This window comes from Molothrus ater, chromosome 17 (genome assembly GCF_012460135.2).
Source record: "Molothrus ater isolate BHLD 08-10-18 breed brown headed cowbird chromosome 17, BPBGC_Mater_1.1, whole genome shotgun sequence".
NCBI lineage: Eukaryota > Metazoa > Chordata > Aves > Passeriformes > Icteridae > Molothrus > Molothrus ater.
This window is the reverse complement of record NC_050494.2, coordinates 13,953,553-14,014,500: the sequence shown is the minus strand read 5'-3', so window position 1 is coordinate 14,014,500 and position 60,948 is coordinate 13,953,553. Positions and strand designations below refer to the sequence as shown.

Genomic DNA, 60,948 nt, shown 5'->3' with positions numbered 1-60,948 from the left:
GGCTCTATTACATTTTTGTAGAAGATGGCTGTACTGTGTTTGTACTCACCATTATTGACGTTTCCCCTGTGGAGAATATTCAGTGTTCAGTCCTGCCTCTCCCCCTGCTCCTGGCCCTGCTCTCGTGCTGAGGCACTCACTGCCCCAATGTCCACGGGATGGGAACATGCCCAGAATAGCTGCTCCTAATGCTGCTGCACCACTGCTCTTCCCAGGGCAGGACACATCTGTGTTCCTGGGACAGTTCCCTCCTCATTCCCAGCAGGGGCTGCCAGCAGCAGTGACCACCCCTGTTAAAACCAAAGCTGGCTCTGGAAAGAATTTATCACAGCAGCTCTGATCACCTCTTGGAGATGCATTTCCCACCCACAGGTTAAAGGCCCATGGTACAACTTCCCTGTGTCCTGACAATCCCCACACGCCTGGGACTGACCATGCCAGGACTAACCAGGTGCATCATACAGGGGTGAAGTAAAGAAGTTGCATAAAATTTATTTTTTCCACCTTGTTTTACAACATTCCCTTTTAAGGTCTTACACATCTGCGACATGTAACTCCACAGAACAATAAATAATTGGCATTCATGTTTCTCTTGACTCAGGATATTTACAGGTTGTTTAGCTGGATGACAGGTACAAAACATCGGCATCACAGTAAATACCATTTTGACACCAGAATCCATTTCCCCATTAAAAATTAAATTAACATTGAGTTTTTAAACAATTTTAACAATGAAAACTGTTCTCAAAGGCATATAAGTACACAAGTTGTCGTAGGCAGTAGTAATGGACCATATTGGCAAAGCTGTGAACCACAGGATTTCATGCAAATCATAGAGTTTAACACTTATGAACTAACTAATAATAAATAAAGAGCCCATCCTGCTGAAATGGGCCCCGGACACTGGGGGATGAGCCCAGTCCCACAGGAACAGCTCGGGACACTGAGCTGCACAAGGCAGGGCTCACATCCCCGCTGGGGCAGAGCTCTGCTGTGGTGCAGCAGAGCTGCAGCAGCTTTGCCCCACAGAAACCCCACAGAGCAGCTTTAGGGGTTCCCCCGACCTGGGGCTCCCTGACAAACCCAGCACCACTCCCCAGGCAGCCCCAGAGGCCGGGGCTGGGCTGGGACAGCTCTGGGAGCACAGGAGGACACCCCTGCTGCAGCCCCCAGCACACACCCCAGGGGGACACCAGGGATGGTCCTGAACACCCCTCACCTCAAACAGCTCTGATCAGACCCTGCACAGTCTGTGGAACCCAAAATGCTGTGTTTCCACTGCCCCACGAGCTGAGCTGAACAAATGTTCGCACAGGTGAACAGGACAAGCTCTGCAGAGGAGAGAAATCCAGAGGTGAGGGGATAGAGAGCGTGTGACACACCTGGAACTGCTGCAGAATGTGCCACAAAACCTCACCCTGCAGCAGCTCAGCACGGGCTGAGGGCAGCCACGGGCAGCAGGAGCACGGGGAGACTCCACTGGCACCAGGGGCAGCGCCTGGGGCAGCCCCAAAGCACACAGGTCACACATGAGCTGCCACAGCACGCAACCCACACAGAGAAAGGAATAGGAAGAACACTAAGGCCACAAACAAGATACTGCACAGAAGAAGAAAACAATGCTTCACTCCCCAAAAGTACAAATTATGAGCATACTAGAGGAAAAGATGAAATTTCCAGCAGAGAATCCATTTATTCTAATGTACAGTAATAGGAACATGTGTATTAAATTTTGCTTTTAAAAACATTTTTAAATAACTTATGAGAAATGGGTTGCGAACATAAAGTGCTAAACTTGAAAAATAGAAGTGTTCCTCTTTCCTGCTGTTTGTTAGATGGCAGTTTTAGCCTCTGACTGCTTTGAAAAACTGTAGTATATATCCAGGCAGAAATGACTTCTGGATTTACTACCTTGTGCAAAAACACAAACTGCAAAGAACATAATCCACACCCCAAAACACAGCTCTAGATCACTATCAACTCTACTAAATATGCTACTAAACTTATGATTCAATAAATACAAATGAAATCACAGTTCACTCCCTTCTTGGTGTAAGCTAATAGTTTGCAAATATGGTCCACTCAGTGTAAACTGTATTGACTTGAGGAAACAGTGAATTCTACCATTTATATGTCTCAAATATTTACACACAGTAGCTTGGCACTGTTGCTGTTTCAGGACATTGAACTACCAAGACACAGGAGAGGGGCAGGGCTGGGCACCAGAGCCCAGGGGGACTGGGCTGCTCAGTCACCACCTGGGGCCAAGAGGAATTCTTGGTTCTTGTACGTAAACTAATGAAAGCAAACTGGATGGGATATTTATATAGAAGAAATTCTGGGAGGGTGGGCAGGCCCTGGCACGGCTGCCCCTGGATCCCTGGCAGTGCCCAAGGCCAGGCTGGACACTGGGGCTGGGAGCACCTGGGACAGTGGGAGGTGTCCCTGCCATGGCAGGGGTGCCACTGGATGGGCTTTAAGGTCCCTTCCAACCCAAACCATTCCATGATTCTGTGAAATGATGTCTGGGGACTCCAGAGCAGTGGCATGGCCAACACTATCCAGTCATGATGAAGACAACGTTACAGACCTTTCTGGCAAAAAGGCATTAATTAATTAATTCACAGGAGGCTGTGAGCCCACCTGCCAGAAGGGAGCCCTGGTTCTGCCTTGGGACAGGAGCTCAGGCCCTGCTCTGGGACAGGAGCTCAGGCCCTGGGCTCTTTCCCCCCTGGGCAGCCAAGGAACAAGGGTCCCAAGCAGTGCCAGCTCTGCCCGTGGTTTCTCTGATGTGGGAAGAAGACAGCAAGCAGCTAATTTAGCACAGACTGAAGAGCCTCAGACTCTTGGAGGATGGTTGCCACTAAAAGCCCATCCGTGCTTGATGCACCAACCCAGCTCTAAAAGGTCCCTGTAAGTCTCTGTCCTTCTACTGAGAAGCCCAAGTACGTGTGGCTCTCCTCATGAGATTACAATGTGGACTAAATAATTATAATAATGACAGAACTCACTGAGTTTAATTTTGGAGAATGAAAACCACATAAATTTGCTCTGCACTCAACCTAATGCCTTTGTATGAACCCACTCCTGTGATTCAGGTTTGGTTTTTAGAGCCAAGCAAGTGCAAGGCTCCAAAAACTGCCTCTCTGCAGGGAGCATGTCATTAAAACATCCACCTAGGAGTGCCTCTGCTTATTTGCAGCTCATCCTCAAAGTTTCACACTAACAGGAAACAGATTTCATGGAGCTGTGAGGAGTAGCAGCTCTGTGACCTCTCCTTTCAGTCTCCAAGGATTCAAGACACGTCTGCCACATTGTCTGCAGAACAGTACGAGACTCTTCTCACGTTGTCGACACATTTCAAGGATGATCAACTGCAAAGTTCTGTTCCAAAGAGGATTTGCTTTAGTTTAGATAATTTTCTCCTACACAAATAAATACAGAGTGAAACTATTATGTCACTGCTCCTTTTAACAGGAAGCACAAAAGCTAAACAAAACTGAATTTTCTCGTTTTGAGCTACCACTTTTCTGTCGTTATCAATGGCTGGATACCTCCAAAATCACTGGGGTGACCACATTTCAACGGAAGGAAAATCTCAGACACGCTCAGATTCTCCAGTGTGTGTAGATCCGACAGGCTGGAGCCCCATTATGGAAACAACATGCCATAAATCAGGAATCAGCTGTCAGCAGTGTAGTGCATCACCTACATTAAGGGATTTCCAAGATGTAAAAAGAATGTAACTACTTGAATCAAAAAGACGAATAACATAAACTTAACAAAAGGTAACACAATGCAAAGGACAGCGCAGACACTTAAAAAATTCACTTCAAATTGTCAAATGTAAATCCCAAGGTCAGGTAGCAGCTTCCACAGACTTTGAACCATGCAAGAGAAACCCATTGCCATCGCAGTTCCATGCATTTGACCCCAGTTAAGTAGAACAAAAGTGCCAAGAACTGGATGAACTCAGAGCCTCCACCCTCCAAACAGTCCCTTGTGGTGCCAGGGTCCCGTCCAGGGCAGCCTGGAAGTGCCTCACCACAGCAGCAGGTACCAGAGATCACCACGGGGCCCTGAGGCAGGGACAGGCCTGGTCATTGAGGAACAGCTGGGGTGTCTCGGGGCCCTGGGCAATGTCTGTCTCTGTGTGCCAGCAGCAGCAGCCCTAGGACGTGAGCTTCGAGTAGCTGGGGGGAGAAAACCTCCGTCTCAGGTACTTGAGGACGTAGAGGGGCAGGCAGCTCACCAGGGTGATGACAGTGACCTTCCACAGGAACGACAAGGTGGCAATGAAGTAAACATCTGTGTGGAGAAATGAGCACAGAGTCAAAACCACGGGAAGGGGTGCAGAAATGCAACTCAATCCCCCACTGCTTTCTTCTGCCCATGGCACGGGGTTGGACCCAGATCATCTTTAAGCTCCCTTCCATCCCAGGCCATTCTATAATTTTACAATTCTTAAAGCTGCCCCACCTCCAAGATCAAAGCTCACATGATACCTGGCTCCTCACTCCTCTGCCCTCCTCTTCCCCAGAAGATGCAGAGATGTGCTGAGCAGTGGGGTGTAAGGAATGTGGTTCTCACAGGTAACTGCCCTCCCAAACCCCACCTGGAACAGGGACATCCTCCTGGCACTGCCAAGCACTGCATGTCCTCCCACGCTGGGAACTGCCTCTGCTGCCTGGCTGAGCCCAGCTCCTGACCCAAAACACCTCAGAACCTTTACAAAAAGAGTTAAAGCATCGTTCAAAATGGAACTGGTATAACCACATGCAAGAGACAGATCCAGCCAGGGGGAAGTTATTCCTGTTGTCTTCAGTTAGGAAAGAGCTTTATGGAAGAAGCAGTGACATCTTGTGGCTCCTGAATGAACACTGAACGAGCCCATGGGTCTGATATTGGCAATTCGACAGTTACTGGGGGAATCTGGAACTCCTCACCCTTCTTCCTCTAGCCAGGGAATAGGATTAGTTCTGCTTCAGGCAACTAAAACACCAACAACTAAACCCATAAGAGAATGGTCCCAGTGAACAGATAAAATAAGGTAAGTTTTAGGAGGCAGCTCCTTCCCCCAGTTTAAAAGACCAAATCTTTCAATCCAACAGCAGAGACTTCAACCTTCCATGTCAAATTCCCACATGGGAATAAAGGTCACTGCTACATGAGACAGCTGACACGTGCTGGAGCTCAAAGAATGAATGAGATTCACTGGGTATCAGCACACTCTGCTGACCATCTTTACCTTCTCTAGCATTTTGCTGTGGGAAGAAACCATAAAATATCTTCCAAGTGCCTTCAAATCCCACAGAGCTTACTGTGGTACCACTGTCACTGTGCCTGCTGTTGGCCCCACCAAGAGCCTTCTGCTCAGCTCAGTCCTGTTACCATCCAGGCCATGAACCGACTCTGGAGGAGAGCATGGAACCTCACCAATAAACTCGTGCAAGAAGACCAGGGAAGCGATGTAGCAGGAGAGGCTGAGCAGCTCAGCCACAATCATCAGCCAGTGCCACGTCTGGATTGTCAGTGCCACCATCAGCAGCTCAGTGAGGATCAGGGACGTGAAGGAGATGGCAACAATGTGCACAAATTCGGATTCAAAGAGGAGGAGTGCTCCGTACATGATGATGCTACCTGCAAGGGAATGGAACTATTTCAGTCAAACACCGGCTCAGCTCTCAAACCCACAGTTAGGTCTTGGAAAGGCTGAAACAATCCTGTCTTGAGGCTGTTTTTCATGAAACCTGATGAATGTAACGACAACGAATCAGTTACTATTTAGGAGACAGAACTGATGAGAAGGCAGGGAAAAGTTACAGCAGAGGTACCCAAAGTTTTCTAACAGTCTATCATGTTCATGGACACATGGAGATAGGAAATTAATACATGCTGTTTTGGCAACTGGAGATCTCTAACATCATGAAACTCTATCCTCCCACAAAAGCACTTGGTCACTACTCAGAAGCTAAAAGATATCAAATTCTTCTATATCCTACCACACTGCCTCATGCCAAGAGGCAGCCAAGTGTTGAAACGCTCAGTGGATACAAGTGAGGCTCAATTTGCACTGCCTGAGCTGAAATCTCTCCCCTTTACACCTCCCCTAAGAGAATCCCATTAGAGCCCTGCTAACGAGGCATTGTTTGTGCTCCTATGCTGCCTGGCCAGGGCTGCTGCAGGCCACCTGCACAAATAACTCATGTGAGCAGCATGAGTAATCCACACCAACATCCATCACTCCTGGCCGCCTCCGGAAGGGAAAACCTGCGAGGGAACCCAGCTCCAGCCACGGAGTTCAAACCCAGCTGTGAACTTTCCAAACTTTTGGGCTGCTCAAGTTTTGGTCGGGCTCATCTCTGCTAGCAACTGGCGCCGTTGTTTGGCCGCTGTTTGCTGGTTCTTGAGCACAGCACTGGTGAGGTCACTTTAACCAAACCCTGTAACCAGAGAGGGCTCTTAGCTCAAGGAGGAATCTTTCCCCCTGTGCATCACCCTCTGGCTGCAGCCTTCCACCACTTGGGAGTGTTCTCTCAATGCCTTGGCTTTGCCATTGTGTTACTCAGCATCCCAAGCCCTTGATCCCTGTTGTAGGATGCCTGTGATAGAGTTCAGAAAATAAAGCTAATGGAGATTTTACACTCCATCCCTGCTGAGGATGGCAACATTAATTAAATCTGTAAGAATTACCTGCTTATTTTGACCCCTTATTCTCACTCTTGTTGATAAAGAGAAAACAAGGAATTTTGCCACTTCAGCTTTTAGCTCCACATTATTGACCTGTTTTCTACAACTCCCTGATTAATATCTACAGAGACCATTTGAATTTGAGGGTCCTTGATTTTAGAAAAAGACAAAATGAAAGAAAATACCTTCTTAGATATATACCCAAACTACTACATCCACTGTTGAAATGCATTGTAATTAAGGCATTTACATAATTGCTTTAGCAGCCTAATTAGAGCATATCAGATATGATCAAGAACATGAGCTCGACTGTGACCCTGAATCACAGATGCCTGTGAAGCCACCAGAACTCTTGCCACTTCCATTTTTTGATAAAATACAGAAGGCTACAGATGCTGCATTTTCCATGTCGACAAAAACCTGCAAAATCCATAGATTGGAGAACTTTTCCCAAAAGAAGGGGAGGGAGAATAATGAGCTCTGCTTTACAGAGGGGTAACTACAGCACTGCAAGGAACTTGCACAGAGTGACAGTGGATGGCTCTGATGGGAAGAGGCACAATGGTTTGAATTCTACATCACAGCATTGACCAATTACTGCCAATATTTGGGTTTAGATCATTTTTTCCTTTGGTAACACTACCGACATTTTCTGAGACAAAAAAACTATATATTCATCAGCACAAGGATGCTTTGGGAAATTCATTTCATGCCTTACTTCTGCAATACCAAACCTTAGATAGCCACACACACTACAAAATCTAAAGGCACAAGCAGAAGTTGATTTCTTACCTTGATAAATGCTTATCAAGACCCAGATTAAAAACGTTTTGTATGACAACGGTCGTCCCTGGGTGGGGGAAAGAAAGATAAAGCTCCATTGGGGTTTTCTTTTATTAAAATTCACTTATTAGAAATTAATAAGAGAACTGGAAGGTGCTTTGGAAAAAAAAAAGAAAATAAAACAAATCAAGCAACGCTCAGGTAGTGCCCCTTTACTCTCATTTTTCTGGGTGCATGAAGGGGCTGTGGCAGCTCAGGGCTCCCTCAGCACAACCTGGCCCTCAGTGCACACACAATTAATTCAGCGCAAAGATGCCTCAGGAGTTGAATCCCCATGAAATAGAAGATGTGTGTACACACATCGATGTGAACACATTAATGCTGTATTTCTAGACACACACAAATCACCCTCATATTGAAGGCAGATAGATTTTAAAAAACCATCTCCAGCCAACACAGCTATACCAGCACAAAACCCCCTATGTTTAGACCAGGCCTAAGGATGGTTGAAGAATTAGTGGTTTATGACATAAGAGACAACATCCAAGTGAAACCAGATGGAGACTTATTGAGGCTCTGGAAAAACAGGCTGTGCTTCTCAGAGTATCTGTTAAACAGCAATCCTTGAGGGAAGGGAGCTGGGGAAGACTCAGTCCACCCCTTCCTCCAACTAAGAAAGATGTTCCCAGGCTGCATACCCCAGTTATTCAAAACATTTTCCAGGGAGGAATAAAAAAAGTTAAAAAGGAACCTAAGACAAGATCTACCTTCCTCATATTTCTGAGGCAAACATAAAATAAAGTTTTCTTTGTTTAAGGAGAAGGACCTGACATAGATGCTAAAGCTACAAAAATGGCACAACAAGCAAACCTTTAGATCATGCTGCAGTCAAATTTCTACTGAAGAAACTCTGGGATAAGCCCCTGCCTCCATCAAATGAGCATATCCTTTCCCCTCTTCCCTCTTCTGGCTTCAGGACACTGCCAAATCCCCAACAATTTCTCTTTTCCCTTTATTATGGAGCAAATTGGTAATATTAAATCCCCAGAATTTCCCACAGAATGGAACTTCTACTTGCCCAGCCGTTTTTAATAAATTGCAGTTCATGCAGCATTCAATAAACAAGTGCCAGAAATTCTGTTTCTATCTGTGGATTCAAATTTGACTTTAACAGAATTTTGCCTGAAAATGCCTGATAAAGTTCTGGATCTCCTGGCAATATATTTGACTTTACACCTTTACAGTTTTAAATCAAGATGAGGATCTTGCCTTAGAGCAAAACACACAAGCAAAAGTCTCACACACCTTAAGAAGGTCTTTGTAGAGCTCTGGGTACAACATTGCCACTTCAGATTTCACATCCTTGTCCAGGACAAGAGAAAACACAGGAAACATGGTGTAAATTGTGGAGTACCTGGGAAGAAGGCAGGAGGCCAGTAAATATCTCAGGTGGAGAGAAGCAAAACAAATGCTAGGCTCCAGAAAGGAAATAGCATATTCTCTAAGTGCCCAATAATGTACACGTTATAAAAACGAGCAAATGGAGCACACCAGAGTTTTGCAGGTAGGGAAAAGCCATCAGGATTGGCTTTTTGAGTGAGTTTTGATCAGGAACACTCATCCACAAGTGACTGCCTCAAATACTGCAGTGGGTTCTTAAAGGAGCCAAGGACTGACCTGTGCCCTTCCCAAAGTCTGCTCTAGAGCTCAGGTCTGATTCTGATCAGAAGGCAAGGGAGATGAATTTGCTGGTTTTTAAATTATGTACTAGAATGTATCAGAAGTCATACTGGGATCACAGTTGCAATGCCCTGCTCTAGAGAGTTTTTGGGTAGGAACTAAGGATGGGTTGTCTCTCTTCCTGACACTGCCAGGAGCTGGGCACTGCCTCTCACTGCTGTGCAGACACCAGCCCAGAACAGCTGGCCCTCTGCTTTTACTGGGATCAAAGGAACATTCCTGCAGGATGGGCTGCTTCACAAACACGACAAACCATCCTGCTGGAAAGGTTTCTGCAAGTGTCTGCACTGAAGGGGACAAGGCTCACACCCAGCTCCTAAAGCAGTGCAGTGAGCAGAGTGGAGATGTTCATGGCTTGCATGTTAATCAGCCCAAAAGTGTTCACTGTGCAGAGGTTCTCCTCATTACCAGTAAAAAGTGAGCTCTTACCCAATGATGAGGAAGCCTTGGTAGAGAGGAACTGAAGCAAAGTAAAACACTGATGAGAAAACAGCCTAGAAAAGAAATGAGCTTTTTAGGCACTGAGATACTGCAGTAAAAGTAACAGCTTAAAAATACACTCTGTTCAAACTGGAACATTCCTCCAGTGGCCTCTCCCAACTCCTGAAATGAAGACAGACTAATGGAACATCAACCCTTCCTATTCCTTTGGAGCAGTTGCTGGTATTTGTCCAACATCAGGAATTTTCTCATGTGTTTTCATATCAAAGTAACAATTTCAAGTCCTAACCCATGAAAATTTTCAGGAGAAGAAATAGCATCATTCCAAATGAGACACAGGACCTTTCCTTCATGATTTGGCTTCTCCACCTCTTTTGGAAAGCCCCTCCTGGCAGCCCCTTTACCTGCATGGTGCTGATGCAGAGGCTCCTGTGGATCACAAACTGGCTGAGGGCTGCAGACCTCTTGTAGCTGTTCCTTCCATGGACCATGAGCAAACGGCCCAGGTGCTTGAACTGAGTGATGGAGAAATCAGCTGCCAGTGATGCCTGCTTCCCTTCCTGGGAACAAGGGCAAGGAAAAGCACAGTGAGATCATTCAGCACTGGAAACAAAGAATATCGTGTTATTACTGAGTTATCACTGACACAATTTCCAGGAATATTTGCAGTATGCTAGGTGAGGGAGAGCATTGCCTCAGTACTTCTCCTTCCACTGTGGGTTTTAAGCAAAGAGCAAAAATATGAGGAGAATTCCCATTTGAACCTTGGCCTCCAATTCTAAGCAACCTCTGGATTCTGATTCACCACACACATGTTAACGTGACACTCCTATCAAGTCAGTGCTGAACAAATTCTCAGTCTCAAAAGTTCACACAATTTTGGCTCACTGCAAGCAGAGTCTGTCTGCTGCTGCCAATCCAGTCCTGCAGCTCCACACAGCCCCAGGTGCAGGAATCAGAGCTCTAACCCAGAGTTTGTTTTGCAAACTAATGTGAGCAGTTTTTAATTGTGCATGTAGGGTATATCTTATCAGTGTAATTATAACTCCAGCACTCGGAGCATCAAAAACCCCCAAAACTAACCATGAGGTAACAAATTCAGGGGTTCTGCCAAAAACCAAATAATGAACTTGAACTCCCTTTAACAGTAGTCTCCTTTATAGCCAAATTATTTCTCATTATAGGGCTACTGGTCTGATGATGGTTCTTGTGGGAGCTTGCTCCCTTTCTTGCACAAATATCTGAGGATTCATTTAAGAGTGGCCTGAAAACTGGCCACAGAAATTCTCATTAAAGATGAGGTAATCTCACCTTTCCTTCAACTCCAACACCACAGTCAGCCTCCTGAATCATGCTAACATCATTCCCTCCATCACCTGCAGGGCAGAGCACAAACAAAACTGAGAGTTAAGCAACAGGGGCAACCTGCAACCCCACCAAAGTCATCTGCACCACACTGGAATATTATAAGAAACAACCCAATCAACAAAAGTAAGATTTTAAACAGAAATCACGAACTTAAGCCCTTAAGTTTTGTTTTAATAGACCCCCAGATCAGCGATTGATATATCTCCCTTTCAGGTGGTACCATTCTATCTCCAATGCTGAAACACAGCTCAAATTAACAGTGGCACTTCACCTGATCAGGTCCAAGCTCTACTTTGCAAAGATGCCACCTGAAAGGGTGATGAGGAGTTTGGCATTGAATTTCCACATGCAAAATTTCCATCATTTTCTCTATGACCCCACAGAACCACCGCTCCCTAAATCTCCATCTCCAGGGGTGTAAGGTGAGAGAGAAGAGCTGGCAGCTGCTATTCCCACGTGCCTGGCCCTGCTGTGACTCACCCACGGCACAGGTGAGCTTGCCCGTCCTCTCCTGCAGCAGCCGCACGATCTGAGCCTTCTGCGTGGGGGCACAGCGGCAGCACACCACGGCGGGGCACTGGCACGCCAGCTCCATGAACTCGCACTCGTAGTACTTCAGGCACACCTGGTTACACACAGCACAGCCCTGGTTACACACAGCACAGCCCTGGTTACACACTGCACAGCCCTGGGTTACACACTGCACAGCCCTGGTTACACACTGCACAGCCCTGGTTACACACAGCACAGCCCTGGTTACACACTGCACAGCCCTGGTTACACACTGCACAGCCCCGGGTTACACACAGCACACCACGGCGGGGCACTGGCACGCCAGCTCCATGAACTCGCACTCGTAGTACTTCAGGCACACCTGGTTACACACAGCACAGCCCTGGTTACACACTGCACAGCCCTGGTTACACACTGCACACACACCTGGTTACACACTGCACACACACCTGGTTACACACTGCACAGCCCCGGGTTACATGCAGCACACACACCTGGGTTACACACAGCACACAGCCCTGGGTTACACACAGCACAGCCCTGGGTTACACACAGCACACACACCTGGTTACACACAGCACACAGCCCTGGGTTACACACAGCACAGCCCTGGGTTACACACAGCACACACCTGGGTTACACACAGCACACACACCTGGTTACACACAGCACACACACCTGGTTACACACAGCACACACACCTGGTTACACACAGCACAGCCCTGGGTTACACACAGCACACAGCCCTGGGTTACACACAGCACACAGCCCTGGGTTACACACTGCACAGCCCCGGGTTACATGCAGCACACACACCTGGTTACACACAGCACACAGCCCCGGGTTACACACAGCACACAGCCCCGGGTTACACACAGCACACACACCTGGTTACACACAGCACACAGCCCCAGGTTACACACAGCACACAGCCCCGGGTTACACACAGCACACAGCCCCGGGTTACACACAGCACACACACCTGGGTTACACACAGCACACACACCTGGGTTACACACAGCACACAGCCCTGGGTTACACACAGCACATAGCCCTGGGTTACACACAGCACACAGCCCCGGGTTACACACAGCACACAGCCCCGGGTTACACACAGCACACACCTGGGTTACACACAGCACAGCCCCGGGTTACACACAGCACAGCCCTGGGTTACACACAGCACAGCCCTGGGTTACACACAGCACACAGCCCTGGGTTACACACAGCACACAGCCCCAGGTTACACACAGCACACAGCCCCAGGTTACACACAGCACACACACCTGGTTACACACTGCACACACCTGGTTACACACTGCACACACCCCTGGGTTACACACAGCACACAGCCCTGGGTTACACACAGCACACAGCCCTGGGTTACACACAGCACACACCTGGGTTACACACAGCACACAGCCCTGGGTTACACCTGCTCTGCGGGCACCAGCCTTTCCCCAGCCTGTGCTATGGGCTGGGCCTACTGATCCCTTGAGAGGCTACCTAGAACAGAGGCTACCTAGAACAGAGGCTAGACAGCAGGGATTTAATAAACTAAACTATAAATAAACTAAATAAACTATTTAAATAAATACTTTAATAAAGTAGGGATTCATTAAAAAGGCCTTCAAAGGATACATCTTGGGCAGCACAATAACTCGGCCATGGCTCTGCCCAAGATGGACCCAAGATGGACCCTGAGTCACAACTTTTCACACTTTGATAAGTTTTGGTCCAGTTCCATATTGGGGTTAATTGTCTAATTACAGCTCCAGGTTAAGCAGTCCCATCCTCCCAGATTGCTCTCCTCCATTCCCTGCTGTTTGCACTTTTTGGGCCTGAAGCTGCATTGGCTCTGGGGCTGGAAAAGGATTGTTTTGTGTGACTGAGCTGTGAGGAGAACTGGCTAGCACTTTATATGCAGTTCAGAGTTACATACTATGCAGTCCAGCATCTGGAAAATGTGAAAGCTAACACTTGAGGCATCAGTACCTCCAGTGAGTCCCCCGAGATGACCAGGGCACAGTCGTGCTTGCGGCGGAAGGCGTTCAGCTCCAGGTGGGCTTCTCCTCGGTTTGTCACCTGGGGGAGGATGGAACTGAGCAAGGGGTGCTCCACTGGGGTGAGAAAACAGCAAAGAGTCCCAGAGGGAACAAAAGTGACACAGCCAGGACAGGCAGCACACTGAGTCAGGGCAGCAGTCACAGAAATAAAAACTCAGGGTAGAAAGCTGGGGCAAAAGAATAAAAATACCCTGCTGGAAAACAGTTGTGATCTCACAGCCCTCCTGTCCCAGAGCCTGGGCCCCTTGAGCCAGGGTCTGTGGGTGTTACTCACTAGTCTGAATATATGGATGTCCTGTGTCCGTGTCACCAGATGAGCATTCTTGGCCGTACACGTGGCTGTCTCCAGCTTATCCCCTGTCAGCATCCACACCTAAAATCCAAACATTTCATGTGTTAAGGGAAGCTTAACAACCACGTCTGCAGGACCTCTGCAAATACCACCTGCCCCTTCAGGCTTACAAAATACATGTACAAATTATTCTTCTAAAAACCCCCTATTTTAAAACACGCAAGAAAATTCTCACACACGAAAGACAGCAAAGCTCTTACAGAGGCTGAGACACAAAGGAAGTTACAAACTCTGGGTAACATTTTTCCCACCTGCAATATTTCAAGATTCTGCTGATAAACCCACAAAATGCAAGTAAAAAAATGTGCATTTGTGTGTTAATGTGTCCCTCCCCAGCCATTTCTCAACTGGGCCCTGCTGCAGAAAGATCCCTCCTGGCCCAGCCTGAAATGTGGATGATGCAACTGGGGTTAGCTCAGTGCTGATGTGTACGTCTGGAACACACTAACTTGCTTGAGGGTTTTTTTTAGATTTTTTTTTTTAAATCTACACTGCTTCTTTTATTTTGTGCTGGTGAGGGGAGGGAGTTAGAAAGCAATGTCAGCAGCAATGGCTGAGAATTCCTTCTCCAGTGTAAATATATCACAGTGAGTTTGGTTTTTTCCACTGGTGTTTTTATTCTTTCAAGACACTGCCCAAAAATATTTAATGAAAAATACATAAACCTTAAGAAAATCCCAAAACATCAACAAAAAAGCCCACACAAAGACTCATTCATTTGTTCAATAATCTGAGGTTGGAAAGAGATTTGATCCTAACAAGACAGTCATGAACTGCAAGACCCCCTCCACTCTGGATTTACTCCTCACATGCAATGCCCTGATGAACACTGCAGTGCAAGGGGTGCTCAGCACGTCCCACACCTCCAGCTGCAGCCAAGGTGAGGAGAAAGGGAAGCAGGAAAACCCTTTGGAGTGCTGGGCCAGGACTCCAGCATCACTGAGGAGCTCTGATTCCCCTGGTCTCACCTCTCTGCTGAAGTCTCTGTTGTTTACAGGGGTGGTCCCAAACAAAAAGCTCTTTTGGAAGCTCATCCCAAGTATTGAATTCCCTGTCCTACCTCAGCCCCCAACACACAGCCCTACTTTGCATTCACAGCATGGCTTCAGATTTTTGCTCACTTTGCAACTTAAAGCAGAGAAACCACAACCAGGACCTTTCACCTACTTTTCTTACCCAAATCTGAATGTTAAATCCATTTTTTTTCCCCTTTTGCAAGCCTGACAAATTTTTCAGAGAGAGAACCTACACAGGCACCACAGCAGCTCCTTCACAGCTGAGCACAGCTCAGGCTGTAGGTGTGGAGTCACAGATGCCCAGAAAGCTGGAAAAAAAAATCCAGTCCCTGATTCTCTTGGCTCAGACTCCCCTCTAGTGGCTACTGAAACGTGGATATCCACAGCTCTGAGCCCAGCATGGGGGTTCATGTACCACAAGGCAAACACAGCCCAAACTTGCCTTGTTTCATGCAACTCCCTGAAGGAAGAACTGCCCCAAATCTCCTGTTGGACCCCTCTCGTGCCCACCTGATTCCTTTTTGTGCCAGAAGAGATGAAAAGCACAAGAGGTGCCACACTCATGTGTTAAGATTTACCACCTGCAGCACATTCTGTTCCCACAGTGATGTTTAAAACCCTCAGAGGGCCCCCCAACATTTAATGTACTGCCTGTGGGACAGGGCCACACGCTCCAGAGGGTCTCAGTGCTCCTGCTGGAGCAGCCCTGGGCCAGGCAGACCTTAATGCCAGCGTTCCTCAGCGTCTCCAGCGTGGGCCTGACGTCTGTCTGCAGCTGGTCCTCCACCCCAGTGAGACACAGCAGCTCCATCTCCATCTCCAGGCTCTCGATCACCGTGGCCACCTTCAGGGAGCGGTCGTGGACACTCAGCTTGGCCTGGACGTAGCGTGCCTGGGGACAGAGCACAGCCAGCTTGGGACAGGGGACACACAGAGCACAGCCAGCCTGGCACTGGGGACACACAGAGCACAGCCAGCCTGGCACTGGGGACACACAGAGCACAGCCAGCTTGGGACTGGGGACACACAGAGCACAGCCAGCCTGGCACTGGGGACACACAGAGCACAGCCAGCTTGGGACTGGGGACACACAGAGCACAGCCAGCCTGGCACTGGGGACAGAGCACAGCCAGCTTGGGACAGGGGACACACAGAGCACAGCCAGCCTGGGACTGGGGACACACAGAGCACAGCCAGCCTGGGACTGGGGACAGAGCACAGCCTGCCTGGGACAGGGGACAGAGCACAGCCAGCTTGGGACTGGGGACACACAGAGCACAGCCAGCCTGGCACTGGGGACACACAGAGCACAGCCTGCCTGGGACAGGGGACACACAGAGCACAGCCTGCCTGGGACAGGGGACACACAGAGCACAGCCTGCCTGGGACTGGGGACAGAGCACAGCCAGCTTGGGACAGGGGACACACAGAGCACAGCCAGCCTGGGACTGGGGACACACAGAGCACAGCCAGCTTGGGACAGGGGACACACAGAGCACAGCCAGCTTGGGACAGGGGACACACAGAGCACAGCCAGCTTGGGACTGGGGACAGAGCACAGCCAGCTTGGGACTGGGGACACACAGAGCACAGCCTGCCTGGCACTGGGGACACACAGAGCACAGCCTGCCTGGGACTGGGGACACACAGAGCACAGCCTGCCTGGGACTGGGGACAGAGCACAGCCTGCCTGGGACTGGGGACAGAGCACAGCCAGCTTGGGACTGGGGACACACAGAGCACAGCCTGCCTGGCACTGGGGACACACAGAGCACAGCCTGCCTGGCACTGGGGACACACAGAGCACAGCCAGCTTGGGACTGGGGACACACAGAGCACAGCCAGCCTGGCACTGGGGACACACAGAGCACAGCCTGCCTGGGACTGGGGACACACAGAGCACAGCCTGCCTGGGACTGGGGACACACAGAGCACAGCCAGCTTGGGACTGGGGACACACAGAGCACAGCCAGCTTGGGACTGGGGACACACAGAGCACAGCCTGCCTGGCACTGGGGACACACAGAGCACAGCCTGCCTGGGACAGGGGACACACAGAGCACAGCCAGCTTGGGACTGGGGACACACAGAGCACAGCCAGCCTGGGACTGGGGACACACAGAGCACAGCCAGCTTGGGACTGGGGACACACAGAGCACAGCCAGCCTGGGACTGGGGACACACAGAGCACAGCCAGCTTGGGACTGGGGACACACAGAGCACAGCCTGCCTGGCACTGGGGACACACAGAGCACAGCCTGCCTGGGACTGGGGACACACAGAGCACAGCCAGCCTGGCACTGGGGACGCAGGGCTGGCCAGCTCCAGAGGGAAGCAGTCAGCCTCCCTCTGTGGCCTTGCACCTGCTCTAGGGAAAGGTGTCCCCGTGCACAGCTTGGAACCACGTCCTCTTTAAGGCGCCCTCCAACCCAGGCAATTCTGATTGCACGATTCAAGGTGGAACCTCGGGGCTGGTGAGCTCGAGGTGGAACATGCTTCAGGGAGCTGTTGCAGTTTTGTCCCTGGGCATTCCAGGTGGGCAGCACAGGGCACACAGAGGCACAGCAGCTGCTGGAGGGGCACCTGCAGAGCCTGCAAGCAGCTCCCTGCCACCGCAGGCAACACTTCCAGAAACAATGGCACCACAGAACCCTAAGCAGCTGCACCACATCCCTGCATTAACTGAACAGTTCCCCTTCCCATTCTGTCTGCCTGGATAAGCCAGGCAGTGCCCTGAGCAGAGACCCAAACCCCACATGTGGAGCCCCTGTTGCCAGGCAGGTTTATATTGTTGCCTGGTTTATATTCTGGTTATTCAGGATTCAGGAACTGCTTGGGAGGGTCTTCCTTGGGATAAACACTTCATACCTATCACTTGAAAAGCAACTTTGATAAAAAGAATATCAAGACATTTCAGAACAATTCTTGCAGAGAGCTGGGAGGTGAGAGGCAGCATTATCACAGAAGTTTTGTGAGAATCACTTCAGTGACTGTTTGAAAACAAAGGAAAAAAAACAAATAAAAACTTACTTCAAAGTCTTGGTACTGCTCTTCTGTCAGAGACTTCTTGGCCACGACAAGAACCCTGAGGCCTTCCCGAGCCATGTTACCACACTGCAAAGAAGGATCACATTGTAAACCATAAACTGCACTGAAATGATTTATGCACAGCAGCGTGGAGATGCCCGTGTAAGATAGCAGGTTAAGAAAATAACCATCCCATTTGAGCAACCCCAGCGAGTCTGCAATATCTGATAAAGTGCATGATAAACTCAAGAGGAAAGGGGGATCTCCAGTGGTTTGTGACCTAGCCCAGTGATCAGGAAGAAAAATGTCCTCACTAAAACACCAGGGGGGCAAAAACAAACCCACTGATTAGATTTTCTCTGTGTCTAAGTAAAAGGGCACAAGCCTGTGATTTGTAGACTTCACATCTTTGGCAACCAACTCTTTAAAATACGCCCAAGATATTATTATTTCTCTGAACACCAGAGAATCAGTAAGTGAAGCTACTTTTGAGGACGCCCCTGGATCCCTGGAAGTGTCCCAGGCCAGGCTGGACAGGGCTTGGAGCATCCTGGGAAGGGTGTCCCTGCCCATGGCAGGGGGTGCAATGGGATGAGATTCAAGGTCCCTCCCAACCCAACCCATTCTGGGATTCCATGAACTCTGTGCCACCTTTACTGCTAACCTGACAAACACACCCCAGCACAAAGCTGCCAAATGTAGTTTTGAAACCAGACCCTTCAGGCTAAGACAGATCCAAACACAGAATCAAGCCCAGGACAAATCTGGTGAGTGTCAATCAATTTTGAGCCAAACCCATTTTATTCCCAGCACTTATTCCACGTTCGATACGCTGAACTCGCCACTGACACCCTTGTTCCTGTGGGTGTATCCGGCTGAGGACTAATCCAAGGAACTGCCAGGATCAGAACCTTCTGGCTTGCAGACATTTCAGCAGTGAGTTGGATATTTGAGGCCTGCTGCAATGGGCTGGAGCGGAGCAGAGCAGCCCCCGTACCTCCTCCTCCAGCCAGTCGTTGTACTGCACGATGCCAGCCATCACCACGTCGGCCCCCTTCATGTAGAACGTGATCTCTCCTGTGGATTCATCCTGCAGACACAACACAGCACTCACACAGCTCAGGGGCAAAGGGAGCCATGAATTCTCAGCACAGCAGGCACAGAGCTCTCTGCTCTGGGGCAGTGAGGGGCCACCAGCTCAGCTCCTGCTCTGGGGCCACAAGGAGATGCCTACCCACCTCCTCCCAGCAGGAATTCATGCTTTAGACAAGGGGGATCAGCTTTTTAATCAGCATCTCCACACAGACAGGCCCTCCCAGCCCTGAGTGCCTGTGCCTCCAGAATAACCTCAAGCCCTCACCTTGAAACCTGACTCTCTGCTTACCTGAACAACAGAACAGATGCACCAAGCCTAGCAGGGTAAAAATGCCTCTGATTTACCTGCTCTGTTACACCATATGGAATATGCATAATTAAAGCTCATGCTTGCCACAGAAAGCTTAGACTGCTGCCTGTCTTATCTGATACAAGGAGTTTATAGGCTGCAAGCAAAGCGTATTTACATTACCACAAATTAAAAGGTCCCTTCTAAGCAGGCAGATAGGTGAGGGGGCCACAGCTCTGAGTATTACAAGCTAATGGAAACCCTGGCAATTTCCTCAAAGGAGACAAAACTATGAGTAAGGAACAAACTGCTCTGTAAACCTTGACAGCCACCAGGGATAGGAGGAAAACAAACTTAAAATGCAAAACCAAAAAGCCCAGGAAGATCTGAAATAAACAGCTGTGAATGAAGGGACCAAAGAACTTTGGAAATAAGAAAAATGAAAGAAAAGCAAAGTGGACACTTCATTCTCTCACCTAATATTTGGGTCAGTCTGTTCCACTGTTACAGAAATTAGTGGTGGAGGCTCTCATACATGAATAGGTTAAAAGCCCCAGGTTCTGTGGCACTGGCAAAACAGAGTTTAAATCCATAGCAAAAAAAAAAAAAATTGGCAAAATGTAGCACCTGATGTAGACACTAAAACTGCAAAGAAATAAAGTGTCTTTGCTGAGGAAATGAAGAAGTAGCCAAGGATAATGAAGCTCCTTTGCTGAATATCTTTGCCAAGCTCACAGAGATATTCACAAGGAAGATGCTCATAATTGAGCCCAAGTGTGGTTTTCAATGTCCTGGAACATCCAACCCTCACTGAGTGATACACATCCCACATCCCCAGAGGAAAATGGGTGTCACTCTTCCAAAACAACCAGAACCTGTTTAAATAAAACACACCACTTCTGGCAGTAGCCAAAGGTAAAGGTTTATCTATGAAATTATTTGATTAAAGAGTGTCTAACAACATCTCTGTAGGAAGCTGAATAAAGACTGCACTTCCCGTGCTGCAGAGCTGGCTTAAGATAGTTTAGATTTTTTGTCCAATATAAATACTGTATCAGCTATCTCCTTGCATTAGTCATTTCCTCTGCCCGAGTTCAGGAGGAGGTTAGTGCGTTCTCAGATCGTGGCAAGATCACTCTATAAATCTGCACACAGATTTGCCAGTTACATTGTTTTGGGGAAGCATCTTTTTCCACCATGGGCTGCCTCTGGCCACGGTTCAAAGGCTCCTTTTCAATTCCAGATATGACATTAGCACTATCTCTGCTCTACAACAAAGATCATTCCACACGGGTATGGGGAAAAAAAACAAAGCAAACAAAGAATGGAAAATATTGTGGTCAAACAAACAGGCCTTCTTCAAAGAGGAAGATAAGTCAGTGCACACTATGGTGAGGAGGCTGCTTGGGTAGAACAGGATTTCTTAGAACTGAAATAATCAGGTACAGAAATGACAGTTGAGTGCAAGGAAACACTCAGATATTGTAAAAATATCCCAAAGCTGGCAGCATCTGCCACTTGTTTTCACTATTAACTATTGCTTTATTTACTAGAAGCTGTGTTGAAGGAGATCATTTCCTAGGGGCAGAGCAGACAGGATGTGCAGGGAGATGCTGCCTGCAGGGCCAGCACTGCTGGGCTGGACACAGGAGCTGCTCACACTCTGTCCCCAGGCTGGGCAGGAAGCCTGGCAAAATTCTCCCAGGGCTCTCAAGAGCCTGAAAACTGCAGTTTATAAGGACAGGCAATACCTGTGCAGGTGAGCAGGAATGTTTCCCTTTGGGTTCTGCTCACTGCAGTGCTGGGTGCAGCTTCATCTCCCTCCCTGGGGGTATTTTCTTCTGGATGCTTCATGCTGCTCTCCCTCCCACTATTTCTGTTTTTTAAATAAGCAGCACAGTTTAGGAGAAACACTGAAAAGGTGAACACCCTTCAAGCTGTGGATCAAACCAAATGGAGTGCCTACACAATCAAAAATAAATGTCTAATTAAAGCAAATTTTACTTAGTAACTATCTATTTATAAATGTCTTTTTTAAAATGGAAATTAAAACCCTGCTTGAAGATATGATTTTGGAATATACAGAAACGTGGCAAAGTAATACCCAGGCAGTCAAGGTCTGCTACTTAACCCTAATTCTGCACAGAGCACACACAGAGCTGATTTTAGTGGCTTAGAGCAGCTGAATGGCTACAAAATAAAGACAATTCACAGAGAGGGACCAATGCTCCTTTAAAGGTATTTACAGTCAGGATCCAGGCCTGATGTTGCTCCCACTGACCACAAGTGGGAGTTTTGCTGGTTCTGCCTAAAATACAAATGGCAAAATCTAAACAGAGAAATACAAACTAGAAACCCTTTTATTCCTAGTGGGGGAGAAGATAAAAAATAAGTAATTTAAAAGGAATAAACTTCAAATCAAAGAAGGAAAAAGAAAAAGGAACACTCTTACATTCATGATAAGTAAATTTCAGGGCATTCACTTCTGTTGAGCATAAAACACGATTTAATGAAGCTCACCCTGGCTTTGATTGTTTGTCCACCTCTTATACCCTTGATAAAATAGCATTTCACCAAAAGTTTGCACTTGCAATAAAAGCAGTGGGGAGGGAGGTTCTTTAGTCCTCCCTCTTCTATTGACAGTATTCCTATTCTAGGTCATAAAAAGATTGCCCAGAGTCTCCACATAATTTCCATTATAGAAGCAATTGATTTGAAGAATTTACCCTTGCTGCACTGCCTGCACGCTGCACTTGTTGCAGGTCTCCCCTGCAGCACAAGGTGTTTGTGGGAGCACTCGGTGTCTGTTCAATGCACCCTGTGGCTCTCTGAACTCCCAGATTTAGCACAGTGATTGGTTTGTACCAGCTCAGCCTCTCAGCTCCCTCACCCTGCCATCCCTGCTCTTGGCATGTGTTCCTACTCCAGAGCCTTCCAAGTGCTTCCCCTCGTGCTGCCCAGGCAGGGAGTGGATTGCCTTGCTGATGGCCCAGCCCTGGCTGGCTGTCCCACTGTGCTCTGGTGACAGTCCTGAGCAGGAGGCCAGCCCAGGTGAAGCCCCAGGCTGGCCCAGGTGTGGCTGTCCCCAGGTACCCGGCACTGGCAGCCCTTACCCGCACGATGATGCCCATGCGCTTGCTCTCGTAGGTGAAGGGGAAGATCTGCAGGATGGTGAAGTTGAGGATGTGCCCCCCTGGGCTCCTCAGCTGCACTGAGGACTGGTCTCTGCCCACCAGGGTCAGGCCCACGCTCTCTGTCCACTGCACCAGGGCCACCTGAGAGGAGAAGGGCACGGTGAGGGCTCCTGCCACAGCTCCCGACGGGAGGGCTAGCAGGTGGCTGCAGAGAATTCACCAGGCATTAATTCACCAGGCATTAATTCACCAGGCATTAGCAGTGCTATCAAACACATCCACTGACAAACACAGGTGTTCCTCCATGGCTTTCCCAGTGGCTTTTTCCAGACCCTTCCTGCCAGGCTTTAGGCAGCCCAGCTCGTGTCTGATGCTGCTGTGGCACTGCCCACGTGTCCGTGGCCACCTCCCTGCCTTTGCCTGCCATGTTCCACTGGACACCAGGAATTTCCCCATGGAAAGGGTGCTCAGGCCTTGGCAGGGGCTGCCCAGGGAGGTTTGGAGTGCCCATCCCTGCAGGTGTCCCAGGAAGGGCTGGAGGTGGCACTCAGGGCTCTGGGCTGGGGACAAGGTGGGCACTGGGCAGGGTTTCGACACAATGGGCTGGGAGGGCTTTTCCAATCTAAATGATTCCATGATTTCATTCCAAAGTACAACCCTCAGCAAGGGGCAGGCACTGGAATTCTCCACCCAGCCCTAGGGTGCCCAAACCTCATGGGCACATCAGAGAAACCCCTTTACAAACATTTACTTTTGGAAAGAGCTATTTCCCAGCTTGCTGTCTATGAAATTAAGAATTCAAAACAACACATTCACCCTGGATTTGCAATTTCAAAGCCAGAGACACTAATGCAGCACATTAAAAATTCATATTAAAACACCCAAACAAAATGAGCTCTGTGGTATTCTCTGTGTTTTTAGCAGTAACAGCTCATCAACAAATTTCAACAATTTTGCAGTAATCAGCAAGACAGCTGAAGGCTGGCTCAGACACTTATTAGCAGAGAACCCTTCTTCCTAAACATTAAAAAAACAAAAAAACACCCCCAAAAAAACCCCAGATTGTTCAAGGTTTAACTGAACTGAGGTGGGCATCATTTTGATTGCAGCCTCTACTATTTCAGGACCTACAAAACTGAATTCTCTGCAAACTTTCACTCAATTGCAACCAGAGCCATGTCAGAAAACCAAAGCCTTTATTTTGCTTCCCCCAGAGTGCCCAGCTCAGCTGACACATCCATCTCAGCCTGAGCTTGCTGAGATTTAGCTGCAGAAGCTGTCTGGGCAGTAACAGATGGAGCAGCAGCTGACACGAGCCCATCTATCACTGGCCCCCAGAAAGGATCAAGGGATAAACAGACATGAAATACTGGAAGTGTTTTACAGTGACATTTTCAAAGGCACAAGAGTGCTGGGCACATGGTTGCTGTCGACTTGAAGGTTAATTATCCCTTCTGCCTTTCAGGTTCTGCCTCTACTGCCTCAAGCGACCACAAATACCTCAGTTAAAAATGAAATTGATTTTGGAAAATCCCATACAAGAGATATAAATAAAATCAGAACCTGTAAATACTTGCACTGAGTTGAGATTTTATTAATGAATTTACACATTCGGGACTAACTGAAGAAGCTTTTGTGAACTTGGCTCCTTTTCATCCAAAAGCTTAAAAGAGAACCCTAAACCAAACTTTTCCTTTCATAAAGTAGTCTTAAATTGTCGGATTAAAAAAAAAAAAAGTAATTGAGTTGCTTTGCCTTGAAAGACCTTTAAGTCAATTTGAATCAATATTTGGCTTAATATTAACAAGTTTGTGCAGGCTTACTCCCAAAGATTACGACAAATCAAAGGCTCTTTCAAGCTTATCTTTCTCCAAAGTTTCTTCAAGCCATCCTCAGTGCATTAAAGTGTGCTGTTAGATAATCCTCCTAGAGCAGCCTCCCAGAGCAGAGATGGAGCTTGACTTTCTAATACTCTGGTTAATAAATAATTATTGGGAATTATTCCCAGCATGGTGCTGCGTGGTGTTCAGCGTGTGAACAGCCCTGGCTGTACAGCCTGTGCTGGTGAGCTCCAAATGCCTGGAGGTACAAACCTCTGCTCCAGCCTGGCCTGTTAAAGGTCTCCTCTGCACAAACACCTCCTCCCTCCTTCCCTGCCATCCCACAGAGCTCTGGAAGCAAAGCTTTGTGCAGAGGGACAAACGGATAAGCAGCAGGTTGGAGGTGGCACAGGGGACACCAGCACCCATGGCACCAGAAGCACTGCCAGCTCTTCTGGCATGTCTGGGCACTGGGCTGGGATGGGGAGCACATCCCAGCTCCCCCCATAAAACTCAAGGTGCTCTCAGCCACAGCAGAAAGATGAGAAATATTCAAGATGCAAACGTGTATTTACAACTTAGAGGAAGGAGAACTACAAGCAGGTTTGAAAGCCCTCGAACACCTTAAAGGGAGCCCATGCTCACTGATGGGGGAAATCAATGAAGTCCCTGCCAGCATTTGCAGCTCCAGCCAGGCCAGGCCTGATACAGATCTGAGCATTTCAAAGCACAGCAGCCCCAGCAGCCCAGCACAGTACCCTCCAACTTTGCTCTCCCCGACAATTAAATTACCCAAGCCACCACTGAAGTGAGTATCGACTAATAAATTTCATTCTAAAGAGACAAATTGATCCTTCTGTGCCATGAGCTGCTCTGCAGGGTCCCCTCTGGGCTGCCTAGGCAGGCAGACAGCAGGCAGAGACCAATTGATCCCACACCCTTTCATGTCCTGGCAGCTGCCGCCCTTGTCAGGGTTAAAGACTGTTTGCCCAGGAATCCCAGCCCTCTTATCTCTGATCAGATTATATCTATTTCATTTCCCCTGTTAGTTACTGTATGGCTACAACTGACAACTGGCTCGCAGAGCCCCAAGGCTGTAACTGATACCTGAATAAAGATACTTCAAGACTTCTAAATGGCAGCGTGCACAGGAAACAAATTTAGGAAATCCTGCTTTCTGTTACAGGAAATGAATCCTATGCCAACTGGTAGAAATTACCCTTGCTGTTAAAGTAAAGAGAATACAAGTTTTTGTACTCATTTCATAAACTGACCTTCCCTGCCATGGCAATATTTTATTGATATAGGATTTCAAAGGCTGCTTTAACAGGAGTCCAAAGCCATTCCCCTACAGGGAATGTTATTTAACAGCATTACTCCCTTCTCAAGGGCTCCACTTGTGTAACTCCTGCATTTTGTACCATCTAGGATGACATACAGAACACGGCTAAATAATATTTGTATATCCAAGACCTACAGACAAGATTTCCTCAGTGCAGCAAAGCATATCTGATTTCTGAACCTGCTGTAATTCTCTACTTAGGAAAGGAAAAAAGAATTTAAACAATAATCTTGGAAGGATTAGTTATCACGCTATAGTAAAACAAATAAAAAATATCCCCTGGGTATTTCAGACAAATTGCTGTGTAAATATTTTAAAGACAGAACAGTATAAAGAGTAAAAGTAAAGAAAAATCACTGACTTCACAATATACCACAGTATATATGTAAATAAACAGAAATCTGTGCAAAAATAGCCTGTAAATGCTTTAGGAGAAAAAAAAAAAAAAACAAAAAAACTTTGATGCAGATCACAAAAATGACCATCTGGAAATCATTCAGAACAAGGCAGTTACTTTCTGTACACTGCCTTTTCAGGGGAGAGCAACCCTGCCCCAGCCATGTGGGACAGGACACCCACACCCTGCCCAGGGAGGAGGCGCTGCTGGCACCTCACTGCAGCCCAGCCATGCAGGAGGCACTGCAGAAATGCAGCCTTTGGGTGATGCACGGAAGAAAATTAATATATATAAATATATATGAAACAAATGAATTGCCTACTTTGGGAGAAAAACACTATAGGGATTATTTTGAATGTATGTAAATGTGCAAACCAGCTCTGTGCCAGTCTTTCAGCAGCACAACAGCCCCAAAATCCTCACTCAGCTGGGCTTCCAACGAGTGCATTGAATTCCATTTCTCCAGCAATGAGGCAAGCCAGCTTCTCTTGTGATGGCAAAGGTGGGAAGGTTATTATCAGAGGCAAAGCTGGTTTGTCTGAGGCAATACATGGAAGAATCCTTTGAATGTAGTCAAAAGGGTGATTTGATCTCACAGTCAGTGGGATTCTCAGGAGAAATCTCAAACTTCAGTGTCTCTCCAGCACAGAGCAAATGTAATTGTACATATTGATAGAAAGCAAAATGTGTTACTTTTGTTGCACTAAAAGATGTATCCAAGAAGCCTAACCAATATATGAAACCACATTTTATTCCTCCTGTCTTTGTCACAGAAGGAAACAACACTATAATTACATTTCTCAGATTTTGCAGGGGGTGGCAAACAGCACTTAAACTGTAAGTGCTGTATTGAACCTGATCTCCCAAATGCTCAATAAAAGTCTCCAGGGAGTGTCTGGAGAGCTCCAAAGCTTCTCCCCACCATGCCACCTGCACAGCCCTGGCTGCACTGGGTGCTGGCAGAGAATGGCAGGGCCCAGCTTTGCTCTCCAATAAACTTGTGCACTTCACTCCCTCCCCAGAATTAACCTGGGCACTGGCTCTGCCCACCTGCACGTGGGATGTGCCATGGTTACAGTGATTCCCAGCTTTTCCCTGGTCTGGAACATCACACACCTCAGAGACCTGAGGGAGCATTCCAACCCTCTTCCACAAGCCATCCTCCCCCAGACAAGATAAGATTTCTCATAATTTACCTAACCTAGTCAAAGGGATTCTCAGAGTTGAAATGAAAAATACGCCCAGGACAAAAGGTGCAGAAACAGGGACAAAATTATGTGATGCAGAGGCTGACAGAACAGCCAGACAGCAGTCTGGAGCTTCAGGCAGAGAGGCAGAACAGCTGAGAGGGCACTCACAGCCTATTCCCAGCTTATCAGAGCTACAAACACATTACAATATTATCCCCTTCACTAACCCCGAGCCCTCCCCCAGAGAACCACGGGGTTTTTGCAGCCAGCAGGGTCCCAGGCTGCTCTGACTGACCTCGTCGGGGCTGGAGGCCTGGTACACCCTGCAGGAGTCCTCGTAGTGGCGCTCGGCCTCGGCCTGGTCGGTGACGCCGTTGCTCTCGTAGACGGGGGTGACGTTGTGGCACAGCGCGATGGCCTTGACGGCCTCGTGCACGCGGCTGCTCATGCTGCGCCGCACCTTGGTGGCCAGGGACAGCCCCTTCACGGCCGGGGGGTCCTGCGCCTGCTGGGGGACACACAACACGCTCTTACTGGGGGGAAAAATGACATTTGGGATCAGTTTGTATGGACCGCGCAGACCCGTGTCCCCACAGACCAGGCATGCTCTTACTGAGGGGAAAAATGACATTTGGGTTCCATTTGTATGGACTGCACAGGTCTGTGTCCCCACAGACCAGGCATGCTCTTACTGAGGGGAAAAATGATATTTGGGTTCCATTTGTACGGACTGCACAGGTCTGTGTCCCCACAGACCAGGCATGCTCTTACTGAGGGGAAAAATGACATTTGGGTTCAGTTTGTGCAGGCCCATGTCCCCACAGACCAGGCACGCTCTTACTGAGGGGAAAAATGATATTCAGGATCAGTTTGTACGGACTGCACAGGCCCGTGTCCCCACAAACTAGGCACACCCTTACTGCGGAGAAAAATGACATTTGGGATCAGTTTGTACAGGCTCATGTCCCCACAGACCAGGCATGCTCTTACTGGGGGGAAAAATGACATTTAGGTTCCATTTGTATGGACTGCACAGGTCTGTGTCCCCACAGACCAGGCATGCTCTTACTGGGGGGAAAAACTACATTTGGGAGCAGTTTGTACAGACCGCGCAGGCCCCTGTCCCGACAAACCAGGCACACTATCTACCCTGCAGCCTCACATTTCTCTTCACAGAGAAAAGCAAGGCACGATTCTTCCCAAGAATATTTCTGGATTTTGCACTCTCTGAACCTCAGAGAAAGGAAACACAATTCTTATCATTTGCTGTGCCTGTGTTTGTGCCAAAGTAGAATGCAACGTGGAGATTGTTTACCCAGAGTGATGGTGTTTTGTTTCCTTGGCCTATCAAGGCCAAGTGTGTGTGTGTTGGGACTATTGGGTGACAGTCACAAGATTCTGGGCAGTGTGTGCAGGGTTGAGTGCTTGGCAGATTCAGTTTTAGATGTATAGAATAATATAGTATAATAAAGTAATTAATTAGCTCTCTGATATCGATGGAGTCCTCCTCATCATTCCTCCTTTGTCGGGGCCCTCGCAGCATTGCCATACCACCCCTCACTCAGGCCACTCATTGTCCCCTGGGAACACCCCAGTGCAGCTCAGCTCCTGGAGCATTGCTCCTGAAGGGCCCCAATAGATTGAAGTTCTGGGACAGTACACCAAGAAAAATGGTGCAAATCCACCAAAAGGGGACACACCAGCCTCAAAAGACTCAGCAAAACCACTTTTTTACTCCACAAAAGACCATTGGTTTGGGAAATTTAGAGTCACTTGGGTTTCATGTGCAAGAGAATATAATTGGTGAAAACACAAAACAGATGACTGGTATGGAGCTAGAAAATCTTAATTACATTCATTTATTTTTTAATACTATTTTTAGTATAAGAATGGGAGTCTTCAGATAATTGCACAATTACTAAATTATCCCAGTTGAAGAAGGGACACACAGTGATCCAGTTTCCTGCTCTGTTAACCTTTAGTGTCAAGAGGACAAAAGTTTCACTTCCAGGTCAAAGGGCCACAACATGGTAAAAATAAGAGCAAAGAATAAGAACTACAGTTCAACATGAATCATTGCCAGCAAATGCTTCTCATTATAAGGAATCTCACTTGGTAATTATGAAAGTTTTATGAGATATATATCCCTTACCAGGGTAATTCCACATGTTATTTTCCACACTAATGATTAGGACCCATAAGACCTTCAAAATTAGTATCACTGCTCATCAGCACTGCTGCCAAAATCCAACAGCAAACCCTCAGCTGAAGTGCACTCAGTCACTGCTCACACACTGGACTAGTCAGTCACCCAAAGGTTCCTGACTGGGCACTTTGGCAAATTAATCAGTAGTCAAGTTTTCTCTAGAGATTCTGTACAAAATGAAGGCAAATAAAGCTGAAGTCTGGGGGTTTTCTGTTTTTTGGTTTTTTTAAATACAGTTCTGTCATTTAAGGGTCTCAACACAAGAGAAGAACTAAATGTTAGGAAGGAGAAAGAAAAGAGATAGCTGGATATCTAAATAAAAGTTATTTTAGACTCAGACCTCAGCAGCAAAACACACTTGCTCGTGATGTGAAACAACCCACAGAACATAACGAGCAATCACAACATTATTTATGAATTAAGCATCCAGTAACCTTCAGGCTTTCCCAAAAGCAGCTCATAAGCAGATCCCTACCACATGAATTCCCCACTGGCCCAGCGATGTGGAATTTTGGGCAGAGGAAGCCAGGGGATGCAGCTGGTTGTACCTGTGTGTAAATGCTGAATATGTGGCTCTGCACCTCGTCCATGGAGTCCAGGCCGTACGCCACCGTTCCCAGGTGGAGCCTCTTGAAAACCATCTCATTCTGGGTGAGAGTCCCTGGGAAAACAGCACCATGGGGTGGGAACAACACCCCCTGTCCAGCACACCTCCTGTCCCCGCTGTGCCTCCAGCACAGAAACCTGAATGTGGGCCAGCAGCTGAAGCCATCACTGCAGCACTCCCAGCACAGCCAGGGCTGGCAAAAAACCCAAAATCAACAGACCTGAGGGCTCATTCTCCTGGGAACTGGGAGTGTATAAGTAACAATGAGATTCACCCCACAGTCAATGCCAGCAGGAGCTGCAGGCACAGTTCTGGTCTCACTGGAACCAAAAAAATCAGAAACTACTTCAGTGGGACCAGGATTTTATGTCAGACCAAGCTTTTCATTACAGCTCAGGCCTTCAATTCAAGCTCAGCTTCAAAAGTGTAAAGGCAGCAGCAGACAGCTTCTGCCTATATATATATTATCTTAACCTGGCTTTGAAAACCAGCTCTAAAAAGTTGATTTTAATTTTATTTTTACCCTCAGCTGTTGTTGTAATAGTGTGCTTTAAGTATTCCTTCGAGTAGTATAATATTCCTGTCCTACCTTACTTACAGCACATTCAGAACAAAAAAAAGCAGAACTTTTTTTTTCAAAATCTGATTAAATCATATTGTCAAAGTGACAGGAAATTCATATTTCTTCCAGTCCAAAGAAATCTCACATTATTATCTTTTCCTGGCCAAAAACATAACAGAATCCAAACAGCATGCCATGACTCAAAGCTGTATTTTTCTGCACCAGTACCTGTTTTGTCTGTAAGCAAATAGGAAATCCTCCCCAGCTGCTCAGGGATGGTGCTGGACCGAACCACAGTGCCAGGGATTTTGGAATCTCTGCGGATCACCCAGCTGTACACAATCTTCCCCATGTCCAGATTCACACGTAAACTGCACAGGAGGAAAGAGAAAAAGGAAAATAAAAATTATCACGGTAAACTTTGGAAAAAATCCTTGTGAACTGCCACAGTACAATGAAAGGACAACAAGTTCCACAGTGAACCTGAGGTGCCAAAGGAGAGTTTCAGAAGTTTGTTCAAAGTCAGTGCTCTGGTGGCCAGTGTAATTACCCTGTCATTCAAAGACAGATGACAAAATTGAATGAGAAGAGCAGATATGATTTGAGGGGAAGGTGGACAGAGTAAGGACAGTGATGGATACCAGAGAGCAGATTAAAACTGGAACTGAAATGAATCCCAGTCCTGCACCCAAATTTACTAATCTACTTTCTAATACAGTACAATTTAATATCAAAGTTTCATTGCCCTCTAAATGCATTCCCCTACATTCTGTATAAAACACCCTCCTTTTCCATTTTTTACTCTGTTCTAATCATAGTAACCAAGTATATCAAACACAGAGAAGGGAATTTAAATGCCTAATCCACAGTCTGAGCCAGTGAATGGGTTAATAAACTGAACAAATTCAGCAGAAACTACAAAGCAATTCTTATGTTCTAACTTCATTTCTACTTCTGGCCTGGCTGAGCTGTGCAGTGAGGAGCAGGTAAGAGCTCAGGGGCCCGAGCAGGCAGTGCTGTGCCGGGAGCACTCCCAGCTGTCCCCTCACCTGATGGGAATGATGTTTGAGAACAGCAGCAGGAACCTGATGATCTGCAGGTACCAACGGCCTGCGAAGTGCTGAAGGGCCACCATGACCAGGGACACCACCACCAGAGCCCCAAACAGGATCTTTGTGAGACAGTTCACCTCCAAATCAAAGAGGCCAATCTAGAACAGCAGGAGAGACAGATTTCAGGCACACAGATGAAGGTGTCAGCTCAGTGCAATATTCACAAAGGAAGTGAGCTGCCACTCCATCTGAAGAGCCATTCCCACTAGTCAGCTTCTCTTCTTTCAAAACACTACGAACATATTTAAATTTATAATCAATACGCTTGCCAGCTTATTACATGAGATTTCCATCCCTCAGAAGCTCAGCAGAGGATGCAGAGGTGTGAGAGGGCTCACGCTGCCAAAAGCTGTGTAAACATCCCTGCACTGTGTCTTAGCTGTGCTACAGTGGAAGAAATACAGCAAAAGAAGCTTTTCTATTCTAATGGGAACTGTCTCATTATAAACATATAAAACAATGGTTTGGACAACCTTAAAAAAGTGTCATGACATATGTATAATAGGATGAAAAAAATCCTATAGAAATCCAGGAGAAATAGCTTCTGTCTGGTAACTATCTTAAATCACAGGCTGGAAAATATGAATTATTCCTATGAGGTTGTCCCTAGAGTGTGTACATAGAGAATTTGGAAGGATCTCCTTTTAAAAAATGATCTGTTTCTGACCCTTGTTATTTATTACAAACCTGTTTCTTCACCATACCTTACTTCTGGGGTTGGAGGTGTTCATCACACTGCGCAGCTCCCTTCCCGTGTAGAGGACAACTCCCACCACAGTACCTGCACACACAGAGGTTTTCTCCATAAAAATACTCCTCAGGTGGAGAGCACTTTCAGCAGGCTAATTTCAGAAGCAAGCAGAAATTCAAAAAGCTGAGATCTGCAACACCACACCTATGAAAACACAGACTGGAACAGGAAACATCCTCGCAGGCGGTAATTCAGTCTCAGGGTTGGACTTGATGCAGCATCACAGACTCCATCAGCTCATGGGAAGAGCAGCCAGCTCTGCTCTACCTTCCCTGACCCCCTTTTGATCCATTTGTCTCTCCAGACTATAAATAAATGTTGGTAGGGATGGAGGATTTCTTGGATTTCCTCCCACCACTTGGAATCCCACTTTGGTGCTGCCTTCCACCAAACCTTCATTGTGTCTCCAAATTACACCAGCTCTGGGCTAGGGCTATTTACTGGCAAAGGTTGAAACAAACAGAGCAAATCTAATTAATTCCAGAGCTCAAAGACAGAATTACCTTATTTTAAAATCTACAATTTACTTTAAGTATTTATCTAAATACTGCTCCTACCACAAAGTGAATCACACCAACTCCGACCTTCCTGGAACAGATAGAGCTGCTGGGAGCCCATCAGTGAATTTGAATGCTCTGTCCCACAGTTGCTAAAGAGCTGAGAGCAACAAAGTCCTCAATTTTCTTCTTGCAGAAACATAATTCACCATAAAATACAGGGTTTCTATGGGTTTTCTCTTAAAGACTTTTCAAAGAGCCATGAAGAAAAAGCTGTCTACCATCAACAGCTTAAAAGCTGCTATTGCCCAGAGTTAGGAGTCTGTAAAAATGGAGAAAACCAACTCTAAAAAAAGCACTAATGCCAATACATTGCTACTTTATACTCTACTGTTCCCCTGCTCTCACTAATGATCAGTTTTAACAAGCTGCAGGTGACTTATTTTAAAATAAGGCTGATTCAAGGGAGGTGGTTTCTAAAAATATGCTGAGAAACATTCCTTTAAAAAAACACCCCCAAAAACAACAACAAATCCTTGGAGCCAGATGGCAGGTGGTGGTAAGATCATCACAATTCAGATCAGCAGATGGCACAGCTACTCCAAATCCACTGCAAACAGTCAGAGTCAGACCCAGCCCTCCTGCAGCAGATGGAGAAAGACACATTGCTCTGCTTCATCTTACAGGGGCTGCCCCAGTGAGATGGCACCACAACCCGACAGCAGAAGAAAAATAATATCCACGTTTTCTCCTTACAGAAATAACTTACAACATGCTATTTGTTATTACCACAGGAGAAACAAAATCCAGTATTGTATTGATCAGTCAGTCAAAATGAGAGAAGCACCTGCCAGGACTAGAATAAGCTTGAAAACAGATTGATCTGTGAAAAGGGAGCGTTTCTAGCTGGTTTATGGCCATTTCAAACAGACTCAATTGCATAAACCCTTTGAAATTATATTTGCAAACGCACTGTCAAGTCTCTCCATTTGACAAGTTGAACTCCAGAGCTGGACTCCAGAATTCCACTCTCCTCCAGCTACTGCCCAGCAAACACACTGGGCAGGAGAGGAACAAGGCTTTTACTTTGACAAGCCTCTACAGGGGGGCATTGATTAATCTCAGGCCTCGGGAGTTTATCGTACATATGAGTCAAAATCTGTCAAAGACTTGATTTTTTTTCCTTTCTTAAGAGTATATAGGACAAACTCGATGGCAGCACTTACCTGGAAATCTTTCATCTCAGCTTCTGTTCCCAGAATCCATTTGACACCATTTCTGTTACAGATTAGGATGTCAATGTGCAGAGCAATTAAGTGCTATTCTGCTCCTAGATGCTAAAGAAGGGCCCCAAAGGCCACTCCACTTCTTTCTCATCTAGGAATGTCCAAGAGGCAATTAGATGTCAGCTTAGCTCCCCAGAGGTGTCAGGACAAGGGGGAAACCTCATTCCAACTGCTAATTTCTCCAACTGACAGAATTATTATTCCATCACAGAAATACCTTTAAAAATTGTTAACATATTCCCTTAAAAACAATTTTACATGGGTCTCCACCTTACCTGATGCAATCACTGTGCTGGCCCACAGGGTGTTTTCTATGCTTAAACTTTCATTTACTGGAGGGTCACTGTCCTCCTACAATGGGAAAAGGAGAAAAATAAACTTGTCAGTAATGGAAAAGAGCAGAGGATGAGAGGAGTCCACAGAGGTGTTTGGGGAGGGATGCTGGGTGAGCTGGCAGAGGGATTTCTGATAGGATGGAGAATTTTCATAAACCCTGGTTGATTTCAGGCCCTGCCAGCTGACTCACCCTGGTGAAGGTCCCCACGAAGTTGTGTATGTCAATGTTGGGTTCTTCTGCGTAGACGTAGGAGCGGATTTGCAGCAGGTCCTGTCAAACAGACACATCCATCAGCCCTACCAGCTCCTATCAGCCAGCCACAGCTTATAATGTACAGGAGTTTCACCAGAATACTGCACCAAGAGTTACTTGGCACGATTTTAGAATTGACTTGATACCTACTGCAGCCCAGGAGTCCCCCAGAAAACACACCTGGGGTAGCAGGGGATTTCCTGGGGTGACAACCTGAGAGACTCCTGGGACTTATCTGTGCCCCAGGAAAGAAACCACAGCCTGAAAACAGGACTGCAGCAGCCCCAGGTTTTCAGGTAAAGCCTGTCCACAGCTCCCAAGCACAGAGTGCCAGGCAGGTGCTCACAGAGGCCGTGGGCAGGCGCTGGGTGCAGGTGACGGGCAGCCGCAGCTTCCAGTCGGTCTCCCCGTCCAGCTGGTCCGTGCGCAGGAAGCAGGACCCTGGGGACGGGAACAGCAGTCAGGGACCCTGCCACCTCTGCCAGGCACACCTGCAGGTAACTCAGGGCATGGCTTCCCCTCTAGGACACCCACATCCTTCTTCCTCTGGAAACACGGGCTGATTTGCATTTGTTAATAATGGAATGATGGTGTTCCTGCACCGCATTCCTTTCCCTCCACTAGGACAGAATTCTCTGTGCTATATTTTTTTTAAGACACTTGAAATGTTCCCAGTAATCTGTTTTCTAACCCTTCTGATCAAACATTTCCTTATCCCACACTTAACAAAGCAAGCCTGAACAGTAAGTAAATATATCTAAAATACAACCAGATTCATTTACCCTGGACTGAACCCCTACATTCTTTGATTAGCAAACAAAACTAGAGTATAACATCCTGAGAAGTGGTGGTCCATAAAACCACTTGAGTTCCCCCTCTCTCTAAAATTTTACTATTATCTATTTCTTTCACATTTCCAAAAGATAATTTTCTCCAAACAACCAGTGAAAGGTTAATGGCTATTTTGACAATTGGTTCCAGATGTTTACCATTCTTCTCCGACGTCCTCAGGAAGATCATGTCAGCAGGGACCCTCTGGTTCTGGGGGGAGAAGAAAGGCCATTATTGTGCAGCCAGCCCTGCACGCGTGTGCAGCGCCTTCCCCAGAGCAGCAGAGGCACAAAGAGGATTCCTTTGTCAGCCTGGAGCCTGGGATTCAGTTTGCTTTGAATCCTGAACTCGCTTCCCTGCAGAATTCCAAGTGCACGATAATAACTGGTGCCAGCTCCCACTGACCAGACCCAAGGGTTAGGTTTACAAAAGGGCTGGGGAGTAATTCTAGAAGTATGAAGAAATCTTAAACTAGTGCTGGTTTCCTTTCAAGGAGTCCCATGCTAGCAGAAAGGTTGTATCTGGAATCTGCAGCTACCAAGTTTCTCATTTTGTACTCAGTATTTTCATACTAATGGTTTTAGAGGTCACGGCTGCTTGCAGAGAGTGGGTGGGAAAAACATAAAATCAGTGGATTTAAAAAAACACATTAAAAGTTGTACAAAGGGGGAAATATACCTGTATATACCAGTATCTACAAACAGATCACTGGGTCTCCCAAAACTGCAATGCTTATACCCAAAGAAACACCTGGGTGCCGCATTTGTTCCAGGTATTTAACCTGTGTCCAACGGTCACAGAAAGGATAGGGAAGCTCTTTATCTTGCTATAGTATAAGTAAAAGAAGAGGTTGTAGGCATACCTACAGATTTACGCTCATTTGAAAAGATAATGATGTCATTGGTGAAGTGGGAGAACACCGTAAAGTGATTAAATATTTAAACTTGTGTTCAACACCTGATATTCTAAGCCTGCTGTAAACTAAGTAGGAATTCAAAAGATCTCATTTTCTGTGGTCTTGCAAAAAATAAAAACAACAAAAAAACAAAAAAACCACCACCATACAACCAACTTTCCACAGTAAAGATGAATATAAAGGCAAACCTTTTCCACAATGATGAGGTCACCCACTTGTATGTTAGAGCTCTTCACCTTGACAGTCCCTGCAAAGGAAAGGCGCTGGTGTCAGAGCAGAGCAGGACAGGGTTTGGGTGCTGTGTGCTGCTCCTCCCCTCCCTTCCTTCCCCTGCACTATGGGGGTGAAAATGGGAAATGTTTCCACCCCAGGAACTGGGCAATGCTGCCCTGGGAGGATTTCTGAGCTCACTATCCCCACTAAGGGGTGGGTCCCCCACAAAGGGCTGAAGCCCCTCCGGTAACAGCTCCAGACACCAGCCACTCCTTAGTCACAACTCTGAAACAACTCCTTAAACTCCTTTTTGTACTGCTTAACTCATGAATTCAAAAACACTTTCAGCATCAGGCAGGTGCCAGAGCAAGAACAGAAAGTTACAGCAGGGAACCATCAACTCCAACTCCTTTATCTCAGGTGCCTGGAAATGCAAAGCTCGCTCAAGCCAAGGCCTGGAAGTACAATGGGTCCTTCCAAAATCCAGCCTCACTTGCTGCCCTGCTGCAGCTACAGTCTCTGGCTCAGCTCTGCCACCTCTCCTTTGCCTCTTGCAGCACTGGCCAAACCAGCAGAGAACAGGTCCTACGGAAATCATGTAAATATTTATTCCTGTGCAGCTGTCAAACATTTCCCAGTTGCTTTAAAACAGGGGATTAATTTAACAATTGGCTAGTAATTTCAAATCATTAGCCAGCTCTAGATTTGGCTTCTCAGACTAACTAGTGATTTATAATCAGTTAATTTGAACCCTGCCTCCACGTGTCTGTTATATTTCAACAAAAGCCTCTTTAATCTGCTGTGATTTGAGTGGAAGTGGGGGAGGCACGTGGAGCTCACCCTGGCACGGACAACACTCCTACTGTACCTCAAAATTCACGGGCTAACTGGCCAGATAGCAGCTCAGGGGAAAGCAGGAGGGGGAAGGGAGGGGGAATAGAAATTAGCACAAAGCACAAAGGTCACTGGGATTTTACTACTGGCAGTCCCTTCATTAGCATCCTTCTCAGGATATGCTTCAGTGTTTCTGCTCCAAATTAACAATGAAAGCCATTCTGGGCTGGGGCAGCCTGCTGCTTTGGTGACACACTGTGTGCCTAACAACATGCTTCATCACTGCTGCTAATAAATGCAGACTTCCTTGCATGCTGTAATTATTCCTACAAATTATAAGCAGTCATGGCCCATTTCACAAATATCTCATAGGTCTTTCATGGATTCTGGAGTTTGCCTTGTGAGGGTTTTTGGTTTAAAAAAAAAAAAAAAGGTAAACAAAACGAATGCTGGGCTAAAGACATCTCTGCCGGGGCAGGAAGCAAACCGGGGATTAAGAGTCCATTACGCTGGGGCTTGAAAAGAAAAGCTGCACTCCAAGAGGATCAAAAAAAGCATCCCTGGCAGTCTTCTGTATGGGCTATACAAAGTTAGGTACTATGACACTAAAAGGGTCTGACAGATAACATCTCTTCCTCCCCTTTTAATACGGTTATTCACAAAGCAACAAAAAGTGCTTTTGAATATTCTCCTGTGCAAAGGAAGGGGGGGAAAAGCCCGAGTGCTCTCCCCACACAGGCACAGCCACTCCCGACCCAAAGTGCAGAAAAGCTATGGATTTGTTTAACCATATTTTCTGTATTCTCTCCAAGATGACAAGGACTTATCTGGTGACTGTCAGCAGAAGCAGCGCTACCTGCAGGGTTCAGGCAAACTTACTTTTTTAGGTTTTCCTTAACAAGGAAAAAAATCATTCTGCAAAAGAAAAATTAATGCCTGGACAAAGCTGTAATGTGATGATTTCCTATCATTACGTACATAAAAGGCTTTTGGGATCATTATGCTGAAAACAGTATCATCTGCTGTAGAATTTTTCCAATTTGAGAAAACCCAAAGCAGCTGGAGCAGATTTGTCTTGTTCAGGAACCCTCCCAACCTCAGCTGTTGGAGGGTAAAACAAAGAGGGGACCTTTCTAACCAGCACACGTTTTTATAACTCCTGGATAAATGAGATGCCCTTTTTAGGTAGCTAATTCTGCTTCTGCTGCCTCCCTGGCCCCCGTGGGTGACATCTCTGCAGTGTGCACACACGTCCTGCTAAGAAGGCCCAGGACCAGATGTTTCCTTTGACTCAGGACTCCCATAAAGAACTTACTTGAAATAGTTTTATTTTGATCTTGGGAATTCTGTAATTCCCTTTTCTTTCTGTGGGGAAAGTGCCACCTAAACATCAGATGTTTTCTCATGCATGTTTAAAACCAGCTAATAAGCACAACTGTTCCATTTCCCACAACTGCTCTATTTAAATATTTTTGTAATTATAAACTCCTGGTTTTGTAAGTGCAACTAGAAATGCTTCCTCTAAATACACACAGGTTTATTCAGCATTTATATCACTTTCAGCTTGTACTTTCTTAAGTTTATCAGAATAGAAGTTGGTGTTTATCACTTTTTAAAAGGAACTAGTCTTGAGCTCTCATTCAAATAAATCTATTGTTAAAATTTGTCTGGTATTTGTTTCATTCTCTGCTAGGCCCTGATTTATCTTGTTTAAAGACAAGAAAGTAAACATAATCAAATGCAAACAGTTTGCTCCAATTTAAGCTATGGTTTTTGAAATTATCACCAGATTTGCAGCATGATGGATGCACCAGAAAGCAGATCATTTCAAGGAATAAATATATTAGCCAGAAAAGATTCCCCTTTTTGCCCTATGAACACTTAGGTCAAAATTTCACAATAGATCTGCAAAGCTGCACTGAAGTACAGACCCAAACACTTACTCTGGAATTAAAGATGAAGCCAGAGGTTTACTAAAACAAGTTAAATGCATCTAAAACATAAAAAAAGAAGGGGGGTGGGTTTGTTTGATGTGCTGCACCAAACTTTTGGCTTTTGTAGCCTTATGCTGTGGAGCAGGACTTGCAGAGTTTGGGAAAATATTGGTTTTTTTATGGCTGGTAAATGCCAATGATCTGTATCTTAAGTAGCACCCCTCAGTAGGAGGTCCCTTCCCACTTTTCTGTGGAGTTTCTCTCTATTATGCAGTGTTACCCAGGGAGGGGGGCTGCAGGAGAAGAAAAACAAGCCAGGAATTTGCAAGCACAGTTCGAGCTTTCCATCAAGCAGATCAGAACACAGAGCCCTGAACACAGGAAGGCTTGTGGCTTATGAATAGGGGATTGAAATTTGATTATTTTTTATAACAATCCAAACAACTGTCCTTTAAATGCAGAGCTTTCCACTAAAAAAAAAAAAAAAAACAAACCAAAAAAAAAAAAAAAAACACCTTTCGAGAAGTCTGCTGGCTTTGTCATTTTGGAACATAAATGGATCATCTGGGTAAAAAGATAAAAAAGGTTTAGGGTGGAGGGTTTTGTCATTAGGTCTCAGCACAGGGCTGTACCAAACCCCTGCAGCATGACCTGTGCTTTTCAGCAGCAGCAACAAAAGAAACAGCTTGTAAAAACCCCAAGTCCTACTGTCAGCTACACTGAAAATTAATTGTTCACATCAGCTGTTCCAAATTTATTTTGATATTTGCTGCCTCTACCTCTGAGCTGGTGACACTCTCCCTTGAAAAGCCAGCTCCTTCCTCTGACTGTATAAAGGGGTGAGATAAATTAACCCCCAAATTTCCATCCCCAGCCTCACCAGGCCCTTCCCTGCTCCCAGGTAATTCCCAGAGGAGCTGAGGTTTTAATCAGCAGAAAAGATGATCAGCTCTCCCCAAAGAAATAAGTTCTGAGATTCAGTGAGAGACAGAAAATTACTCTTCTCCCCAAACCATGTGACAATCATAAATAATTTTCTACATTTTTTTCTACTCTGAGCTATACTACAGTCTCATTCCTGTTTCAGCACAAAGATCATGTTAAATACAGTGGCTTGAGATTTTCAGCTAGTGCCCTGCTGCCAATCCTCCTTGGTTTCTTTCACAAAAATTAGAGAAGTTAAAGGACTGGGGGGAGGGAAATCATTCATGGGAAACGTAATAGCAATATGAAAAGAACTAAAGGAGAGGTCAGGCCCCTTATAGATCATTGAATAGAATCCAGAAGGCAACTCTTTTATATCTTTAAATAGATGTAGTACACCCCTCTTGGATGAGGCTTTTGTTGGTTGCCAAGCATTTTAAGTGTTGTACTAAGAACATGTTATTAAAAGGGGATTTAATATTCAGAAAACTCAAACTCCCCAGTTTGGAGTTGCCTCATAACTCCTGGCATGAGAAATATATCCAGCCTTAAGCAATTATATTTGAAAAGCAGCCTTATTCCTACAAATGCAGCATTTTTTTACTACACCTACATCACTGCATCTTAATCCAGGGGTATAAATTTTTATAACTCAGAAATTGGAAACGGAAAAGAACCAAAACTTGCTCAAATTCAGGTCATTCTCTTTTTGAAACAAAACTCTGGCCTCACCATCTTTGTCATGGTATTAGAAGTAACTCCATGGTGAGGCAGCACTGGATTGCTCAAATGAGAATTTGAATGTCTTTGTTAGGTACAGCACAGCTGGAAACAATGACCAGAGCAGGGTCAGGCTCAGCTGAGCCCAGCCTGGGCTCTCTCCCAAACGGGGGCTCCAAACTCCTCAGGGCTGCAGAGGAGCTCAAGGGGATGGACGTGGAAAATGCAGGAGCTGATCCTGCCAGTCCTCAGGAACCACAGCAGCTGCTGCAGACAAACACACACCTCATCATTTTTAGGGTCTTTTTAGGCTCTGTAGGGTGGGCAGGCCCTGGCACCGGTGCTCAGAGCAGCTGGGGCTGCCCCTGGATCCCTGGCACTGCCCAAGGCCAGGCTGGACACTGGGCCTGGGAGGGCCTGGGAGCACCTGGGACAGTGGGAGGTGTCCCTGCCCATGGCAGGGGTTGCACTGGGTGATCCTTAGGGTCCCTTCCCACCCAGCCCATGCCATGAATCCCCCAGCAAACCCCAACCTCCAGCAGAGCCGCTGAGGAGCCACCCAGGAGCAGCCCCCGCGTGCCGGGGCTCCGTGGCCACAAAGCCACGTGCCTGGGAGCCCAGAGCCCCCTCCCAGGCCTGAACTCTGGCTCTGGCTGTCAGCAGGGCTGCGTTCCCAGCCTGGGGCTGACCTCTGGCTGTGAGCTTGCTGTAGATCTGCGAGTTCACCTCCTTGTCCCTCATGTAGCAGCGCAGCTCCTCGGCCGCCTCGCGGATCACGGTGACAGCCAGCACAAACCCCTGCCAGCAGCACGGGGAAACAGAGGGAGCAAAGGGTCAGGGAGAAATCACATCTGCCTCCAACAACAGCCATATTTATCAGTGCCAATGTAACAGTCTGCATTTCCTTCCTCTAGCTGATCCTCCTGCATCGGTGCACTGAGATGTGCTGCTGTGCAATCCCCAGTACCAAACCCACACCAGCTCCTTAAAAACACTCTTGCTGCTTAAGAAACTTCCCAGTTTTATCAGGGTGCTCTCCCCAGGCACATCTTTGTAAAGGTAATACCCCAAGCAAATCTTTATAAAGTTTATCCCCAAAGAACCTCCGTGGAGTTTACCTGAAGAATGTAAGGACCAGATCTCATTTCACCCCACAGCTGAGTAACCAAGAGAGAGAAATCCAGGGTAAGGCAGACCCCTCTAATCCCAGTGCTCAGCACCTCAGAGCCACTGTACTCAGCACAACTCATCTGGGAGAGTTCTTTGTATAGCAATGTATACAGAAATCTGTATAAACCCCTTTTTATATATTCAGATAAACAGAGGATGCATGTGCCTTCATGTGTATGTACACAGACACTCCACCTACACAAATAACACTCTAAAGATATGTATGTGCTCTGCTCATGGTATAATTACATGTTTGCCTGATTAGGGCTTCAGTCCTACTCTTCTGTACATCTGAGCATTCCTCTTGCCATGAGGAAATGCCTGCATCCCATCCTTCACTGTATAAAAAATAATTAATAAATGCAAGGCAATTCTTTGTGGGCTTGGTATCACAAAGTCATGTTTCTACCAGAGACTATTAGCTCAAACTAAACAGTTAAAAGACTCCTCATGCACCACAGAAAATGAACTTTTTACAACTTGTGTTGAAAGCTGCAACCAGCTACTGATTACCTCTGTCAATAAGGAGCTTTAGGAAGGGAGCAAGGGGATGTCAGAAACTGCAGGTTTCTAGTACTTACACATATCTAAATGTGTGATCTAATTAATTAATATAACAATGAAATGCATTCATTCATTTACCTAGAAATTCCTACCTGCTTCCCAAAATAAAACTAAAAACGCATCAGCTATTTTCAGCTTAGGTTTCAGCTGATTGAAGAGCCTTCAAATAATCACCCCCAAATATTCCCACATGTTCCAGCTGACTGTGTCATCTCACATGTCATTCATGGAGAATTCATGGAGATCCAGGCTTTAAAACAAATAGAATTTTAACAGCAGTGTCCCAGAGCTGCCCCTTCACTCCTTTCTGGCTTTTCCCAGGGATGTCACTGCACTGAAAGGTAAACCCTACAACATGCACAGCACAGGCCGCAGGAAGCAAGTTAAAAATACCATTGAAGGTGCAAACTTACACCTCACAGAAAAGGCAGCACAAGAAATTTTGTCAAACACCAAAACTTGGAGAAATAACCTTGAAGGACCTACCAGAGGAACCCAGTACGTGTAAAGTGCACCAAGCCTCATCTCAACCACGAACTGAGAGCAGGCCAAGAGCAAGAAATAAAGGTTGAAGAAGTATTTGAACTGGTTAAACAACACCTAAAAAAAAAAAAAAAGCAGACAAAAAGAGAAGGGAGGATGTTATGCATGTTGAAGTAACCACCAGCAACATTTCTGCATGCTTTCCTAGTGACTAAATGCTGACTTGGGGCAGTTTTAAAGCAGCCCTGGACACTCAGGACACTTCTGTGTCTGGTTTGCTGCTGCCCTGAGGCAGCCTTGGCATCAACTCCACCAAACACAACCCCAGCGTTTTCTCCAGTTCCAGATTCTGCACTTATCGACTGTAAAACCACTGAAAAACGGGGAAAGCATTGGGGTGGGACGATGAAAAGCAGCTTTAGTCATGCTTACCCCAGGGAGGAAGGTAAAAAAGTTGTACTTCTGGTTGTTGATGACATTGCGAGGGTACCTCTGGTCTCTCTTCTCTGGGTGCCCAAGCCAGACACTCCGAGGCCTCGGCTCCCTCCTGCCACAGCACCTCAGGCACTCACAGCACCTGCAGAGGGACCGTTCATTAATGAATGAGTTCATTCCTAACACACCTCTGGGTGTCACACACACCCCCTGCCTCAGCTGCTCCCTAGGGAGTGCCATACAACCAGAATTAATATAAATACCCTCAATATAACCACTTCAGGAAGTTCTGCGTGCCCCCGAAACTCTCAATTTTTGTCACCTCTACAAACTAGTTTTGCTTGTTAAAAAAACAAGCTAGTAGATTCTTTCCCCCCCACATTTATGTATAAAATCCACACTGAAAGGCAGCTGGTTACCAAGATCAGACAAATAGCAAAATTGGTGTTAAACACTGAAATTCAGAAGCTCTACTACAGAAATGTATTTATGAGCTAGATACCTTTCAATTTCAGTTTGCTTTTGTGCTTGCAGGTGAAGACCTAAGACAAATAGCCACTTGCATCCCAAATATATTGGAATAGAAACTGCTATAAATGGTGTTATTTGGATTCCAACAGAATATAGATATGCTCTACAGAAATAAAGGGAGAAAAATGTGGTTTTCCTTCCTTCACAAAGGAAAAAAAGCTCCAAAATGAAGCTTTACCCAAGGGAGCAAATCTGGTCTCCACACAGCCTATTTCATCACAATGTGCTTTCCAGTTAGGAAAAATCAGCCAGTCCTTGCAATCAGACATCTGAAACCATTTACCTTTGTTTATTTTTGAGGCTGGGCCTCTTACAGGGATTGTACTCAACAGCAAAATAGCCCCACACCTATATCATAATATTTACAATAGGGTGACCCCTTGCAGCATTTCCCCCACAAACACACTTGTTGCTGTAAGAATGGTAATTTACAAATGCTGTGCTACTCCGGGGCCTGAGAAACAACCTAAAAATAATGCAGCTCCAAGAATATGCAAGAAAGGGCATGGGAGAATCTGCTGAGTAAAACTAACAGGTTTGTGAAATCCCTGCCTGGCTGGAGTCAGTTTTTGCAAGCTCCTGAATTACAGGGAAAGCAAACTGAAAACCTAATTAAACAAACAAAAGGAAAACTTCTTGCCTAGCAAGTTTTGAAGGCAAATATCAGGAGCGTGGATGCCAGAGTAAAGAATATCCAGAATTTCTGCTGGGAGTCTCCTCCACAGCCTTACGGCACGAGCTTCCTGTACAATATTTAATTTTGAAATTCCCAATGAACGGAATACTACAACCAGCACTGGGAGCCCCAGGTTGCAACACTGGAACTGGGGAGGTTCCTCAACCCTCAGGAATCCCATTACATCACAGCCCTGGAGCTCCTGTGCCAGGGAGGAAAATCCTGACAGCAAATCCTGACTCTTACCCCACAAAGTTCCAGGATTTTTATTCTGAAGGCACCCACTCAACCCCAGTGCTGGTGTTTAACCCTCAGCACCCTGTGACCGTGTTTGCCCCTCCTGGGCTGTGCTGGGTGGGCTCAGAGCAATCCACTGCCCAAACCCTGCTCCAGCAGGAATGTTATCTCACAATAACTGCTCCAGTGCCAGCCCATGAACTGCTGAAATCAGTTAAAAGTGAACTTTTGGTCAGAACAGAGCAATTTCTCAAGCACAGAACCATGTGCTCATTCTTCCAGGCAAATGTTTATCACTCCTCCCAAAGGTGGCCAATTGCCTTAATTTTTAATTATTTTTAAACTTTTCAGTGATGTCTTAAATTTCACTGGGGAAGAATCAATAAGATTATTAGTTCTCCTTTCCCTTTCTCCTCTGGAAACTGAATAATCTTAATGTAAAAAAGAAAAATCTATTCATATGGGCACCAGAAACAAAGTACTCTGAGCACATACAAAGGCGTTTTCTGATTAGCTTTGGTGCCCATTAAATATCAAGTCCTTTTGACTGGAGCAGCTTTTTCCAGTCACTTCATTTGTTCCTCCCTGCAAGAGTTTTGCAGGCACTGTGTAGTTCTGTGATCTGCTGTTTCTCTGGCTGCCATCCCTATTTTTAAGTCCCAAGCTTAGAGATGCAGATGATGAGGGAAGGGGCTTCATGACTACAAAATTCTCTGCTCAGAGCAAAGGCAGTGGCACAGGAGGAAGTTTCTGGCAGAGAATTATTTGCATTAGTAGGAATAATAAAATGTTTTCCATCATGAAATCTAAAGACTGCATCCTGGAAATGGAAAGATTGTCTAGAAAAACAGCTGGGAGTTTACATTGCTGCTGAGAAAGGCTGATAAAATGAACGTGCACTTTCCAAGAAGAGGAATCACAATGTTACAGAAATGTAAACAGTTTCTGTAAAAGTTTGGGAACGCGTTCCTAAACATTTCTCCTTCTCCATTTTGAAGCTGAAGGACTGAAGAACAGTCCTGCAATAATCCTGAAGTATAGAAAAGCAAGTGAGGGTAAATAATGGACTTTCAAAACCATCACCTTGCAGAAAGACCACGAAAAACACATGAGGACAGCTTATACAGCACTGTGCAATTCACATTTTAAATCATAACTTGGCAAAAATAACAATGGGAAACAAACTCAAAAATCCTCAAATAGAGTCACAACCACTGAAAAGAAACTCTCAGGATGCAAACTGTACCTGAAGCTCAGGCCTGTAAAGGATGCTGCCCTCAATCTGCAGAGGGATCCAAATGAACAGGAGGAACTGAAGAACAGGTCTGCTCTGCACTTCACCTGGGATTATATTTGCTCACAAAACCACATTCCCAGTGGTGATGTAAGAGGCAGGAACACAGCAGAGTGGCTGCCAGGTGAACAGCCACTAGCAAGAAGCAGGTTTTATTTATAAATGATCGACAGAGAAGTATTTGAGGATCAAATGAAAAATACTCCCATGTAAAACAAACCCAATGGGAAAAAAGTGCCACTTTTGTTGGTGTGCAAACCTACAACCAAATGAGTTCTGAGGTGGCATTTGTCAAATTGGTGCTGAAGTTCACTGGCATATTTAGTCACTTCTAAACCGAGCCCATTTCTCAGATTTTGTTTCTGTGACCCTCATGGGCTGTGATTGGCACCTCTAACACACAAACCAACCCCCATGTGACATCATTCCAAAAACAGGGGACAAATTTTCCACGGCTAAAGAAAACCAGAGCCATGCATGACCACCACCTCACCCTTTTATGCACCTGCACATGAGACCCTGCAGGTGGAACATTCTGCAACACTCCTGCTGCAGCCATGCAGCTGGCATGGCTCTGGAAGGGCCAGGGGAGCTGCAATTCCTGCAATTCCCAGGCTGTGGGAAGGCAGCCCAGCCCCAGGCTGCATGTGCCAGGGCACACCCACACAGGCTCTCCCAGGGCAGGAGCTGCCATCCCTCTCTGTTGACTCTGAAATGGAATTTGCCATTTTAAACAGAGCCAGAGTACACAGGCAGCACCGTGGCACAGCCTCAGCAAGTGTTCCTGTAAAGCTCCTCCTTCCCTCTCCTTCCCCTGCAGCTCTGGAGCCAGGCCTTCTCCACACAGCAGCTGCATGAGCACAGCAGTCTGCTGCTTTAAAAGGAGCCTTGCAGGACTGAGGGCTGACACCACGAGCTATTTAGGGGAGCACTTGTGTCACGTGCTGAGCAGAGCGCCCAGCGTGCTCCAGGAACCTGCAGCTCCTGCCTGGGCCCTGGGCAGCTCAGGCTCACCCCCAGCCCAGCAGGGCTGCTGCAGTTCTGCCATCCCTCCCTCCCTCCTCACAGGGCTCCAGAGAGCTGCAAAGCCTCGGGATGAACAGGGCAGAATCAAGGCACAGCATGGGAATTGAGAGCTCAGCCCCTCTGAAGCTGTGCTCAGGAACAGATCCCCACTCTCCCACTCGCTTCTTTAAGCTCATGGCTTCTCTCCAGCACAGACCTGAGCTGTCTGAGCCATCACTCATCTCTGCAAGGTTCCTGAGCCAGCTCCTCCCTGGCTTCCTTTCCAAGCATGCCAGAAGCTGAGGGAAATGAAAGCCCTGCTGGATGGCACCTGCCCTACAGGTGAATTAGCCATTTCTTGCTTTTATTTTAACAGAAATCAAGATTTCTATAGAGGCATTCATGACCAGAAATCTGCTCCCCACTCCAGAAGACCACACCAACAAAAATCTGTCTGAGAACTCACCCCCACTGCTGGGGGACCCCCAGAGCAGGAACCAGCTAGGGCTGTGCTAAAGTGAAGCCCCTCAACACTTGCTCATCCTGGGTTTCATATGCACCAAGGAACATAAATTGGATGGCTTTCGTGTGGGTTTTTCCTCAGAGGGAACAGAAGAAAGGAGGCCTTGATTATGGCCTAGGATTCCCAGGACTCTATTCTGGCTGTGACACCAGGGACCCCTCCACTTGCTGGATGATTTATTCTGTGGTTTCTAACACTGGTTTGGATTGGCTTCACTTCAATGCTTTGCTATCCATCACTTGATCAAACACCAAGAGATCACATCATTAAAACAAGGGTTCCTCATGTCTGACAAATCCCACCCCCAAACAATTACTGCACCAAACAGAAACCCCAAATCCAATTTATTTCAACTGCTATTGAGTAAAAGCCCTAGGCAAGCTTCCTTCCTGTGCCGCTGGAATTTTTTGCCACCACTGGAAGCCTCTCAGTGGCTGCTAATCAGGCAGAATCCACAGGCAATGACCCATGGCTCGGGTGAGCTGAGGGCAGGCTCTGCTAGGCAGCACTAACCACATCCAACACCCAGGAGGCTCTTGCTGGAGATTACAGAACTCCAGGAAAAGAATCCAATCGAGCAGCTTGGAGAAATTTCCCAGGCCCTCACCTCTCCCCGCTCCCTTCAATCACGTCACCAAAGGCAAGGCCGTGGTGGCTGCACCTTGTGGCACTGGCTCAGCAGTGCATGTGACACAGGCACCGGGGATTGCTGCTGCATCACACACACCTCCCTGCCCCGGGTACGGCCACAGCACCGCCAACAACCTGGCAACAAGGAAAACACCTAATGCTGAATAAACTGTGCACAGCAATGTCAGTCACAGGGCTCTGAACACAAACTACCAACCAAAAACATAAACAAGGCAAACATGTATATTTCCCCTTGCTCTAATAGTGAAAATTTCTGTCAATATTTTGGTTTATTTCGCTAACATCACTCGCCACATTTAAAAAACCCAAATTCTCCAGGGACGAATGAAATGCTGTGATAATTGACAGCCAGGTGACTCGGATACCACGTACACCCTGCTGTGTGCAAACCAACCTGTCTGCACAGTGGTGCGATTTCGTAATGGCAGACTGTTGGAAAACCATTTTCCTTATTTAACTTCCTGCATGGGCACACCGGTATAAACATTTCCCTACGTCTCCTTTAGGGACGCATCGCACGCCCGGGCTACGGCAACATCGCCACCAAGGATATTGTATTGCCGAGCTGATACAGTAAATGGGAGCCGGGCCTTTGTTACACGCACCACCGACGCTCCTGCGCTCCTCCCAGCCGAGGCCGGGGATTCTCCAGCCCCGGCTGATTCCACAGCAGGGATGGACGATGACAAGCAGGAGCCGGGCCGGGCCGGGCCGGGCGGGTGCGGCGGTGACACGGCCGCGGTGACACGGCCGCGGTGACACGGCCCCCGCCCGGCCCGGCCCCTCCGGGCGCTGCTGCCCCGCTGTGTCCGCGGCTCCGGCGCTGAAGGCCGGGCCGGGCCGAGCCGCTCCCCGCCGGGGCTGTCCCCGCTCCCGCAGCCCGCCCGCATCCTGCCGTGCGCCGGGCGTGCCGCGGCAATGGCGTCAGGAGCAACCTGTCAGCGCCCGCCTGCCTCCTCCCCGCTCATCCTCCTCATCCTCTCCTCCTCCTCCCGCCCGGGCTCGGGCCGCCGCCCCCGTCCCGCGCATCCCGAGCGCGGCCCCGCCGCCGCCCCGGGGGTCGCGCCGCCCCTCACCCGCCGCGGTGCTTGCTGTCCATGCGCTTCTTCTGCCGGACCGGCTGCAGCGGGATGTTGTCGGTCATGGCCGCGGCTGCGGGGCGGAGCGGAGCGGGGATGCTCCGGCTGCCGGCAGCGCCCAGCCCGGCCGCCGCCGTCTGGCGGCACCGCCGAGGGGCCGGCCCGGCGCCGCCGGCTCCCAGCACGCAGGTGCCGCGCCCGCCCCGCCGCCGGCTCCGCCCCGCGCTCCGGGCACCCCGCACCGAGCGGCCAGGGAGGCTCCGCCGGCCCGGCCCCGAGCGCCGGCACCCGGCGGCTCCAAGGGGCCAGGTGGGGTCGGGTGGGGTCGGGTCCGCTCCGCCCCGGACCGGGCAGGGCAGGGCAGCCCCGCCCTGATCTGCCCCGCCCTGTCCCGTCCCCGGCCGTCACCCGCCTTGCCCTTCACCCGTCGTGCCCTTTCCCCGGCGCCCCGCGCTCGTTTCCCCTTCTCTCCCAGCCTCGGCAGCCCCTGGCCGGCCCAAGGCCCGCAGCTCACCCCGCCGTGCTCTGCGCTCCGCCTGGCGCAGCTGCGGGCTCGGCTCCCCTCCTGTAGCGCACCCCACCCGCGGCACAGGGATGGGATCCCTGCTGCTGCTGCTGCTCACACCCTGCCTGCTCCGTGACGTTCACCCCCTCCTCTCAACGCCCGTCTCTGGATCCAAATTCAGATGTCCTCTGCAAATTTAGGCTCAAATTGCTCCAGCACTTGTGGTTCTGATTTCAAGCATCTCGTTACACTATGGATTACAGCAGCACAAAACCTTCAACTGTCATTTAATATTTTCCCTTACAGTTGAAGCAGAGTCATCCTGGCATTTTGCAATGAGGACATTTCAGCAAGACAATGAAGAGTTACACCAGTTTCAGGCACCAGTACTGTTTAGACACATATTTCCAATGCCATCCTAACTTGGGCTGTCTTGTTACAAAAACTGTTTGTAGGATTGATTTTTAGGCTGTATTTCAATTAAGTAATACCATGTTTTAATTTATTATTTCTCAATCTACTGTTCTTACCACCTCCTGGAGACAGCTGAAGTAGAAACAGAAATCCCTTCTCCCACAAACACTTCAGGGCACGAAACATATTTGCTCTATTTTTTCTCATATTCTACATCTGAAATTTTTTAATATGAAAGGATGTGATGCTAGAATTCACTGCAAATTATAATTTCCTAAAAGGAGCAATTGAAGAATCTAAAGAGGACCTTGTCACACCATTGCCACAAACCCACTGCCCTAATGCTGTACAGGCTGGAATGCCAGTCTGAGCCTCCAGCCTCGATTAAAATAAAACTTATCAAATGCCATTTTTATTTGCTTTGATGTGAAAGTGGCACTGGATTTGTAAAACATCCAATGTTCTTTTATGCCCTCGACAGCTTTGTGTCAGACAGAACTTCATTACATCTCTCCTTTACATGGAGCAGCTGAAGCTCCCCCACATCATTCCTGCCCCACTCCAACATCCAAGGACGTGGGAGAAGGAAGCACTGACTGCTGCAAGGTGACTCAGTCCCAAAAATCCTACAGGAGGAGCAAAGGGATGCTCTGCAGCCTCACACAGCATCTGAGGAGCCAGAAAAACGCTCAAAGCCTCCTTATGGGCACTCTGATCTTCTGCCTTGTATTGAGACACTTTTGGGTTTTAGCTATAAAATCACTCTGGAGGGTCTAGACCAGGCTGTAGCCCAATGGGCTAAACCCACTCCTTGACATATTTCTGGCATAACATTTGCTTTGCTGGAAGGATCCACTTGTGATCTCAGCAGCACTCACAGCAGGTATGAGCTCTCCTGGTTTCCAAGCCTTTGATTTTCATTCTCCTGTTGAGAAGGAATGCCCAAGGGAAAACCTCCAGCCTCAGTCTGAGAAGTTAGAATTGTTAAATCAACTGAAATAAAACTGATTTTGTTTTTTTCTGATGCCACTGGCTTGCTTTGATGCTCTACTTTTGCAAGCACAGAACTTCAGGCTCACAAAGGAGCCCTGCAAGCTCCAGAATTAATACTGCACCACTGCTAATTAAAAGGAGCTACGATATTTTCCATAATTTTAAATCATTATCTATGTTGTTTTTTTTTTTTTTTCCTTCCAGGACTTTTCCCCCCAGATGATTAAATTAACAGCAGAGCAAGCAGTTTATATCCCTCCTTGTGATCCCAGCAAGTGATTTATCTTAAAACCAGAGCTGGGCCCCTTGGCCCCCTCTGAGGTTGTCCTGTAGGGAGAGTCCCTCAGACTCAGTCACAGTTCTCACCACTGCGCCCCATAAATCCCATTTAGCCCAGGAATGGTTTATTGGCAGTCCAAGGCTGAGCCCCATTTTGAACACAGAGGTTGGGTGAAAGTACCAGGCTGTGGATTGGGGTGATTTAATGCCTTTTCCTGAGCAGGCAGCACAAGCACACCTGCTTTGCCAGCAGGATTGTGTTTTGTGCACTGTCTCCCATAGTTCAGGCTCACACAGACAAGTGGAAACTGATTCTGGCAAAGCCCAGCCTGTGGATACACCTGGCTGCAGGTGCATCTTAACCAAACCAGAAATTCCTGTGTCCATCAGTCCCTGCCACAATTTCCCACTGCTTTTGGAAGCCTTGCTGCCTCCTCTCCTGCCTTTCTCCCCCTCAGCTGTGTGGTGCAGAGCTCTGTCCCCTCCTTGTCCCCTGGCTTTGGCCCCTGCTCTCTGCCCATGATACCAATGTCTCACCCACGTGAGGCCTTCAGGGCCCCCCTGACCCTCAAAGGCACCCAGGTCTCTCAGCTCCACTGATCAAAGAACATGTAAATAAATTGTGTTTTGGGGGTACTCCTTCAAGGAGCAAGTCCTGGTGCCAGTTTCCCACTCAAACAATGGATGGGTGGTTCTAACAATGCATTTGCAAATTGTACTCATTACCTGTTTAGCACAATATGCTATAAATTTTGTTCCATTATAGTTCTCTACTAAATAAATAATTGGGTATTTTATGCATAGGACTATTGTATTTTTCCTGATGAACACAGAGGAAAGTCATAATAATTATATCCTGTTTGACTTCTTATAAGGTGAAAGATTAATTCAATTTTGGAACTACTTTTGGGTTTGTTTACTTTACTTTTTTCCCCTAACCATGAATATCAAAATATAGAGAATTCTGACATCTAAGGAGTTGGCCCAGACTAAGGGTGTACGACTGGTTGAACAAAATGTTTATAATTCCACAGGCAGGGCAGCCCGAGTTGTGCCATTATTCTTTGTACCTGTTCTTATCTGATTCCATAAGGGCATGTTTCACAAACACCAGAGTGCACCCCCTTTGTCTGGAAGCACAGCCCGTTGCAGATGGTATTTGCAGCTTTGTTCCAGGGCTGTGTCTGCAGCTGCCCCGCTTGTGAGGAAGGCAGGAGAAGGGATTTGGTTGCCAAGGGCAAAGGGGCAGCACTGGGCTCCTGCACTGGGATAATTCCCTGTGCTCCGACTCACTCCCACAGTGACAGGCAAAGAGTTTGGTGCTGTGACACATCACTGCTCCCCAAGCAGCACTGAAACAGGGCTGGGCTGTGGCATCCAATCCCTCACAACCAGAACCTGGGCTGTGGCATCCAATCCCTCACAACCAGAACCTGGGCTGTGGCATTCAGTCCCCCCAAATCAGAACCTGAGCTGTGGCATCCAATCCCTCACAACCAGAACCTGGGCTGTGGCATCCAATCCCTCACAACCAGAACCTGGGCTGTGGCATTCAGTCCCCCCAAATCAGAGCCTGGGCTGTGGCATTCAGTCCCCCCAAATCAGAGCCTGGGCTGTGGCATTCAGTCCCCCCAAATCAGAGCCTGGGCTGTGGCATTCAGTCCCCCCAAATCAGAGCCTGGGCTGTGGCATTCAATCCCTCACAATCAGAGCCTGGGCTGTGGCATTCAATCCCCAAGAATCAGAGCCTGGGCTGGGGCATTCAATCCCCAAGAATCAGAACCTGGGCTGTGGCATTCAGTCCCTCCAAATCAGAGCCTGGGCTGTGGCATTCAGTCCCCCCAAATCAGAGCCTGGGCTGGGGCATTCAGTCCCCCCAAATCAGAGCCTGGGCTGTGGCATTCAATCCCTCCAAATCAGAGCCTGGGCTGTGGCATTCAATCCCCAAGAATCAGAACCTGGGCTGTGGCATTCAATCCCCCCAAATCAGAGCCTGGGCTGGGGCATTCCGTCCCTCACAATCAGAGCAAACCTGCCAAAGCTGCCCATTCCCAGCTCAGCTCCACACACGGAGCCACTGCTGGGAAGGAGCACTGAGAGCCAGGTGCTGCCCCATGTTTTAGCTGTCATGTTTTCCAGATTCTGGACTGCATTGGTTTATAACTCTGAACTGCATATAAAGTGTTAGCCAGTTCTCCTCACAGCTCAGTCACATGAAACAATCCCTTTCCAGCCCCAGAACCAATGCAGCTTCAGGCCCAAAAAGTGCAAACAGCAGGGAATGGAGGAGAGCAAACTGGGAGGATGGGACTGCTTAACCTGGAGCTGTGATTGGACAATTAACCCCAATATGGAAATGGACCAAAACTTATAAAAGTGTGAAAACTCACGACTCACCATCCATCTTGGGTGTAGGCTTGGCCAGGCTCTTTTACTGCCCAAGGTGTATCCATTAAGGCCCTTTAATAAATCCCTGCTTTATTCCTTAACTCTGCCCAGCCTCTGTTGCAGGGAGCCTGTCAAGGCACCACAGGGAAGCCCAAGCCCGAGCTGGGACAGCCCAGCAGGAGCCATCAGCAGGGTGGGATCGCTGTACAAGTGCCCTCAGCCTCCACGGGATGCATTCATCTTGGAAATTTATCTCTGAGAGGGCTGGGCTCAGACAAGAGCCCTGCCATTAATTGGGGGCTGAAACACTCCCAGATTAGCGAGCACTGTTAACACCTGCAGCCCCGAGCTGCAGCCACGGCTTTGATATGATTTTGGCTTTTGACAAGTGGGCGATAGCGGATATCCTTTAAGCCTATATTTAATGAAGCCCTCCATAAATCCATCAACACTTGCTAAGGGAAACTACAATAAAGCTCCCACTGCCATGGGCTCTGCTGTGCAGGGAACATTTGGCATTCCCATAATGAAGTTTCAGAGCAGATACTGCTCTGAGGAAGTGCAGTCTTTGTGTAGGATCTTTTTCTTCCTTGCATAATTATATGTTGTGGATCAAGAAGAAAACAACCCTTTAGCACCTACTTTTTAAAACGATAATAGTCAAACTGTCGTTCAGCTAGGACAGCTGTCAGCTTAAGAAATGAAGAAAGAAAAAGGCTTTCCAGACAAATACACTCCCACTTGTATTTTATGTTTGTATTTTGTTAGTTCTTGACATGATCTGGCTATTAGCTGTAGCTGTTCTGTGAATTCTTGCCATGCTGTTTTTGTGTTACACCTCCTGCGAGTGTAATAAAACATGTAAAGCTATAAACTGAAAATATTTGTTACACATTTCATATGTGCAACTTTTATAAAACATAAAAAAACAAAACCCCAAATCCCTACATAATGCAGTTATTTTGTCATTTAGGACTGGAAGAATTTAGGGGGTGACAGAAGAATAAGTAATGAAGGAACTTGATGTTTTTCAAATCTGCACTTTGGGACTTGAGAGGGGTGGAGTACTTTTAATACATACAGAAATTTAGATACCCTGAGGCAGCAAATCACCTGAATGTGTGCTGAACTTTAAGGACCTAAGTAATCAAACTGGTTTCGTGGGAAAGAGAACCAAAACAGCGTGTCAAAAAAAAAATTTAAAAAGTTATGTTTGGTATTCTGAACATCTAGACTGCATGGAGACAATTTTTTCTAAAACAAACTTTGCCAAGAGGATGGACAGGACTGTGCAGGGCTGTGAAGCCAACCCAGGTAACCGGATTTACAAACAGCCTCTGTCACCACACGCACAGGGCTGCAGAGCCAGGGAGTATCTGGGAAAAGCAGTGAACAGAGGATTTCAGGACTGATTCTGTATCACTACACTGAGAATACAGGTTATTTGTCATTCTTTTCCCCATACATTCCTCATGCATCACCTTCTGTTCACAGCACACTCTGTGAACAGAACAACCTGGCCCTCAGATTCCCATGGGTTCATGATCTGAGTGTTTGACTCAGCTCAGTTTGCTCAGTTTTGTCCCTCCTGGAAAGGCAGCCCGGGGAGGTTTGGAGTGCCCATCCCTGGAGGTGCCCCAGGAACTCCTGGAGGTGGCACTCAGAGCTCTGAGTAAACAAACATACATATTTAATAGCACTAGATATTGTGAACTTTACTGGATTTGGGGTTTTAGTTTTCTTTAGGGAGTCATTTACACAAATGTTTTGTCATGTCTGGATTTTGCCTAAGCCAAGTATGGAAAACAAGGTCCATGATGAGATCCACCTGTTCTCATTCTGACTTGAGACTCCACTTTCTGCACAAAGTAATTGAGTCAGAGAAGTGAATCTTTGGCTTGTGAGATGTGACAATCAGATATGTCAATAAAGAAGTTTAAAAGGAGAGTGATGCTGCCAGAGAGTGGCTGGGAAGTCCAGCACAAAATCACTTAGAACAGGCATTAACAAACAAGCTTTCCAATAAAGCAGCCAGCAGCAGCAGCAATCAGAATGCTGCAAAGAACACGGCCCCTTATGTGCAGTGAACTCAATGTGCACAAAGCAGAAACCATGATAACAAAATAGATAGCATGGTAATAGGCTCCAGGAGTGTGTAATTGCTGGTTCTTTCTGTGCCTCTGAGCTGTTTCCTGTCCTGCTGTGGCTGTGCAGTGCCAGGAGCTTTTCTAGGTCAGTGGTGAATGTGAGCTGAAGTCAAACACGTGAGGCCAGCACTCAGCACAGCCCGGCCAGCAGGGAGGCAGGGCAAGGGCAGGCAGAGAGGAGCCCTCTGGGCTGAGCGCTCAGCACACAAAAGCACCAAGAAAGCCTCAGCTCTGAGCAGAAACCTCTGGGGATCACACAGACAGCAGGGCAGCTTTCTGTCTCTGCAGACAGAAATGATCGCCTTCCCTGACTCCAGGCTGCAAACCCTGCCAGGAGCACCATGGCCTTCAACAGAAAAAAAATGAAAAGTAATGTCATACTCCTCTCTTTCCTGTTGTTTCAGCCCCTCTCTGCCATCCCATCAGTTCAAGCACCTCAGCCAGGTCCTTCCCCCACTGCCAGCTGTGGAAAGGCAAATCAGCCTCGCTGAGCTCAGCCCAGAGCTGCTCATCTACAACTGTCAAATTCCCTCCTCAAAGTTCCCACCGACTTTTTGGGAGGCTTTGAACAGAAAGGGTAGGTTTAAAGAAATCTTTCCTTAGAGGAATACTTGAGGTAATGTATTAAAGCAAATGTACTTACTTACCGTTCAGGTTTTTGTTTTAAGCAATGCCATGTTTAAGTTCAAATTTGACATTTTAAGCAAGCCAGATTTTACCTTAGCTCATGCAAGCACATCTGCTACTTAAACACCAGCAACACCCTGCAAATTCTCTGAGTGAGGGGCAAAGCAAGCAATAACAAACACCAAAAACAGAGTGCTCCAGGCAAGAGGAGAGGCTGATGAGCAGAGACAGTGCACACACCGAGCTCACTGTGCTCTCACACCACTGCAGCAGCTCCCTAAACTCGCTCCTGAGTCACATCAGCCAGGCCACAAGACAATCAGCTGTCTCTTTTAACTGCTGAGATGCAACTGTAGATGTTACTGTGAGCTGAGCACACTTGCCACTGTGGGCAGTGCCAGCACACTGACTTGCCCAAGGCGTGGGTTCAGCTCTCACGCATGGGAGGGCAGGTAATCCCCAGCTCGCTTTGCAAACACTCTCCCTGCAGCAGGAACGTCCCTGTGGCCCAGCTCCTGCTGTGGGGACAGGCTCGGATAGGTCCTACCTGCTACCCAGGAGCTGTGGGGAGATCCAGGACTTGCTGGCTTAGCCAGGGTTCTCACCCTGCTCCAGCCTGGAGCTGCCTTGTCACTAGGCTGTGACAGTGTGGGGCACAGCCAGCACCTGGCACATGGCCTGGAGAGCAGAGCCCTGAGTGCCCCAGGCCTGGAGAGCAGAGCCCTGAGTGCCCCGGGTTAGGAGAGCAGAGCCCCTGCACTGCCTCAGGCCAGGAGAACAGAGCCCCTGCACTGCCCCAGGCCAGGAGAGCAGAGCCCCTGCACTGCCCCAGGCCAGGAGAGCAGAGCCCTGAGTGCCCCGGGTCAGGAGAGCAGAGCCCCTGCACTGCCCCAGGCCAACTCACAGCGTTTGGGGTCTGCCCCATTCCCCCAGCACAGCCTCTGCTGTCCTGCTGTGCCAGCACCTTCCTCCTGTTTAGTTCTAGACCTGCACTCAGGCTTTATAAAACTCCTTCCCTCCTCATCTCCCCTCACTGTCCCACCTGCTGGACAATACAGCTGAAGGCAGCAGAGGTGTGGATTTATGGAATTACACTGCTATGGATGGTAATGAAGAGGTAGCCAGAGCCCCACAGCTTGGCCAGAAATCCAACCCACCACTGCAAGGGTCAGAGCTTCCTCAGATTTGTCCTGCCCTCCCTACACGTTCCTTCAGAGCTTGACAACACAGCTTGACAGAGATGAGAAAGTGTTTGTTCATGCCTCTCTTTGCACTCCCAAGGACTGAGCAAGGAGCACCACAATCAGGCAGCTCTGATGTTGGAAGAGTGCAGCTTTAGGGTTCCCTTTTCCTCCTCTGTTACCTCCCAAAGGCAAAAGACATTCACTGGATTTTGTTGCCAGAATCAGGATCTCAGCACTTTTCCATTTTATCTCAGAACTGTTTTTCTTTGCTCTTTAGGAGAAGTTATTTATCCCTTTTCCAAGCAGCCAGCATCTTCAGGCACTGGCAATTTGACAACTTAATATTTGTTTTCTCTTTGTAGGATGATCACAGTACAAAAATGATCGCCCATATTCCTGTCATTGTATTCTAGTGGGGAAATCAACACCCCTGGCCCATCCCAAGCCCTGCATCAAAGCCCAGCTGTTCCTGAGCAATGGATCTCCAACTCCTCCATGGCCTCCTAGCCCCTGTTGTTCTAAGCAATGAACTAAAGCCTAACTCTAGCTCCTGGATTTCAGGTCCCTGGAGTGAAGCAGACAAAAAGCTTTTTGCCAGAAAAATGTTCAGCACCAAGTGTGAAAAAGCCATCCCAAAATTTATTCTCAAAAATGTCAACAGAAACGCATCAGTAGATACTCAAAACTACAGAGTTCTTCCAAGTCATACATTCACAATGTAGAAATGTGACAATTGGGATGCCTTTTGCGTGGTCTATGTAACAATATCCATTTTACAGTGTAAACAGGTACTGGTATGTTCTTACCCACGAGTCCAGCAGGAAAGGCACAACTCGGCATACAGAGATCATAAGCAAGAATCAGGTGCAACAACATCACACAAACTTTTGGTAAATCTGCATTTTTGGGGCCTTCCACAAGAGACTGGACTTGAAGATTTCCTGCAGTCCACAGCCAGGTTTCTTTCCCTCCTTCAGTCCTTCCACACCAAATGCTCCCTTTGCAGCCTGGTTCAGATCCCACTCCACATCCAGTTCCAGCAGGCATTCGAGGAATAGTGAAAGGTCAGTCCAGCAACTCCTCAGGTGCTTCCACTAATAATACAACAGGTTTTGGTTTCACATAGTGCATGGAAGCATCTGCTTGGATCTCAGTCATTACAGTGGTCATTATTAGAAAAAATAGACACTACAACTACAAAAGGAAAAAAATGAGGTAGATAACTTAGAATCCAGATGACTATTCCAGCAACCTTCATACAACACACGTGGATCATTAATTACCATTTTGGTGGAATGCAAGCTCACAGACCACCAAAAAAACCTTAATGACCAGAGTAGGAATGCCATCCAAAAACCCACAAAACATTTAACCTAAGCATGAATACTTCATATTTAAATACAGGTTTACACAGACTGATCTCCTAAATTACCCAAACGAAAAATAAAAAATAAAAACAAAAAGTCTCTTGCTAAGGAAACCAGTTCCCATGGCAAATTGCAACAGTCACCTGAGGTTCCTTGCAGAGCTTTCAGACCTGACTTCCCAAGGCAAGTCTTCCCTTTCAAGAGGAAACAACAACAACAAAAAAAAGTATATACATACCCACCCATGCTTGTTTGGGGCTCTTGGTATTGAAATAAAACATCTAGGAAAAACTGCACATCTTTGGAAGCAGGAATTTTGGCACTATACTTGAAGGACTGTCCTAGTAGTAGTATTAAATAAGCAGCAGTCAACAACACAAAGAATTAATTACTTAGGAGCAGTGACTAAAGAAAAACAGCAACTTGCTTTTCATAGAACTTCTGAGGCAAAAAACCAAAGGAATTAAAAAAAAAACTTTGTAGCTTTTATAGCAATTATTAAGAAAAAGTACATTCAGAAACCACACAGAGCCAAAAATCCAAACAGAAAAACTCTAAGAGGGTGGCAGACATTCTAGGATATTTACCCGCATCAATAGTTTCCATTTCTCATCAGTAAATAGAAGCTTTTCCATCAACAGTAGGTTGTTTCCACTCTATTCAAAACCCCCATTATCACTCTAAACAAAGAGGTAAATATTCTAACCTTTGGAATTTCAAGTTGTAGAAACTTCGGTAAGGCTTGTACACATTAAAGTCACACGTAAGAACTACTTTGCAAGACCCGCATCTTTCCAAATAGAAGGAAATCCTATTCTTTATTAATTACTATTTGCAAAGCAATATCATGATTGTACTCTGGGCAACTCTTACAAAGACAACCATAAAATCATTTGCACATCAATAGGAAAATAGGAGGCCGAAGTGGAATCTCTTAAAAATATATGTTTGTGTCTATATATATTTGTTCTTTCTGTAGGTCAACTCCTCTCGAGTCCTTAGCTGACGGCGATTTTGTTCTCCTCCAGGAAGAGAGGGAACTGGTGTTTTGGCACACTGTCTGCAGCAGCGCTGCCCGCCTTCTCCGCCTCGGCAGCGGTGCCGGCCTGGGCCGGGTCTGCCTTGGCGGCCGGGGCAGAGTTCAGGGGCGA

At 47.2% G+C, this 60,948-nt stretch overlaps 2 protein-coding genes across 2 annotated transcripts in view; both read right to left on the bottom strand.

Moving 5' to 3' along the window:
- Positions 1 to 467: 467 nt before the first annotated feature.
- On the bottom strand, positions 468 to 50,052 carry ATP9A (ATPase phospholipid transporting 9A (putative)). Its single transcript, XM_036395476.2, has 28 exons — positions 49,891 to 50,052; positions 43,895 to 44,039; positions 43,466 to 43,579; positions 41,935 to 42,043; positions 36,809 to 36,867; positions 35,863 to 35,914; positions 35,220 to 35,314; positions 34,811 to 34,891; positions 34,560 to 34,635; positions 32,455 to 32,531; positions 31,688 to 31,848; positions 30,867 to 31,009; positions 30,018 to 30,130; positions 27,559 to 27,771; positions 22,494 to 22,655; positions 18,994 to 19,086; positions 18,000 to 18,083; positions 15,691 to 15,861; positions 13,876 to 13,974; positions 13,531 to 13,620; positions 11,503 to 11,647; positions 10,966 to 11,030; positions 10,059 to 10,214; positions 9,643 to 9,707; positions 8,779 to 8,887; positions 7,483 to 7,540; positions 5,437 to 5,640; positions 468 to 4,308 (listed from the first exon to the last, which is right to left on the bottom strand). Exons 1-28 carry the CDS (start codon positions 49,956 to 49,958, stop codon positions 4,172 to 4,174), a joined length of 3,144 nt encoding a protein of 1,047 aa, XP_036251369.1. The 5' UTR covers positions 49,959 to 50,052; the 3' UTR covers positions 468 to 4,171.
- Positions 50,053 to 59,062: 9,010 nt separating this feature from the next.
- Positions 59,063 to 60,948, bottom strand: part of SALL4 (spalt like transcription factor 4) — a 14,574-nt gene continuing 12,688 nt past the window's right edge. The window contains exon 4 of the mRNA XM_036395430.2: positions 59,063 to 60,948. This exon is cut by the window's right edge and continues 270 nt beyond it. Within this exon, the coding sequence (XP_036251323.1) occupies positions 60,796 to 60,948 (153 nt within the window). The 3' untranslated portion in view covers positions 59,063 to 60,795.

Coding starts and splice junctions, on each gene's coding strand:
- ATP9A (XM_036395476.2), bottom strand. CDS start 49,958: ATGACCGACAACATCCCGCTGCAGCCGGTCCGGCAGAAGAAGCGCATG. Junction 32,532..34,559: donor CAGCACAGTGATTGCATCAG/GTAAGGTGGAGA, acceptor CTGTGTGTGCAG/GTACTGTGGTGGGAGTTGTC. Junction 5,641..7,482: donor CTTGATAAGCATTTATCAAG/GTAAGAAATCAA, acceptor ATTCCCTTGCAG/GTAGCATCATCATGTACGGA.